At 37.3% G+C, this 72,089-nt stretch overlaps 4 protein-coding genes and 1 long non-coding RNA gene across 7 annotated transcripts in view; 4 read left to right on the top strand and 1 right to left on the bottom strand.

Moving 5' to 3' along the window:
* The window catches only part of LOC127877817 (trichohyalin-like), an 8,438-nt gene extending 7,901 nt beyond the window's left edge, over positions 1–537 (top strand). The window contains exon 8 of the mRNA XM_052424075.1: positions 1–537. This exon is cut by the window's left edge and continues 623 nt beyond it. The gene's annotated coding sequence lies outside the window, so the exon portion shown is untranslated.
* Positions 538–2,586: 2,049 nt separating this feature from the next.
* On the top strand, positions 2,587–9,803 carry LOC127877908 (uncharacterized). 2 transcript variants are annotated; one of them, XM_052424229.1, is made up of 2 exons: positions 2,587–2,765; positions 6,583–9,803. In XM_052424229.1, exon 2 carries the CDS (start codon positions 6,614–6,616, stop codon positions 8,618–8,620), a length of 2,007 nt encoding a protein of 668 aa, XP_052280189.1. In that variant the 5' UTR covers positions 2,587–2,765; positions 6,583–6,613; the 3' UTR covers positions 8,621–9,803. The 2 variants fall into 2 exon arrangements, with proteins under 2 accessions (XP_052280189.1, XP_052280190.1); XM_052424230.1 differs by lacking the exon at positions 2,587–2,765 and adding an exon at positions 5,287–5,398.
* Positions 9,804–21,310: 11,507 nt separating this feature from the next.
* Positions 21,311–44,611, top strand: LOC127877292 (uncharacterized). 2 transcript variants are annotated; one of them, XR_008048345.1, is made up of 4 exons: positions 21,311–21,431; positions 27,243–28,102; positions 32,813–41,747; positions 41,893–44,611. XR_008048345.1 is itself a non-coding variant. In XM_052422980.1 (3 exons), exons 2-3 carry the CDS (start codon positions 27,452–27,454, stop codon positions 34,112–34,114), a joined length of 1,953 nt encoding a protein of 650 aa, XP_052278940.1. In that variant the 5' UTR covers positions 21,311–21,431; positions 27,243–27,451; the 3' UTR covers positions 34,115–44,611. The 2 variants fall into 2 exon arrangements, 1 of the variants encoding a protein (XP_052278940.1); XM_052422980.1 differs by having other exon boundaries at positions 32,813–44,611.
* A 3,694-nt stretch (positions 44,612–48,305) lies between these two features.
* On the top strand, positions 48,306–50,165 carry LOC127880163 (uncharacterized). The gene is made up of 2 exons (XR_008049444.1): positions 48,306–48,566; positions 49,651–50,165. It is a non-coding gene; the product is annotated as an uncharacterized LOC127880163 (long non-coding RNA).
* A 7,389-nt stretch (positions 50,166–57,554) lies between these two features.
* On the bottom strand, positions 57,555–58,766 carry LOC127878723 (uncharacterized). The gene has a single exon (XM_052425255.1). It carries the CDS (start codon positions 58,764–58,766, stop codon positions 57,555–57,557), a length of 1,212 nt encoding a protein of 403 aa, XP_052281215.1.
* Positions 58,767–72,089: the final 13,323 nt, after the last annotated feature.

Here is a 72,089-nt window from a genome sequence, read left to right as displayed (position 1 = left end):
CTTATCTACGGATTCGGAAAGAAATTAAAAACAAATAGACAATACATTGAATGTATTGTCTATTTGTATTTAATTTCTTTCCGAATCCGACTCGACTCAACGATTCGACTTGTACGTGTAGCGTAAACTATTGCACAATGCTAAACTACAGTAGTTTTATGTACTGGCGATAGTTTAGGTACACGGTTGACAGCACACGCATAATAATAAAGGTATGCATAATTGTATATGTCAAATAATACTTTGTGAAATGTAATTTCACTAAGCATTGACCTTTGATGGACCATTTGCAATAAAGCGCAAAATTGAGAAGAACGTGCACAAATATAACCTGTGGTTAGAATTAATATTTATCTACTAGTAGTACATTGTTCATTTTTTATCCATTTTCAGTCCATGTATTTTACTGTTTTGTGTGCGGTGTTTGGTAAGCAGATTGTATTTCTACGTAATGTTTATTGACTGGTCAATTGTACAAATCGTTTCTCATTATCTATATCGGAACTTTTACATTGAAATAAATGGTGTTGGAGATAATAGATCATTGTATTTTATTTTACGGATTAATTTTAAGCTTATGCCTCGGTATAAAATCATTGATCAATCGTTATATAAGAGACAAAACACTCTTACACAAATACAGTTTGTAATTACAACTTGAATGTTAAGTAGGTACCCGATATCCCATAACGGATTGGCATACGGCCACGATAGCAGTGTTCAAATAAACGTGTTTATGGACATCAAACAGTCACCTTTAAGGGAAGTAACTGGGGTTATGTTAGATCAAAAGGAAAGGAACAGTTACTGAAAATTACAATCGCATTTAGAATCAGGTAGGTGGTATTTAGGTATTGAACGTTTAATTTGAATGTGTAACTTATTTGACCATCAAGCAATAAGTGATGAGATCCAGTATTTATTTAAATATGAGAGAAATAACTGTCAACGCCACCAAATGTTTTATTTAAAACTTCTAATGACAAATATTGATTAAACAACAGTAGTTAAATAAGCTTTATTTGTAATTGACATTATGCTAAAACAATAGCATATGCCTTTCTATATAACATTTGCATTGATACCTCATTGTTTTCACATTTATTCAGCCGGTATATTGTGTTTTAATATTATACAAAGTAATGATAAACAACATAAGAGAAATCAGATCTATGTTTTAAAAGATTTATTTTGTACAACTGATCCTCGTTCTGGGAAATCTGGGCTTAATGCATATGTGTATAGCGCTCAGTATAAGACAGCATACGCTTTTATGGAATTTCAAACAAACGTCAAGTCTAACCGGACAGTGTCTTCCCTTTTCAGCACGTGTATATTATGCCACGTTTTATCTTGCTACTCCTTTTAATCTTGATGTCGAATGTGTGTCGTTATCTCTCATGCCAAACTGGGATTTAAGTATTAAGAAAACTTGAAACTTAAAATTTGGAATCGATACGAAAAGCTTAAAACAAACCCGTCCAGAATATATAGCATAGCATGCAACCGCGTGTGTTCCTGCAAAATATTGAATCAAATATCAGAACTTCTGATGCTTTCTGACATTTACCGATTCTTCGACAACAAATAAAGGGAGATTACGCCGATAAATAAATGCTACGATGTTTGTTCGTCTCTCGACCATTTAGTTATCGTAACTCCGTTATCCACGGGTAAGTGTGGACGCCGACTGTAAACTATACCATGGCAATTGATATTTATATCAGATAGCGTCTATGTAGATATAGTTTGACTGAACAATTAACCGCCTGAGGTTGGAGACGTCCCTCAAATTTTACAATTATGTAAATACTTCAGAAAGTTGTATTAAAGTTTCTTCTGGTGAATATTTGAGGGGTCTATCAACGGTTAACACTGATGTATTTTGGAAAAAAGTGTGTATAATTATATTTTAATAAGTATTTTTTTAATGGGTTCTAATCACACAAGTCTCGTTTGTATTAACGCTGAATAAACTTTTTTATTATTATAAAACTGAAATTTTGTCCCGGGCTAACGGTTTTTGGGTGCGGTAAAGTAGTTGAAAAATAAATTGAAGAATGAAATGCAAAGAAGTGCCGCCATACGCATGCGCAGTATCGATAAACGTTACTAAAACACACTTTCCGAAGTGTTCGATTTTTAAAAAATACATTAAAGAGGAAAGTGTCGTCCAAGATTAGCCTGTGCGAACTGCAAAGCTAACATGGGACGACCTTTTATGCGCGTGCATTTAGCCTTGTTTACCCACAGTGCAGCTCATATAGTGAAAATATTAATTTCCTGTAAAAAAGAACAAAGCATTAACAGTGAAAATTACACGTTTCCACGCCAGCCATCTATGTTTGACAATAACATTCATCAGCTTATAACAAGAGCTTATACTTTTCATGAATTCCGAGTAGCTTGTCACATACACAATAACACTATATGTACACATCCGAAATCGTCATATCGTGGACTTATTAATTAATAATTAATAATGACCGCCCACAGGAGTTTTTCAGCAGTGGTAACGAAAACACACAATACCACTTGCTTGTCCTCGAGCGATAATTTTCCCGGATACCAGTCTATGATAAATCTCTCCACACGGGGCAAAGATAAACGCCGTAGCGGCTGAATCGTTACAAATTTAACTACAAGCGGATGTTTGAAGGACGAATGTGCTCGGGCTGAACATGGGTGAAAACTTCTTCAATTAAGTTAAAAGGATGTGGATTCAAGCGGATCGGTTGATCAAACTTGGGATGTATAACTTCATGGTATGTTGTTCAACTTGTATCAATTGTTTGGTTCATTTTCCATCACTCTTACGAATTCATGAGCGAGACAATACGTTGTGCTTTTTATCGTGCAGTCAATCGAACATAGGCTGATAACAGACTTCGATAGTTTTGATGTTAACACGTACAGAATTCTGCAATGCATAAATACAAGCGGCTGTTGGTTCACTTGGGAGATGTTTGGAAAACTGTTCGTTTGAAACGCACTGTGCTTTTAATTGACGCTAATGTGATTTAAGATGATATCCTATACTTGTTTGTACGCATTTATTTGATTTCTAAATGTAGGGATTTAACTTAAGCAGAATCACACTTGGTGGGCCATTCTATTTACATGCCCATTCCCACTTTTATGCAGCATTCTTTTCAATATGCTTTTAAATAGTATATATGCTTTTATTTAGTTAGGTACTGTATAGCGTGGATTTAGTATGAAATATTATTATATTAAGGATCCTGCACATGGAATATATGCTGCAAAGATACACCAGCATAATTACGTACCGGTCATAAAACAGCACAACTAACTCACTAACAAGTTACAAACTTAACCATACGACAATATTTCACTAAAGAGCTTGCTCGGCCCATATTCAGCCCCCCCCCCCCCCGCCACTTTTTCATTCTAGTTAAATCCCAACGTATGTTCATATTATAAATAAAATTTATAATTTATTAAACATTTCTACCTGCGCATTGTAGGTCTAATATTTGTGAGGAAACAGTAATACTGAACATTTACCATGCTCTAAAATATCCATTATATGCATCTTTTGACGATTATAAAAACCTATAAAGCGTTGCAATGCGAGACGATTGAATAATACGGAGAGTTTTGTTGTTGTCGTATTTTGTGACACTACGAGGATTGCTTATAAGTTTACAATACATCACTTATCGTATGAGCACGGATGGCCGAGTGGTCTAATCGATATACTTTTACTCCAGGGGTCAGTGGTTCAAGCCCAGTTGAGAGTTAATTGTTTGTCTTTTATTTTATTCGTGTTTTTACTGGAGCCTTTTATATCCAATGTATGCATTTATCAATATAAATCATTTAATCTGCAAAAATCTGTAAAAAGGTCCCTTTAACCGGCAAAATAAATAAAACTTAGATGGACTTATGTCAAGAAAGTACGCTGTGATGCTTTTAGAGTACTATGACGTGGTGGCAAACTTGAAATCGTAACACGCGACAATAGCGAACTGCTTTCCATAGAAACAAGCCGTGTGCATCAACAAATTGTGCTCTCTGCCAAAAACACAAAATCGATTCTGAGATATTTCTGGAAAACCAAGGACAAACGAATTCGCACTTGTTTCTGGGGAAACTCTGTGCGATTGCTTCTAGTTATATTCATCATTCAGTATTCCATATGAAAGAAATCAATTGTAGAACATGTGTTTGCTGATTTGTTTTTATCCCCCGCCATAGGCGGAGGGATATTGTGTTGGCGTTGTCCGTCCGTCCGTCCGTCTTTCCGTCCGTCCTTCCTTCCGTCCGTCCGTCCGGCACTTTTGTGTCCGGAGCCATATCTTGGAAGTGCTTTGGCGGATTTCAATGAAACTTGGTATGAGTATATAAATGGATAAGAGGATGATGCACGCCTAATGGCATTGTACATCATCTGTTAATAACAGAGTTATGGCCCTTTGAATCTTGGAAGAATGCTTCTTTATGTCCGGAGCCTTATCTTGGAAGTGCTTTGGCGGATTTCATTGAAACTTGGTATGAGTATATATATGGATAAAAGGATGATGCACGCCAAATGGCATTGTACACCATTGGATAATAAAGGAGTTATGGTCATTTGTATCTTGAAAAAAATGCTTTTTTGAGTGTCAAATATAACACTTTTGTGTCCAGAAGCATATTGGCGGGGGATATCAATTCAACGAATTTGCTTGTTTAATAATATTATCATAGAGCGTGAAGTGTTAAAATTATTAAAACATTTACACTGTGTTAGTGTAATTCGTGTCCGCAAAACCCATGTTATATTCTTGAACAAGCCAGATCCGAATGCCTTTTCTATATGCATAGGTATGAGTAGAACAATTTACGTTCATACGAACATTTCAAAAATACACATTCTTTTTCGTGAATCTCATGTGAATAAACCACTAAAATTCCAGGCGCTTAAGGCTTGTAAAGTTTATTCCTTATAGACAGTCTCCATATGCTGACATTCCTTAGTACCGACCGAGTTTTCAACCCCATCACCGCATGGTTCCATGCATCCAATCACCATAACCCGTGCAACCATGCACAACTAGGTGCTTTAACGACATACTTTCCATTTACTTGAACACCTTCCGCTTTAAGATTCATTCAACGCATACGTTCGCTCTTCATAAACAATCAGTGTTCGTCACGACGATTTAAAATGTCCGTTATATTCTCAATTCGTAAGTGCATATAAACTTAAATCTATTTTCCAAGAAGGTCGACGTAAACAACTACACATTAATGTCGTCATTGTAAGATTCGCCACGTCATGATAGTGTTCATAATTGTATTGTTGTGGTTGTTTGTTACGTGTAGGTCTATATGGTTTATGTGATAAGAGAACAACAATAAAAAGGAAACACTTGACTGTTCGGTATTTGCGGTAACTAACTGTACTTGTATTTGTATACTTTCTAGCTTTCTGATAAGAGTTTGCATGTACTTGGCATGGTTGTAGCTACTTCAACTTTAGTTATTGTGTTCTTTAAAGGGCTGTGGTAAATGTAAATCATCTAAATGTACAGTGTACCAGCTCATTATCATCTGTATGTATATTGTTTATTGTATTTATTCATTGCATTATTTAATGATTCCTTAAAGTATTATTAGAACGTTCCTAGTCTAGCCGGTTACCCCTGTTTGTAATGTTCATTTTGCTTCGTTGCGTTGGATATTTGTGTGTTTTTTTTTACTGTGACACAGTGTTTGTCAATTGGTTCCTTGCCGTAAATGAAGTTCCACATGCTATTTACACATTTATGCCTAGCGTCTAGACAGAAGTCCTTGACAAACAGCGTAGACCCAGATGAGACGCCGCATGATACGGCGTCCCATGAGGGTCTGCGCTGTTTGCTTAAAGGAATTTCTGTAAGAACTATTCTAAATATAGAAATAAATATACTAAACATCCCTAATTTTGGAAATAAATTGATCCAATTTAGAAGGATGGGAGAGTTCACTAGGCATAAATGTGTTAACAGATTTCTCTCCTGTAGGGGCAATTCAAGTTTCATTTTGCTTGTATTAGAGATCTGCATACTGTGTAACTAAATACAGCTCCTTGATGTAAGTCCAACTTAGTTTGGGAACGCCAAAGACCTATGGAATACAAGTATTATATAGGTATTTGGGAACGCTAGCTTCTACGTGTCCCTGCTGTTTGTTCGATACGCTTTGGTAGCACCATGTACGTCATGATGATGATTCTAACGATAGTGATGATGGCACTTTTGATAGTTTTGTTGTTGGTGATAATGATTATGATCATGATCATTAAGATGATCGTAATTATGATGATTGTGATGGTATTAACTATTTATTATCAGTACGTTTGACACATAAGTAACTTCCTATATGGTAACGTACTATGGAGTTCATCGACATATTCGCTGAATGCACTTTGATATTGGCTCCAAAGTGCGGTGCAGAAGATCTACTTCATTGTTAAAAACAATAAGACAGGGAAATGTGACAAGTGCAGCCATAGTGAATCATAATGGTTCATAATAAATAAGGATGTTTTGTTGGTAATACATGCATTATAAATAAGGATATGTTTATTTCCAGAAGTGATCCATGTGGTCGCCTGTGATCGAGTATGTTGGGGTGTAACCTTTTGCATTGGCGGCCAGGTAACTACATCAGGATGTTCAACCTCCGAAGGAGAGATCGTCGGAAGTCGATTGTCGTCTGCATAGTTTCTTTGTTCTTGATGTACTACTTGTACACAACGCTGACGATGCCCGTGCGGTTTTTATTTATCAACGAAAATGTTGACAAAAAGTGCATTATCCCCGACTTGGATCCTTTTGATCCAACGATAATGAAATATGTGTGGAGCCCGGATCCTATCCGCTGTGATCCTACTCCAGATATTGTAATTGTCAACGATTACGGTTTTGTCGAATTTAACAAGTCTACATTTCCGTTCTTCGGTGATACGGCATATAGGTGCAGCTATACAGCGTTAATTCGTACAAAAGAAGATGATGAAAGTGTGTCTGTCGGAAATGAAATATTTTTTTCGCCTCCTTTCCGTGTCCCTACTGACTTCTTCCGGCTGAGATGCTACACGGAGAATGGTGGAAAGAAAATATTCGATACATTACAGGAGAGCGTCTTTGTGACTGAGGAAGATCTAATTGTAAAAGACGCAGAACAGTCAACGAAATACAGTGTGTTCATGTTTGGAATTGACTCAACATCCAGACTGTCAGCAATAAGAAAATTGCCGAAAACGTACGAATACATAACAAAAGAACTCAGCGCTTTTGTATTCAAGGGTTATATGAAGGTTGCTGATAACACCTTTCCAAACCTTGTGCCAACGTTGACGGGTAAACGCCCGTGGACTAATGATCTACCGAATCCCGGGGGCGGCAAATACGACGTTAATCCGTTTCCATTTATCTGGAAAAACTTTTCGCATAAAAACTATGCGACGTTTTTTGCAGAAGACTATCCAATATTGGCAACATTTAACACAGAAGGAAAAGGCTTCACGAATCCTCCCACAGATCATTACATGCGTCCATGGATGTTGGGTCTTAAGAAACTTGACTTTGCCTCAGAGGTTTTGAAGTCTGTACTTCTACCCTTCGAATATAGCAACATTAATTTAAAATCCACTTCATCGTTGTGCTATGGTAACAAGCCGATCTTTAAGCACTTGATAAACTATTATAAGCGGTTTGTAAACATGTACAAATCTAAGCTGCGGTTTGGTTTTTCATGGTTGGTGCAAATTTGCCACGAATTTATTAACTACTTAGAACTAGGGGACGACGACTTTTTCCAGTTTTTCAAATACTTGAATGACAATGGACATTTAGAACATTCGTTTTTAATTTTCTTTAGTGATCATGGGTCTAGAATTGATGACATTCGTAACACATTTGTCGGAAGAATAGAAGAACGAATGCCTCTTCTATCGATCATTCCGCCGAAATCATTTCTCAGTCGTTTCCCGACACTAGCCAAAAACCTAAAGGATAATACCGAAAAACTTACATCTAACTTTGATCTCCATCAAACACTTATTGATATACTCACAGAAGATTTTGAACACAGTTCTGCGCTGAAATATTCTCGTAATGATCGAGGTGTCAGTTTATTCCAGCCCATTTCAGACGCCAGATCCTGTTCGGATGCGTCCATTCCTGAACATTTCTGCGCCTGTTACGGGTCCACAAAGCTGCCACCGGAAGATCCAACGTCCGTTAAAGCTGCACGTTTTGCAGTTTCCCATTTGAACAACTTATTAGGTAAATACACCAATATTTGTGCGCATCTATCGTTGCATAAAATCCATGAAGCGCACATAATTTCTCTCGGTCTTTCTGCACGCGGGGAGGAGGAATCGAGGTGGACCCTTAAAAAGTTCTTCACTGAGCCAGAACAAGAAAAGAACAAGCGCTTTCTTGTTATCTTTGAGACGATCCCCGGACACGCCATGTTTGAGGCTACAGTTAACTATAATACGGACATCGGAATGGAGATCATGGATGACATTAGTAGAACTAACAAATACGGCAACACTTCTATATGTGTCCCTGAGAAACCGCTGCATAGGTACTGTTATTGCAAGACGAACTTACCGCATTAACCGAATGCAGTGTGCGCTTCAACTTCAAAATTTTCGAACTTAATGTTATAAACCGACTGTAAAAATTACCTCTTCGGGCACTTGCTTAAGCCTATGTAAAACCTGCATTTCTTCATGAACGTTCTGCTTCGTACTAAAGAGAAATACAGTTGTTATGAGGTTTCATGGTATGCAATTTTCCATATTATATAGTTGTTGTTTCTAAGTCTTTTGTTCTTGTTATTTTTATATATTTTTGTCTGTGATGTTATAAATGTCAAAGAGTAATTGGGGCTTAAAATGCCTTTTTTTTCTTAATTCGCTTATAGATTATAACTTAACATTTAGTTAGTAATTATTATTTTTTATGTATTTGATCCATGTTGTGTGAATTTTTTTTTTGTCCAATACAATGACATTGTGTCTGTGATGTTTTATTTTATATCAAAGAGAACGTTTTAAACGCCGTTGTCTTTTTGCCCTAATTATATTACCATTTTACAAATTGTTCATGGACAAAAGGATTAAAACATAGATTATTATGAAAAGAAGACTTTGCTTTTAATACAATAAATCAAAACAATACATACATATATAATGAGTTTATATGAAATATTTCTGCATGACCTCTTCAGGAAAGCATGTGTTATTGATCTCGATAAATATTTTATCATGCTGTTAATTGTTTTGACGCATTTGAATTACTACACTTTTATCATGTAACATGATGTTAAAGGTTACAAGGTATTTCTTAAGATGCAATTAACCACAAAATTGATACTCCTTAAGGAAAATTTACATATTGCCTGTGACGTTTTGAACATGAAACCAATTTTTTAACTTATTGTATGAACTTGCAAAATAAGGTATACATTGTACGTTTTTAGGTTGCTATCCTTTGACTTAACATTGTTTATTATCAGTTCGCTTGTATAGTTGATCTTGAATGCTTTGAGCTTTTATTAGTACATACGTACTGCTCAAAGTGCATCCTCGTAACGGCAAAAAACATTTAAAAAATAGAGAGATTCTCAAAAACAAAACAATGATAAAAACCGTAATCAATTGACGATTCAATCTATCTTACGGAGGATCCGGTGAAAGTCGATGTATCACGATTGGTTGATAAAACACGAGATCTATCTTTTGGAGGATTTCGGAAATTGCCGATGTGAATTTTTATCATATTAAAAAATTCTGAATACTCGGCGTTGTCTTTTGCAAAACTTCATGAACCGTTCACGTGATTGAAACTTGGTTATATATTATCATTATATCATCGTTGTTTTAATTTGCGCAGTAAGGATATATTAATGATCTGTTTGCGGTAGCGTATGCTTGAAAATAGTTTTTTTGGCTCATATTACAGATTAAAGTACCTCCAGGATTTAAAGTGCCGATTTTTTATGAAAAAAAGACTAACAGTTGCAACTACCAGCGATTCGGAGGGGCAGTGGCTAAAAGTTGGATTATTGCGACTCTTCGCCTGTATAGAAAAGGAACCATATCGTAGTAACTTGACTTGTAAAGTGGAAAAAAAAATCATTTCTGCAATGCTATTAACTCAGTTGAGCTCTGCGTCGTCGACTTTTAGCTCGTTACAACAGACTTTGTTCAACCTTGGTTAAGCTTGGCAAGAATGCATGTCTTGACAATACCTTACGCCAAATTTAAAACGGGGTCAATAAGAGTCCAAAACAAGAGAACCCCAAATAAGATCTAAGAAATCCTTTTTATTACTTCAGAGGCCTCATTTATACCTCAGTTTGAGTGAAACTTGGACAGATTGTTTATATATATTTAATAATTCAATAGTAAAAAATCAAAGGACTCGGGGGGGGGGGAGGGGTTTCAATGCGGGGCTGTATTTTCCTCATCCAGTTTATTAACTTTAAAAGTTTTTATCCTTAACTATACCAGACGCATATATTGCATGACATTCTTTAGAAAATATTACAATACTTTTCCAAGCGTAATTGTTAATGACATTTTTGATTCACTCGGATCTTCTCTGCAGCATGTAAACCCATCATAAAACAAAATAATACGTTAAATAACAAATGAGTACTTAGTTGTTGTGAAAATGTCATTCCGTATATCATGTTATACAGTGCTTTCGAATACAATGCATCCAGTCACTCCCGACAATCAGTTCATTATTCGAACAATTGCTGAATTAATGTCATATTTCTTCAGCGACTTGTGCATTGAAATAATTCAATACACTGCAGCAATAACTTACTCAAACGGATAACATTAAACACCGTCGGGGTTACTTCCCCTAACAAGCATAACAAAAACATGAAACATACAATAGGCTATGTCGGACCGTATTTGGTACAAAAACGAATATGTACAAGTTTGTACCATATTCGGCCGAATATGGCACAACTGTCTAATTGTACCATATACGTATCTGCAGTTTTGGGGTAAAATGCCTGACCGAATATGGTACAAACTTGTACCATATTCGGATGAAAAATGTACCACATTCGTTCCGAATATGATACACACTCATCATCGTAATCATCATCATCATCATCATCGTTATCTCATCATCATCATCATCATCGTTATCTCATCATCATCATCATCATCATCATCACATCAATTATCAACACCCCAATGATCATCATCGTTGTTATCTTTACCAACACCACCATCATCATCACCATCAAAACCAACATCATCATATCCATTATCATGATCGTAATGGTGATCACAAAAGTTTTTTTTGTGATGATAATGACAGCGATGTTTTCGGTCGATAATGAGGATGTTGTGATGATGATGACGACGATGAGAATATCATCATCATCATCGGCCAATAAACATCGCCATCATCATCATCACAAATATTTTGTTATCATCATCATCATTATCATCATCGTCGGCCGATAAACATCGCCGTCATCATCATCTAAAAACTTATCATCATCATTATAACCATCATCATCGTCCGATAAACATCGCTGTCATCATCATCCCAAAACGTTTGTTATCATCATCATCATCATCATTATCATCATCATCATCATCATCACCACAATCATCAAACCCCAATCATCATAACCACTGTCATCATCATCACCACCACCATCATCATCACAATTTTTTTACCATCATCATCATCACAAATGTTTTGTCATCATCATCATCACATATTCATTTTACATTTTGTATTTTATAATTTGTTTCATTCAAGAGATTCAACAAACTTGTACTTTTTTCATTTATTGGTATACTGACAGGATTTTTCAAAGTAATATTGAAGAACATAGAACAGCATTTAAATTTTAATCCAACTGTAGCATTTTGACAAGACATAATATACATATATACATTCATTTTAGTAGCAGCCAAAATATCCCAAATGTGCTTCGTAAAAAGTTACCAGTAAATGAGCAAATGACAACAAATTTCCGGTAGAAGAACATAATCATCAATCACAAAAATAACATAACAGGTTTCCAAACACCGATATACATGTATATTTCACCTGTAATGTCTGTACATGACATCTATGATATCATACCAACCGATTCCACTAACACGCAAACGCAGCCATGCGTTTGCCCATTTTGGCCCCTTGATGATTTCTTTTATTGCCGAAATAAGACCGCTGTTTCTGCCCGCTCTTGTTAATAGGAAACGAACGCTAACAGGATTTCTGTTACTAGTATCTAGTCCAATATCCGGCCGAATGTAAATTCTAGGTGTTTGCAAACTCATTGACCTTATTAAATCTCTAAAGGGTTTGCCGACCTTCGCCAACACAAACTGGATTGACGGGTTTGATTGTATGCAGAACTTAAAAATTTCAACTTGAATGTGAAGTGGTAACATCAGAAATGGAAAAGTCGTTCGCTTCTGTGCCCTCCTATTGTTTATCATATCTTGAAGCTCTTTCAGGGCTGAACACACAGAGACGTCACCGTTGTCGCCAGAGTCACCGTTGTCGCCGGAGTCACCGTTGTCGCCAGACGCAGCGTTGTCGCCGGAGTCACCGTTGTCGCCGGAGTCACCGTTGTCGCTGGAGTCACCGTTGTCGCCGGAGTCACCGTTGTCGCAAGAGTCACCGTTGTCGCCAGACGCAGCGTTGTCGCCAGATGCAGTGTTGTCGCCAGACGCAGCGTTGTCGCCGGAGTCACCGTTGTCGCCAGACGCAGCGTTGTCGCCGGAGTCACCGTTGTCGCCGGAGTCACCGTTGTCGCTGGAGTCACCGTTGTCGCCGGAGTCACCGTTGTCGCAAGAGTCACCGTTGTCGCCAGACGCAGCGTTGTCGCCAGATGCAGTGTTGTCGCCAGACGCAGCGGTGTCGCCGGAGTCACCGTTGTCGCCAGAGTCACCGTTGTCGCCAGACGCAGCGTTGTCGCCTGACGCAGCGTTGTCGCCAGACGCAGCGCTGTCGCCAGAGTCACCGTTGTCATACGACTGTTCTAAGCGTGATATTATGTCCTTGTACACGCGTTGATTGATACGGATACTAACGTAATGCATGCCAAATCCTTCTGGGAAATACCCCAATGCAATTGTTCCAACATCACCATCGAACTTTCCATCTGCTGACACAATTGATGAGTGTTCTAGTCCTCGGGTAGAAACTACCAGGCACTGCAAATTATATTCTCTCATAAGTGCAATGAGCGTGAGGTTGTCGCCGTATGTCCCATTCTTAGACATATTCTTAACGTATTCATCAAATGTTTCATCATAGACAAAAGTTTCATAGAAATATCTGTTTTCTACAATGTGATGGACTGCTTCCTTACGTAAAGCATCTACGTCTTTGTATATACCAATTTTACCAAGTTGATGCGATATAGCAGCAAATTGACAATTTCCATCCGGATTTGGGTCCATGGCAATATTCACCCCATCCAACAACTGCAGATTTTCATGGTGTGTTAAAACATGATAGTACTTAGTTCTGTGATTTTGTTTCTCTGAGCGGTTCTGTTTTAATGAATGTTTTTTAATTTTTCGTTGTTTCTCTAACGCAACAGTTAGGCTAGTCATGTTTTCGACCCCAACCGATTTGCTTACGAATCCAAGTTCGGGTTTGTTCGGTACTTGAAATGACACGATATAAACACCATTTCGTTTTACTTTTTCTACCTTGCCTTCGATAACATATCTTTTGGTTGGCACCCTGGATTTTCGAAAGGGATAGCGAATTAATACTGTCTCTCCTACTTTGTACTTGCTTGGGGAAGTTGCGTTTTTCAACAGCGACCTGTAAGCCTTTTTATTTGCTCGCCGTATGGTTTTCTTTATTTCACGAGAACTATGACGTTCTTTGGTAAAAACATGACTTCTTCCGTAGTAGGCTTCAAAGGGCGTGAGACCCCCAAGAACTCGTTTGAAACTTGTGTTTATGGCATAGGCTAAATCTTGAAGCCCTTCGACCCAGTTAAATCCACGTTTACTTTTTGTTGCAAATAGAATCTTGGCCTTTATAACACTGTTTGACCTTTCACACTTGCCCTGTGATTGAGGATGATACGGCCTACTATTGATCATTTTGATGTTGTACTTGTTCAACAAAAGTTTCATACTAGGGCCTTTAAATTCCAGTCCGTTGTCACATTGGATGATGTCAGGGGCAAGGTTAACCATCAACACGTCCTCTAATGCCTTTGCAACTTCACGCGAACTCTTCGTTTTCAGGGGTTTTGGCATAACGTACCTAGAATAAACGTCCACGACTTGTAGAATATAACTGTATGTGGACCCCTTGTAGCTAACACTTTGATTTTTCATGTTAATTATGTCAATCTGCCATCTTTTGCCTGGTTCCTCTTCTGTAATTGTCTTTGGCTTTGGCTTGTTTGTAAATCTCGGATACTTCTCATGGTAATACTTGCTATTGTACAGTATTTCAAGGATAGCTTGTTCCGAGAACCCCGTGTAATTTACTTTCAGTTTGTTGTAAATAACCCTTGCTCCACATCCTTTGTTTTCCATGAACATCTTCTCAACAAATCTAGGAAGATCTTCTTTCACAAGGACTTGCTTTCCGCCACACAATAAAGAACCCCGGTCACCAAGCTCGAAGTCCTTACGTTTTCTAATCATGGCCAAACAATTATTCTCTTCAGGTGTCCGTTTCTTCACAGGGACATCGAACGATCCGTTTAAACATCTGACAATAATGTCGTACTTCGACCTGGGCAAGCACCCTAATTGCTTCCTTTTTCTCCTAATTGCTTCCTTCATCTGAAATAATATAATAAGTTATTATACATTTATACTTCATTAGTTAATAGAGCTTGTATTGAACACCGCGTGTCGAAAACGAATGTCTCACGACATGAGCTGAGCTAAAATCACTCGTCTGATAGCTCCGCTAAAATTTACAATCCGAACTTCCGGGCAATATGCGCAATGAAAGTAGCAAGTACTTCATGTAAAGTTTCATTGAAATCCAACCGAATTCAAATTCAGGGGAAAAATAGCGGGCAAACTTATGGCGGTCAACGGACAAACGGTCTGTAGAAACCAATGCTACGTGGATGGAAGGGATATAAAGAAGGGGCCCTGGGGGCCTAGGTCGCTCACCAGAAGTCACGACTAGGCAGGGTTCGAAGGTCAAAGACCTATAAACTCCATAAAATTTAAAATGTTCAAATCTACAGATTACAGGAGCTCGATCTGATTTTGGTGGAAAATACACTTTCGAAAAAATGACTGTAGCTTAAATATTTTAGCAGTTTAGGAGTTACGCACCCGGAAGGAATGCCACGGACAATTGGATAGACGGACGGACAACTGCAAATGCACTCTGAGGGGGGGGGGGGGGCATAAAACATAAAAATCAATGCATGTTAAAACATCAATGCATATTAAGACAACTGAAAATTAAAATTATGTACAGTACTTACTGTCAAGAATTCTTTTGAAGTTTGAAGAAAGTTTGGATTTCAATTCTTTCTAGTCGAAAATCACAACTTTTCTTGCCGACCGCCAAGTCAAATATGGTTACTGACTTCTGAGTAAGACTCGTGTGCAAAATTCCCGCCTTTTTAAAGCGGCACGTTATCAAAGAAAAAATCGGAAACTTCAAAGCTTTGTCGGCTTCTCAGCAATATGACCTCGGAACGACAAATCAACTTTACAAAGTAATGTTTAGGAATACAGTCACACCTGTCTAAAGCAGCCAGTCAAACATCCTTATTTTTGGAGAGATATATTCATTTAAAAGAGCTCAAAATCTCTTAAATCGGATTTTGGTGAAAATACACTTTCGAAAAAAAAAGTTTTAAAAATTTGAAAATTGCTATTAATGATCTCCACGAAAGTATCTGGCCCGCCCGGGATCTGGCTAGCCGGCGAAACAGTTACACAACCAGCAAAATCCATGTAAAGTGTGGTTAGGTTAGCTGTTTCTGTTACTGCTAGTTACGACGACGACGACGACGACGACGACGATGATGATGATGATGATGATGATGATGATGATGATGATGATGATGATACTTTTGTCACTTCCAATATTAGGTTTATACAATGTATTTGAGTTTGAAAAAAAGTTTACACATCGGCAGACTATTTCATTTATTAAGAAATACATAATTTATGTACCATATACGTAGGCCATTTTCATTTTTATGAGTTTTTTTGGTATGTACCAAATACGTTTTGGCGAGCATAGAAAAACTTATTCCAACCGAATATGGTACAATGTTTGTACCATATTCGGTCGAAAATTGTACCATCTTCGGTCCGAGTATGGTACATTTGTACCATATTCGGCCGAATATGGTACAAATGTACCATATTCGTTTTTGTACCAAATACGGTCCGACAAGGCTATATCAAAACCTGTATCATAACCAGAAGATTTAAACAGTTATCTCGTGATTTCGAATGATGTTAGTTATTGGATTTTAAACATGTTTTAGTAGCAGTTAAATACGCCCGTAGGTTTGAAATAATATGTGTCTCATAGTTTTACAACCATTTATTGTGCGAATGTCTGTAGACAACGTATTTAATATGCAACTCTATTTCTCTCAGCTACTATACATGTTTATAATTTCATACTTGGATCGCTGTATTGCTCCCACAAGACATTACGCATCCGCTCATTCTTCCTAATTACTCTGATCTGTCAAGGATTGAAAATGCCCCAGGGTCGCAACATTGGTTTTGGAAATTAAAATCAATGGTTTGGACTCGACTAATAAAGAGTTCGTCGACGTTTATGATAAAATATGAAATCGGTAACCAGGGTGAAGGATCAACGAGGTTTACACACGGGCTGGACAGAATGAAAGCACACCGTTAAGAGCTTTATTTTGGCAAATATCTCAATTCATTGAAATGTATTTGCAAAAAAAATGTAGTGCAGAAAAGACAGTATTTCTTGCAGTTTGTGCCGATATCTTAAAATTCAAGAAAACTTCATTGAATACGTCTGAAATCGGTGTCGACTTTTCACGTTGCGTGCAGTATAACCGTGTACTATAAATAGTAATACTACTACTATATAAATGCTTACAACAAGTTGGGCTATATAAATGCTGTACACTGCGACTTTTTGGGGCAAAACACAGGCTTATTAAATACAATAATTCTGCTGCATTTAACACTGCAAAAAGACGCATAAAACTGTCTTTTATGCACATGTTGAAATTCTTAAGAAAAAATGTTTTTAAAAGTTATCTGAAAAAAAAGCATCACTTACCGGTGTGTCTACATCCATAAACATCCATTTGTGAACCCCACAAAGTAACGTGATCCTTCACCATGTTACTGCCGTGAGTGAAATGACGTTAAATGACATTCCACACAGCGCACAAAGGGCCGTGTAAATAGAATCTGACGTCGAACATGACTGAAAGAGATGCCTGTAATGTATGGAGGTAGATTTTAGTAAACTGTTAAGCATATTTTTTTTTAGACTTTATAGGGGTATTTCACTACGACCCGATTCCCCACGATTTGTCCCGATTTCCAATATTTTGAGGTCGGGGACATTCGTAGCTCAATCGGCGAAGGTCCTAACTCATCCGTAGCTAGTCGTGGGCCGGGCGTAAGTGATTCCTGCAACTCGTGAGCTCCCGAAAATTCGTGGCAAGATTTTAAACGTGTTTAAAATTTGGCAAGGACCTACAAGACTGAATTTAATCTCAGTTGACTCGTAACAGCGTCGAAGTGCGTTCTTGGGCGTCATAATGGAATCGTAGGTAATTCGTGACTTAATCGGGAAATATGTGATCACGTGATCTGTCTATGAATCAGCTACGACTTTGTCAAGACTCTCACGAGCTCACCCCGAAAGAGTTGCGAGCCCACTAAGATTCTCGCGATTTAAATCAACAATATCACGAGTTCATCCTGAGTGGGTTGCGATCCCGCTAAGATTCTCGCGATTTAGATCAATATCAATAGACATTGGCGCCTAATTCATGGGTGCGTTCGGTGAGGTCCTTGCTGATTCGTGGCCGATCTGCATTGTTCGTAGTACAGTCGCAGTAGATTCTTACACATCGCAGTGAAGTCGCGACCCTATTGGCAAGACTTCAACCGAACACCACGATTCGTCGTAACTCAATCGTATCAGTGTCGTAACTGAATCGTAGACTGTCTCAAGTCTTCCCGATTCAATAAATGTGATAAATCGTAGCGAATCGTGGGCTTGTTCTCGTAGTGGAATAAGGCCATAATATAGAATGTTCTAAGAAGAATTATTTTGCGACAATAAAATAAAAGCTGAAGAAATTATAAAAAGAATAACACAAATAACAAATTAACTCTTTCAAAAGGAATAAACATTTTAAATGAAAATACAAACGATGTATAGCCAACTATGCATAAGAACTGTGCGGCAGCATATACAAATTTCAAACATTGTTTTCCTGTTTCAAACGTGTTGGTGAATATTAATCCAATCCAAACTGCAAATTTTCGCAACAGGTAAAGGCGTTTTTTAAATTTAAATGCTAGATGAAACCAAAGAAAGGAATGTTTAGATAATTAACGGTTAAGTCTTCTTTTTTAGTAGAAATATATCAGATTGAACATAAATGATTTGAAACCAAAATGTAGTACTCTTGAGACACATAAACCTTAAACTCCGCTCATAATATGTTTAAATTTGTTCAGTGCAAGTGCTCATGACATCATCATTAACATCTCAAACGACATACATCATATGTATACATGTACGCAACCAATGCAGAGTCGTAGCGATAATATTTAAATGATTTTAATGGGGACGTAGGGGTGTGAATAGTCCAACTTGTTGACGCTCTCAAATATTTAGCTACTTTTTATATTGGTAATATTTGGAGCCAAAGAATTAAGCCCATATAAAAAGTATCTCTAAATGCTTTGCGCGTCTTATAAATAAGACTAGGGTATGAACAGAGAAAAGGGTTACTGCACTAGCGTGTTATAATATATCAAACTCGGTCTAAATAAAACATCACGACATAACATGATGTATTGAAAACGATGTGACAGTAACCTTTATTCTCTATAATATAACACGTTTCGCAAGTACTGTTTACAATAGTTCACAGATGGCGACAAAAATGTCTCTCATTTTGTCAATATCTTGAACGACTGTTGCATAACGTTGATGTTACAGCATAAAACCACAACTCTGCATGGAGATTAAGTTAATTTGGATAGACTATTGTTGAAAATTACAAGCGATAAAAAGTTAATTACTGTAAACATATTATAGCTCGATTGCAAAGAGAGACTAAGGTTTACATGTGTATTTGAAACGCTCTCGAGTCCGTTTCCTGTGACTAGAACCAGTACTTGGTGTCTGTGGTGGAAATCTAAAGAACGCTCCAACAGTACCGAAGCCGTGGCCTTCCGGTCGCTAGGCGGTCACCATATCCACTACGCCACGGCGAGCTTTTTTAAAAGTTAATTCACCGGGCAAGCAGAGCCGAGCGGTCATATCAGCCAGGCGAAGCAACAAAGGCCATAGTGCCAAACCTCGAGGACCGATATGACATACCAACCCTGATCGTCTGGTGAACCATTTTGCGTTAAGAACAGAACAGAACAGAACAGACAGTTTATTAAGACTTATACAAATGTACATCGTCTAAATACACAAAATATAATACAAAATATTGTCACGTGTCTATATATTACAACGTATGAGTTATAGCAATATACAAAATGTAATATAACAATTTGAGACAAAGTATATTTAACAAAGAAGAAAGACTTAACATTACCGTAGTTAAATATATATCGTTTTACTAGCAGTAAGGAACTACTTTAGTTTTCGCTGGCAATATTATTTGTGATAGAATGTCTTACGGCCAGAGCTTCCTTTATATATTTACACAAATTTATAATTTCAATTTTACAAGTTGAGTTCAATAAAGTATGGAACTTAAAAACTGATGGATTTACATAGTAAACAATTTTTATATATTTTTGTCTTAATTGCTGGAAACATGGACATTTACATATAAAGTGGAATTCATCCTCTATGTCCCTTTGCTCACAACATTGACAATATCTTTCATTACGGGGAATATTATTACGTGCGTATCTTCCAGTTTGAATTCTCAAAGGGTGGGCAGAAGCCCTTAGTTTAACAAAGTATGTACGCAAACTTTTTGGCAGTAAATCTAAGTAAGTTTCGTATTCAAGAGTTGTTTTGAATATTCTATACATATCTAAAACAGAAATATCGTTCATATTGCCAAACCATTCTTGTTTAAAAGCATCTACATTTCTACATTTAAATTCACATAAAAACGACTTTGCATTAATCATATTTGCATTTTCGAATATATATGAAAATCCATAATCATTTAATAACTTTTTTCACATTCGAAACCCAATTTTTATACCCTTTATCACAATCATTTATCTCCTGGTTATACACAGTTTTCATGATAATATTTTCACTATTAACAACTTTAAGCCAATATTTTACAATACGAACATATCTATTTACATACTGTGGGTGTCTACCTAATTCACCATATACCGTTGCATTACATGTATTGCTTTTAACATTTAACAACCTTTTACAAAATTTTAAATGGATGCGTTCAATATCTTTGAATTTATTAAAACCCCATATCTCTGATGCATAATTTAAAATAGAGCCAACAAAGGTATCAAACAATTGACACAATATTCTAGGTTTTAGATCATACTGTTTGCATTTATAAAGCAAAGTATTCATAGCCTTAAGGGCTTTACCTACTAACTGCTCCTGGTTTAATATAAAACTACCAGTATAATTAATAACAGTACCCAAATAGTTAAAATTATCAACGACTTCTATAGTTTCCCCATTATATGTCCAAGTCTCATCTCGGCGAATTCTACCCCTTTTCCGAAAAAAACATTATTTTTGTTTTGCTAGTATTAACATTAAGTCCCCATGAGTTACAATAAAGGTAAAGGTTGTCTAAATGAGATTGTATTTCTTCGGGTGATTTACCCAAAATCGCCATATCGTCTGCAAACAACAGTACAATTAAAATTATATCTTCTATATTTAAACCAGAATGGACACTATCTTGTAAAAAAAGTTCTAAGTCCTCGACAAACAATGAAAATAGAATAGGAGACATTACCTCCCCTTGCCGTAGACCAACGGCGTAGCTAAAGTATTCAGAGTATGTCGAGCATGCTTTTACACATGATTTGACATTTTCATACATATTTTTAATTTAAGAAAGGGACGTGAAACCAAAATAAGTTATTGCTGGCCGCAAGATAACGACGTTTAACAACGAGCCATGGAAACGAGATAATGGGGAAGTGGTCGCGCTACTTTATCAAGTTTAAGTTGAAGTGTGTGTAAGGATGAAGTTACTACAACATCGAATACGAGGTATGTAAATAAGCGTGTTTATACTTGCGAAATCATATTTATTAATTATTTCTATTTCGTGGCTTTAAAATATGTGTGTGAAAGTGTACACACATGTGGTTTATTTTATGATGCAAACACTGATTATAAATATTAGAAAGGATATGTGCATAATTTCGTATCACCATGTGTTATCTCACAGGGTGGGGGCTGACATCTGGTTTAGTGATAAAGGTCATAATAATGAATGTACATGTACATGATGTGGGTTATTCTTCCTTCATAATACGTACATATAAGTGGATGCCATTTACATAGTTTAACATTTAGTGGCTAACAAAGAGCATTCATATGATGAACGATGAAAGTTATCGAATCTCTTCCTGTTTAACCACTTCGTTTGAAAACTCGGAAGATGTTAGAAACAAAATATTGTTTTCCTTGAGGGTTGCGTGTTAATGTTAATTACAATGGTAATTTCTTAAGATTGCAATTGTGCATTTCAATACGCCTATTTAATTATGAATACACTGTTTGTAAATATCATTGAACACTTCAATATTATCGAATAAAGAAATATAATAATATCGCATGTATTAAAATACAATAAAGAAACTATCCCAAAATACAAATGATTTCTTTAATATTCTTGTGCTATAGTATACATGTACTAAACTCACACATCTGTTGTAATACTTCAATTATGTAAATTGTAACTTCCTAAATTACTTCAAAGTATGTTGTGTAAACCAAAGATCTATAAATACTAATGTTTCTAGATAGATCTTTTGTATAAACATATTTGCACCTGTAAGCGTAAAAAGGGATTTTGATGTCTCTGTAATAAAGTTGGTTGGCTTGAAGTTGTTCTTAAAGTTGTCGAATTAAGCGATACGTTTACGTTCAGCTGAGAATGAATTGGGTTGTATATGCATTTTGACCATTACTTTTCTGTCACACCATTCCTTTACTGCTACATATACACACTGGTTGCTCATTGTTAAACGCCACGATACATGTTATTGGAGGGAGCAGTTTTAACTCGTTTATGCCTAGTGGACTCTCCCAGCCTTCTAAATTGGATCAATTTATTTCCAAAATTAGGGATGTCCAATATATTTCTTTCTATATTTAGAATTTTTGTTACAGAAATTATTTTATGCAAACAGCGCAGACCCTAATGAGACGCCGCATCATGCGGCGTTTTATCTGGCTCTACGCTGCTTGACAAGGCCTTTTTTCTAGACGCTAGGCATAAATGGGTTAAATACATCAGTTGTATTATAAAGTCGATTAGATGATGCACCAGTATATTGCATAAGACCATAATACGTTATAGCTGAGTAGAGAAAGCGATAACTGTGTTAGGTTACTACCAAGTTTGTGTAGCATACCATAAACAAGTTGCGGTGTATTTTGTAACAGCGCTCGAGGGCTATATTGTTTTGATGTATTGAGAAGTAAAACAATGTTAAATTGAACGCAGATTGAAGCGAATTCATCGAGAGAAAAAAGATACGATAAGTAAATAATTTCAAATATGTGTCATTATGTGAGTTGACATTATTTGTAGTTATGGGTTTAACGAACCTGAAAAATACAGGTTTAGTGTTAGCAACAACGAAAATAAAGGTTTGTTTTCGAATCTTACAAAATACGTACATATGCACATTATTCGGACCCTTTTGGTTCAATGTATTTATACACAGAAAACAATACTTGTTTTTCTTTAACAGTCAATATCCGATTCAATATCAACCTCACACCGACAAAATTTTATGTTCTCTTCAATAATTTTCTCTTTTTCTGTGACATGTCTCAATTCGGTATAATATTATGCTGTATAAATCATGGTCACAATTCATACATTCTGATCGAAGCACTCGCCTGATTAAAATAGACTGCTTGTTTGAAAACAATCTTAACAAAAATCAGCTATCGTTACGATATCGAAATCCCGCTGAAATCCTACTGGTGTAACGTGCACGTTCTCCCCATTGATAAACGTATGGTTTGTCACATTATGTACATTCAGGTATGGGATACATGTGTTGTTTTTTGACGTAACAATCACCCGAGGCGTTCTATAATGATGTGCAGCAATTGTCACGTTGCCACATTCTTTACCCTCCCACCTGAATGTAATATTATGTAACACAGTAAGCAGGTTATTGCGTAATAAATAGCCTTTGGCTTAAATTTTTTGTTAATACACTTTTATGTAACATGTGTTATGTCATTGAAATGGCTGGTTAACAGTTTGTTGAATTGACAATTTTCGAAATAGTTGTCATAGATTCAAAAAGAATGCATACATTATGTGGAAACAAGCACATTCACGTCACACCTCTATGTTGAGGCATGGATACCGGTTGAGGTGATGACGGGTTATCTTTATTCAGACTATGTAGACACGCTTTTGCCCGCATAATAATGATTAATTATATTGCCAGCACGCGGCTCAAAACAGTTTTGCATGTGTCGAGGTCATTTGTTGACTTTGAACAAAAATGCAAAAGGTTGTTTGTAATATAATAAAAATCATAAAATAATACAAGTGAAAACAAAAATCCGTTTTTTTTCATTTCGGTTATTTGTTTACAAGCTTCAGGCAAGTCGAACAGGCTGTACACGGAACATTTACGTGAATTTTCTGGAAAACCAAACACACATTTTTTAATGAGAACAAATGAGCTCAGCTTTGGCGAATCCATATTGACATTGTGTGACTAATTCTATTTGCCTTCTATAATGCTGTTAGTTAGGCTCGATTGGTCACTGTCGACTCGGGTACTACTAACATGAACCCCGGGTTCTCTTAAGAATACTTACAAGTACCCCGGGTACGGTAAATACATTAAAACGTACCCGGTAGATATAAGACGATTGTAGGACAAACGGCACCCGGTCAATCGACACCCAGTGTTTTTTTGCATTCGCGGACAGTCGGCACCCTGTAAAGTTGTCGACCCGGACAATCGGCGCCCGATTTATTTGTGTAGCCGGACAAACGGCACCCGATTTATTTGTATACCCTGACAAACGGTACCCTATGTACACAGGCACCGCTGCGAGCAATCCGTTTCAATGAAGCGAAAGAAGGCCACCATCGCTAACCAATGCCGCCTCAACATATTGTGTGAAAAGCTGGAAGGAAGGAGCTTTTGTAAGAGTTTCTCGAATCCATTGGGAAGTGTGTTCGTTTGGCGTAAAAGTCAGCTCTTTACAACTAGAGGCGATTTTCCTTGTTAGACTTGATAGTGAAGATGTGCTTTGTTTCAATGAATTCATGATTTGTTGCATGTTTAATTATGTTCGATTAGCTTTATAATCTGCTGCTGATAACTTTACGCGATTTGCTTTATTTGCAAGTGATTATATTATTTGACAACAAATTAAATTGTAGGATGGAAATTTCAACTGGCTTGAATTCATGATTGGTTGTATGTTTAATGATGTTCGATTAGCTTTTTAATCTGATGCCAGACATTAACGAGAATGGCGATTTTTTTCTCGGTATCGAGATTATTGTGTACACACTCGACCCTGTGTATTTTCATACACGCGTCAATGCACCAGTCGCCTAAGTATCGATCGGTCCGCCCACATTCTTCGATCAGCCAATCAGATATCGATGTTTCACACACCCCTCAGCAACGCTTATCTGGCCGCCATTTTGTCCGACAAACAAAGCGTATCGTACATATGGAATGGACGTAATTTTAAGAGTTTACACAGATTTTATATCAAATGCATGATCATTACTGTTCGATCATTATTCAAAATTGTAGGTGCTATATATACTTTATAAAAGGTTATTATTTTATCTTTATTTCTTGAACATATGAATGAGTAATGAGAAAACAAACACAATAAATAGTGTAACCACACCAGTTGTTTGTTCTATAAAACGTGTCATTGCCGCTATGTGTCGTCACAATTTACAAATACGCTAAATTGTTTTAATCAATTACAAGCGGGAATCGATTTAAAATTAATACCGATTTCAACCGAATTTTCAGTGATATCCTCAATAAAAACACATCGATTCTGTCCATACATATAGCTATGGCCGGAACTTTAAATAGGGTGCCGTTTGTCCGGGTATACAAATTAATCGGGTGCCGATTGTCCGGGTCGACACATTTACAGGGTGCCGACTGTCCGCGTCGACAAATTTACTGGGTGCCGACTGTCCGCGTATGCAAAAAAACACTGGGTGCCGACTGACCGGGTGCCGTTTGTCCGGATACCATATAAGACTGTACCAGAGTTGTATTCCCGCCCAAAATTTGATGTCGTAAAACGCGCTACCGATTACCGTAAAACGGTATTGTTTATCTTAATCGAGGAGTTCTGGAAACAGAAAGAATGTGTATGTGTATATAACAAACTTCTCTTTTTTAAAACTGAATCAAAAAGCTTTTTGAGAATGATTTTCGATAATGTAGAGCCCATTTAACAGAAAATTGACACAAATGTGAACTTAATTAATAAAAAAATAGCCGACAAAGACCGATTTAACGTTAAAATTCTCGGGTACGTTTGAGTATATTCATCGTACCCCGGGTAAATGTAAGTATACTTAGGAGTACCCGAGGTACATGTAAGTAGTACCCGAGCCGACAATGTCCAATCGAGCGTTAGTTAGGGTACCAGTCTAGTGTTACGAGAATATTAACATATAGCAATATCCATTAATTTACAATCTGACAAATTGTTGTACATGCTATATCATCCGTCTTCTCGCGGCTGCATAAATTAAAGGACAAGCTCGTTGTTTTATTGCTACACATGTCATAAACTGGAGTAATGAAAATAACTAAATTATGCTTTATTTACACATAAAAAGATTAGTTATTAGCGTTTTGTTCAATACGGTGATACAGAGACGAACATATTACCGGGTACTGCCTTTCGTTTTGTACTATATCCGGTGGGGCTTGGATTCAAATTACTCGCCACGAAATTTTTAAGTGGGATCACAAATGTACAGCTCCCGCTAAGAAAATTCGTATCGAGTAAAGTCGAGTTATGAAGCGAATACTATTTTGAAAAAAACGCGCACACAAACACACGCTAATCACTTCCTTAACGATATGGCTGGAAAGTAAGCTGTATTTAAAAGTATTTAAAACTAGTGGGACTTTTTTTTAAAGACTTCATTGGACAATCACAATGGTCGGGCAGGGTCAAAATCCGCATTAGACAACTACGCAGAAAAAGAATGTGACGAGCATCGTTATTAACATTGTGCCGCGATCAATACAACGAGCTTTGATTAGATGTTTCATTGACGATGGGAGTTTATGATGACAGATAACCACCGTCGCAGGTTGCAATGGTGATGCTATTTCTGGATATGTAGAACGCTGTTATTTCCACAGCTGTGACGCTTATGCGAATTCTGTTGTAATTATTGTTGCTGATTGTCATAGCTGATACTGAGGACGAGCTAGTGCATAGTATGAACGATCAGACGAGAAAATATTTGTGTTTCCAGATAGCATGCGTTGTAGACAATAATGGGCAATCACTGGGAATGTGTATAATATGTGGAAATAATGTACTCCTATAAATATGAGGTCGATTTACATGGTAGCTTACGTCTAATTATTTGGACTAGAAATAATGCGGTTACTTTCAGGGCTTTGTGAACTTCGCTGTGATAATAAGAGTGTTCTCTAGCGTAATTACAGCGATATAAATAGACCTGTTCCTCCTACTACAGGGCATGAGTAGTTGTGTGTGTGGTTGTATTTGTAATAGCATAGATCTTAGAGAGGGAGCTAAATATCGCGATGCGTCTTGAGCGTGGGCTTTATTTTGCAGACAGGTGCCATGTTATGGATCGATCTAAAGCTGGGCACACGCTGCTGATTGGTATGCTGATTCAGACTGCAACAACAGAGTTCCAAGTCTGAGAGAGGGATTTACTGTGTAAATGTATGAAGGAAATAACGGAGTAAACAGACCGTGCAACACTATAACGGATGGTGCTCAATTGATATTGCATAATTGTGAAGTGCTCGTTCGCAACAATGCGGCTCTTGTGTAGGAGAGCCAGGCTCGCGAAGATTATCGTGTGGGCCCTTTTGTTGTTCGTTGTGCCTTTCTTGTACTTACAACTAACGTTTCCGGTGCGCTATATTTTCAAACATTCAAATGTTACTAGCGCCTGTGTTATTCCCAATCTCAATCCGTTCGATCCCTCCATAATGAAGTTCGTTTGGGACCCAGCACCAATCATCTGCGACACGTCCCCGGTCATTCTGTACTCAGACGAGAGTGGAGTGGTTCGCTTCAACGCAAGTGCCTTGACCATTATGAACATTGATGTGAAGCAAATTCATTGCGAATACCGCATTTTGCGAAGAAATACAGATGACATGTCTGTGCATTTTGAGCCACCTGTGTCAATAAAACCACCACATAAGGTCATTTCAGATTTCTATCATTTAACATGCAAAGATTTACGAGGAAAAGTCATTTTCGATAAGTTAATGACAAGTGTTGTGAATGAATTAACTAAACGCAGCGTCCCAGTGCAAAAGGAATCTGCTGATCAACTGAGTGTCTTCATGTTCGGAATCGACTCCGTGTCCAGATCCACGTCTATACGGAAATTACCGAGGACGATCCGGTTCCTTAAGGAGGAACTACAAGCTTACGATTTTAAGGGTTACATGAAGGTATGGTAGATGCGAAAATTTCCGAAACGCCAACGAATTATTAATAACTGTAAGGACATGCTAGCTTTAAAGGACATAATTGTATAGGCCTCGTCCTTTACGTTTTTTTGCACGCATTCAGCCATCATATCCATCATAATTGGAACTCAAGTAATACAATAAGTCACAACCAGATTGTGGTCAATAACAGACTAGCAAATTACACGTTAATGTTATTGTGACATTATAGCGTCTTTCGTTTCTCTGATGTCGTTCGTGATTATTTTGAGCTAGTACTACTACACACTATTGAAACAGTTAAAGTTGTCAGAAACATTTAACAGCGTTTTTTTTATTTTTAATTAAAAATATGCAGTATTATCAGTACAGTAGCTCGAAACGGAACTAAACAAATACCAAAAATATTTATTAAGTATGATCACTTGCAAGGAAGTGCATAGCGCACCCGTTCAAATCAATGCTTTAAGTATTTATCATATGCGGTTCTCATAACTTGCACATCTCTGGCTCCTTGGGGTCATTTATCTGGTACTTCATTGTAGCAATTTGCCGCCAGAACATCGATTTACTCGCTCTCACTCACGTTATTTATCTCCGATAATAACAGAACTGTTTACGCTATTTTTATCGCCCGACGAGGCAATGGAATGGGCTATATTTGTCAATAATGAATGAAATTAATAGCTCATGGTTCTTCCATACGAGGTTTTATAAAGTGTTTCTCTCCCCAATATTAGTTCGCGCAGCTCTGATTCACGGGTATAAATGTAGTCAATTTAACCCATTTGTGCCTAGCGTCTAGAAAAAAAGGCCTTGGCAAACAGCGTAGACCTAGATGAGACGCCGCATGATGCGGCGTCTCGCCGCATGATGCGGCGTCTCATCAGGGTCTGCGCTGTTTGCTTAAAGGAATTTCTGTCAGAATTATTCTAAATATAGAAATAAATATACTAGACATCCCTAATTTTGGAAATTAATTGATCCAATTTTTAAGGATTGGAGAGTCCACTAGGCTTAAATGGGTTAAACACGTTTTACAGCGACATTCACTGAAGTATTTAGTTAATGTCCAGTTTTTCCCTTCTCTGAGACTCGTTTAAAATATCGGCCCTGCCCACACACGTTTCTTCCCCAATGTCATTGAATTTTTTCCCACACGATCCATTTCCCCCTAAATTGTCTTTATATGTAATTAGTTTAAACGACCAAGTTTGTAAATATCGTCATAGTTCTACAATCATTACGGAAATCGAATGGAAGACCAAACGGAGCGTCTCGACTTGTAACACTTAACTATTGGTTCCCGTACGAAGTCGAACATACGCGACTCTACGTTGCTATGTCGCATGCGCATACGTCCGCGTTGATGAAGGACAATGATGAAACGAAATAACAATGTAGGAAACTTACACATAAGAATCGAATCAACGACGGACATCATACCATCAGTAGGGATTAATGAAATGCATGTGTTCATCAACAATACGTTTTACATACAAGGTAGTAACATATATTCGTTATTGATTTACACAGTAAATGTGTGCCATGAAAACGAGAGTGTTTGTTTTTATATTGTTATGTGTTACAAAGTCTCATCAGGTTCGCGCGTTTTGAGTAAATAAACAAATTCGCTAAGGTGACACTCTCTGACTGCTACGTAGTGTAGCTTTCCTATAAAGATCTAAGGCCTTTCTTTCCACATGCCGGTAATCCCCCTGATTCCAATGATATTGGAGAATTGAATTATGTTCCTATTTGTAAGATATTTTAATAAGTATTTGTGACTTTTAACGACAATTTATTAGCCTAAAAGCTTTAATTGTGGTGTCAAGGGGATGTCGTATTATTTTTAATCTTTATTTATCATTTTATGCGCGTAAAGCTCATCTAAAACCCATCCAAATAACCCCCACTTTGACAGCCGTTGTAAATCGCGTTCTCTAGAGAATAATTTGAAGAGTCTCTGACATTTACAAAACCAATTCTCATTAAGATTTCCAGTAATTCACGTAAACGCATTCATTTTAACTGCTTGAAGCAAAAATAATTTCATGGGGAACAAAATAATTTAATTCTCTGGGAATATTAACGTTTAATAATTGATCGGGCTTATTGTTGAGTATAACATTCTTGCTTGATATTACAACGGCGTATACAATGTAACATGCTACAAAATAGAAATGTAAGAAAGGAACAACACAAGCAAACACCATTAGAAGTAGCAACAACACTATGAATATTGTTGAAAACAGAACATCATAAGAAACCGTGAATTTATTGAGAGTAGTATTTCTTTACCCTTTGCTTGCTGGGAAATTGTCGTCAGCTGAAATGTCGTCTGCTGAATTTCTAAAATAAGCATTTTCTTCGATTTTTTTTCAAACAATAATATAAGAATAGCAAACAGTTTGGATCCTTATGAGACGCCACGTTCTGTGGCGTCTCATCTGGATCCAAACTGTTTGCAAGGGCCTTCAAAATTCGGTTCCAGCACTGAAAGTGTTAATCAGGAAGAACTACGTCTACGATTGCTGATTATCTTATAACGAGATTAGCTGTAACTCACTGGCAAAATGATGCCCATTGCAGGATAACCACAAAACTGTAATTAACTTATGTGGCCTTCGAAAAGTATGATATTTGAATATATTTTCATTTCATCATACACGGTTTGTACACGAGAATATGAGTACAATTCACTATTCTTTGTTTTCGCCATTTGTTCAGTCAGTTAAAAATAAGCTTCCTTATTTGCAGTCTCTCCATAACCCCCAGCGATTTAAAATCCCCAAATCCGATATTAATGAAACAAACACCAACGTTTTCATTGTATTGATAATGTGATTTTCGTTTGAATTTGGATTTGACTCCTCACATAAACTTGCATCTAAATTGAATCTACATTAAAAACGTACGTGTACATATGTGCAATATATTATAATCATGCCTACGCATGTTGAACAAACGCCCTGTTGCTCAAATCAAATGATCAATGAATAAATTAAACGCAACTTTATAAGAGCAATAAACCAACCACGACAATTTTATATGATAAGATGACTGTGTGAATCAAAACATAAATAAGGTAATTTCAATACGAGTACATGCATATTTGATTCGCTTAAAGGGGCCTTTTCACAGATTTTGGCATATTTTGAAGTTTGTCATTAAATGCTTTATATTAATAAATGTAAACATTGGATCTTAAAAGCTCCAGAAAAAAATCAAGAATAAATAAAAACAAGGAAAAAAAAGTAGCCGGTACCAGGGCTCGAACCAATGACCCCCGGAGTCCTGGAGTTAGTCTGAAGTAAAAACGCATTAGCCCTCTCGGCTATTCCGCCGAGCATACACAGCATTTGTATTTTATACCTTATATAAGCAATCTTCGTAGTTTCGTAAATTTAAACGACAAAAACAGAACTCTCCAAATTATTCAATCGTTTCGCGTTGCAACGCTTTATAATTTTTAGGTTTTCAAATCGTCAAAAGATACATATAATGGCTATATTGGACTATGGTAAATGTTCAGTAATACGGTTTCCTCACAAATATCATAAATAAAACGAAAATTTGCGAATCTGAAACAACTTTTTTCAATTTTGTCAATTTACCAAACCGTGAAAAGATCCCTTTAAGTAATGTCGGTACTTTGATTTAAATTATAATACCGTTAATTGATCCACGATAACTTTTGTTTTTTGTTCTTTCAAATTCATGGCATTGAAAACGAACCGAGTTATAAAACATATGCTTAGTGAATGGTATAGCAATTTTAAAAAACCTTTTCTCTTATATTTCGAATGTAGCTGAAATAAATTGCTAAAGTTTAACCTTTTGATAAACGTTTAAGCGACACAAGCAAATAATAGAAAAGACTTGTAAATCCCACACAATGTTTATATGGAAATTTATCATTATCTACGAACAATATTATTCACGTTGAACACGCAATTCGTCTTCTAGTTTGCATTTTAAATATCAGCAGCAACAGCTAAAACAAATCAGAACATCGGTAATATCTTGCATCTCTTGTAAATGTCTGATGTAATTAAATAAGCTGTACGTGTTCTCGTACTTCCTCGTACTTCCTCGTACTTTCTCGCTTTATGTCACCCGATTCCCCTGGTAATTACCGACTAAGCGGCGGCTGTATACTGAATTACAGAATCCATAATGCCAGTAATGAGTCAATCTGTGTATATTTCATAAGCAGATGCAAATCAATACGCATGTTGAGAAAGTTCGAATGTTATAACTAACAGCATGAATGTAATTGTGATTTTGCTTAAACGTGTGGAATATGTTTAATGAAATACTCTAAAGTTAACACTCACTTTGCCATGCAGTGAATATAATACTTTCTTATAATGTTTTAGAACACTACTTCCAGGTTATATATATATATATATATATATATATATATATATATATATATATATATATATATATATATATATATATATATATATATATATATTCTGTTTCGGATTGCGCTTCAGTCCATTCCCAACAGGGGTAAAGAGAGTGTATTTGTAACGATATACCGGCTTAATTGGTAACAGTACACCATATAAAAATTAATATAGACATATAAATATGGCTCGTAAATTGACATATGAATGCTATCTTTCAAGAAGGCTATATTGTATTACCCAACTCACAAAAAACACATCTAAATTCAACAACGTGTTTGTTTCTGTTGACCAGGTCGGAGAGAACACGCTCCCCAATCTGACGCCCCTTCTGACCGGACGTAGGGTCTGGACGGACGAGGTCCCCATTTCCGACTACACCGTCGACCCCTTCGATCCATTCCCCTTCATGTGGAAGAACTTCTCAGAACGAGGCTATGTAACGATGTACGCCGAGGATATGCCACATATTGGAACATTCCAATACTTGACGAGGGGGTTCGTTAACGCTCCGACCGACCATTACATGCGGCCATTTTGGCTCGGTATGGCTGAACTTGAAAACATTAGGAACAAACTAAGTCCCGTACTTTTGTATTTGGAAAATAAAAACGTGAAATTGCAGGGTGGTGGCTCAAGCCTGTGTTACAAAGATAAACCAAAGCACGTTGTATTGATAGATTATCTCAAACAGTTATTGACGAAATATAAAAGGCAAAGAAAGTTTGCTCTGTCATTTCTTGTAGAGTTGTGTCACGAATATCCGAATTTCCTTGCAAATGGTGACGATGATTTTCTGAACTTTTTTAAATGGATGCAATCTGATGGACATCTGGACAACACCGTCCTGGTTTTTTTCAGCGACCATGGTGCTAGAATAGATGAAATAAGAAACACGTTTGTTGGCCGAATCGAGGACCGTATGCCGATGATGTATATAGTGATCCCTGAACATATTAGAAACAGACATCCGATCATGGCTAACAATCTGAAAATAAATACTCAACGCCTTTCAACTCCGTTCGATGTACATCAAACGTTAATGGATATACTTCACCAAAACTTTGATCAACCGACGAAATCGTATGTAGATGACAAACTTCGCAGCATAAGTTTATTTCAGGCATTGCCCACCGATCGCTCATGTGCCGCTGCCTGGATTCCTGAGAACTATTGTGCATGTTACACGTCGACTCAAGTTAATATCTCGAAAGGAACTCTCGCGGTACGATTAGCATCCGTTATGGTCCGAGATTTGAATGAAAGATTTTCTCATTTACCAAAGTGTGCCAAATTGACATTGAACAAAATAACCGAAATTAGAGAAATCGCGAACGGACTTCAACATGCGAGTACCGAAAATACTGGGATTTCTTTCTTTCAATTTCTGAATCCAGAACGACGCAGTTATAAACGATATGACGTCAGTCTAATCACTGAACCCGGCCTGGGTGCTTTCGAAGCAACTTACACTGTGACTGATTCTGATGTACGGTTAGTAGGCGAAATAGTTCGCGTTAACAAGTATGGGAACCAATCTAGTTGTATTTCTGAAAAATTGCTGCGGCCGCTGTGCTATTGCGCGGATGAAATGTAACAGCTGGTTGACATTTGATGGTGTCAGACGCTGATGAATAAATAATGCTTGACATGCTGTTGGAAAATGTTCAACTAATCAGTCTAGTTTTTGTAGCTTCGCGTTTTAAGCGTTGGTTTAATCATATAAACGTTATCGACATACACTGAGTAAATACTTAACAACTTAAATATTCTCAATAAAAAAGAGTTGCCTTTTATACCCATTTATGCCTAGTGGACTCTCCCATCCTTCTAAATTGGATCAATTTATTTCCAAAATTAGGGATGTCTAGTATATTTATTTCTATATTTAGAATATTTCTTATAGAAATTCCGTTACGCAAACAGCGCAGACCCTGATGAGACGCCGCATCATGCGGCGTCTCATCTGGGTCTACGCTGTTTGCCAAGGCCTTTTTCTAGACGCTAGGCATCAATGGGTTAATATAGTCGAGTGCATGGATACATACACAACGTTATATGCAATCGCATTTGAGAATTAATGATTGAACAGCGTCGTTACTTCAATCAAAAGTATTTCAGTATTTTTTTAGCAATGTGTGTATTCTGATGTTGAAATATTGTTATTGTTCTTTTTTCGTCGAGTATCATAAACTGCGTTAAAAAATACATTTTCTTTAAATGATTTTTAACACAGGCAGCCAATATAAAACGTGCATATTGATTAATATGCCCCCTTCGAAGAAGAGGGTGTATATTGCTTTGCACATGTCGGTCGGTCGGTCTGTCGGTCGGTCCGTCCACCAGGTGGTTTCCGGATGATAACTCAAGAACGCTTGGGGCTAGGATCATGAAACTTCATAGGTACATTGATCATGACTTGCAGATACTGTTAACAAAATTAAATTGAACGATACACTATACAGTAGATTTTTCTAACAAAGATCGTCTTATATAATAAAAGTCCCCACGATATCTATGACATTACAAAACCAAATAGATGAATATATTCTTTACATAAATAGATTCAATAATTGTTGGTTGTAAATTAGTTATATCTTTTATGTTAAAACAACAAAAACGGATTGTGCGTTTCTAATGCACGCCTGTACCGTGATTGTGTCTCTTGTTTATTCTTGCTATAGCTGGTAGAGGCAACTACGGCTTTTACATTATTAATCAGTTGTATAGTGATGGATGCATTACGCACGTACACACACAAAAGACAGACGAATGAACTCTTTTTGAAAAATTTATATAAGTCGTTTGATTGTATTACCCTCTGAAATGATTTGCGTTAATAATGCGTCTATGGCTGGTAGATAAAATAACTTTTGTCCAACAACTAGTGATAGTTGATAGTAAAACCAAATGGTTCTTTTATTTATTTATTGCTCAAACTTATTCTGTGTTACAATTGTGAAAATGCCAACAACGAACTTAACACGTTAATTTCACTTAAACTTAAAATTTTCCACTTGATCGGAAAAACTTATTCTTAAAAAAATGTGTTGTATATCATTCAAAACTATATGTCACGCTCGGTTTTGTTTTCTTGTACATTGCTGTTTTGTTGCTGTATTTCCTTTTTGTCCAACAATTAGTGATAGTTGATAGTAAAACCAAATGGTTCTTTTAATTATTTATTGCTCAAACTTATTCTGTGTTACAATTGTGAAAATGCCAACAACGAACGTAACACGTTAATTTCACTTAAACTTAAAATTTTCACTTGATCGGAATAACTTATTCTTAAAAAATATGTTGTATATCATTCAAAACAATATGTCACGCTCGGTTTTGTTTTCTTGTACATTGCTGTTTTGTTGCTGTATTTCCTTTTTGGTGTAAAATGAATCACTTTTACACACACAGTAAAACACACAAATGCATGCATACATGCAAGCAATCACGCTATCTCGAACACAAACGAATTACCTTTTTTTTTAAATAGCTTTCAACATGTTTGGTTGTTGTACCTTATGTTTTTTTCTACTATGTTTAATGTTGTTCTGTTTGTTAATATTTTATTTCTTTGTTTCTTTTTGTGTATTATATATTTCACAAGATACCGGGACATACACGCACGCTTACACGCGCACACAAAAAACACACGCGCACACACACACGCATACACACACACACACACACACACACACACACGCACGCACGCACGCACGCACGCACACACACTCATGCGCGAAAGTGAGCATATACTTGTTAACAATCTCATTTCATCAACAAGAAGGCGTACAAACTACACTTTTTTATTTTTTTGGTGAAAAATCAGTGTTACACACACACACACACAGTAAAACACACCAATGCATGGCTACATGCAAGCAACCACGCTCTCTCGAATACAAACGAATTACCAATTTTATTCTTTTTGTTCAAAAGAATTTTCAACATGTTTGGTTGTTGTATCTAATGTATGTTTAATGTAGTTCTGTTGTTTTTTCTCTGTCCCTTTAGATGTTTTATATATTTTCACAAAACACCGGGACATATACGCGCGCCTACACACGCACAAAAATCACACACACGCACACTCACGCACACTCACGCACACACACACGCCCGCGCACACAAACACCCACACGCACACACACACACGCACACCCGCACACACACATACACACACGCATGAACGTACACACACACACACACACGCGCGCATGAATGTACATACACACACACACACACACACATGCACGAACCTGCGCATATACTTATTAACAATCACATTATATCAACGAGCAGGCGTACAAACTAAACATATTTATTACTTGAGATTACGGCATAGGAAACAAAAACACGTACTGTTTAAATACGCAAACGCCACGCAAACATTGTTGTTGTTTTTGCATGCCAGTGTTTTTTGTGTTTGCGTTGTTCTGTGTGCTGTTTTTCTTTCTCTTAAGCATTTTTTTACTTGTGTAATGATAGTGTTTGTTACACAATATATATATATATTTTTTTTTGGCGGAACCCTTTCTTCCTATTTGTCATTGTAAACAGTTTTTTTTATCATGGGTACCCGTTGCTTTTCGGGGTGTAAACATAACTTTTTTTCTGCTCATTTTTGTTTCCATATTTTGTTTGTATGTAGAGACATATCTTATCTTACAATAGAAACTAACTGGAGATGTTTTAAATTTGAAACTAACTGGACAAGCACACACAAATCATCATTTACATCACCCTCCATTAAATGATTAAATTATGTACATTGAATGTAAAAGGGCTAAACAATAAAGACAAACGCATAAAAATCTTCAAATGGTTAGACAAAAAAAAATATAGTATATGCCTTTTACAAGAATGTCATTTGACACCTACTTTAGCACAAACCTTAAAAGATGAATGGGACGGAGAAATCTATCTCAGTGGAAAACATACTAATAAACAAGGCATTGCCTTTCTTATAAAAAATAATATAGGGATCACAGTCAATAACTTTAACGAAATAATAATTGGCAGACAAGCAAGTATAGATATCAAAATACACGAAACAGAATTAACATTAATTAATGTTTACGGCCCTAACATAGATGATTCCACATTCTACGAAACATTACAATCCTTTATAATTAATAACCAAGATAAAAACATCATAATCGGTGGTGATTTTAATACTGTTCTTAACCCATTATTAGACAAAAAGAGTGGAAACCTTTATATTCATCCTAAAAATAGAAACATTTTAAATAACATAATTGAAAACTACAATATGATAGACATCTGGCGTACTATAAATCCAAACGAAAGCAAATTCACCTGGCACTCAAACACAAAACAAACAATATTTTGTAGATTAGACTATTTTTTAATATCTGAATCTCTTTGCAACATTATTGACACATGTAACATAAAACCAGGATTTATGACTGACCACTCTCTAGTTGAACTTAAACTGCACAATATACTTCCTGAAAGAGGCCCAGGATACTTTAAAATTAACAATAGCATCTTATTAGATACACAATATCAAACACAAATAAAACAGGAAATATTAAATACAGTTCAAAATAATAAAGATGCAAACCCAAACACCTTATGGGAAGTAATTAAAGGAAATATACGTAACACAACAATTAGATACACATCATTTAAACAAAAAGAAACACACAAACTTGAAACTGAAACCATCAAAACCATTGAAACACTTGAAAAACAATTGCATCAAACAAACACAAATGATACCACCGACATTGAAAATGAAATAACATTAAAAAAACAAATATTAGATGGAATCTATCATACACATCTCAATGGAATAATACTAAGAGCGCGTGCACAGCATGTTGAACACAATGAAAAAAATACAAAATATTTCGCAAACATTGAAAAACGTAGAAGTGAACAGAAAACTGTACACAAATTAGTAGTCAATGGCAAAGATATAACAAACAGAACTGAAATACTAGAAGAACAACGTTTATTTTTCGAAACCCTCTATAAACGAAAAAATGTTGAAAATAACACCCTTTTTAAAAATACACATCACGCTTTTAAACCAAGAGGAAAAACAACTGTGCGACGGATTGCTTAATGAATATGAATGTGGATTAGCCCTAAAAGAAATGCAAAATAACAAAAGCCCAGGATCTGATGGCATCACAATCGAGTTTTATCAAATATTCTGGAATGAGATAAAAACACATCTAATTAATTCACTTAACTATTCATTTAACAACGAAAACTTAACTACGCTACAAAAACAAGGTATTATATCGCTTATTCCAAAACCTGGAAAAAACTTAGAATCCTTATCAAACTGGCGCCCGATTAGTTTACTAAACAATGATTATAAAATTGCAACTAAAAGTATAGCAAACAGATTAAAAAAATATTACCATCAATCATTTCAAAATCTCAATCTGGTTTTATAAAAGGACGTTACATTGGTGAAAACGTTCGTCTTATCCAAGAATGCATAAACTATTTCAACAATTCAAATAATCCTGGTCTAATATTCTTTGCAGACTTTGAAAAGGCATTCGATTCGCTTGATCATTCATTTATGTTCTCTTGCTTAGAAAATATGAACTTTGGTGAAAGTCTCATTCAATGGGTCAAACTATTCTATACCGATATTAACAGTATAATCATTAACAATGGCTTCTTTTCAAACAGTTTTAACATCGAACGAGGGGTTCGACAAGGATGTCCACTCTCATCATCGCTATTTATTATTTGCATCGAGTATCTATCACATCAAATCCAATCAAATAAACACATAAAAGGCATATCACTAGAACCTGACGAAGAAATCAAACAATCCCTATTTGCTGACGATGCAACTTATTTTTTAAACGACAATTACGATTCTTTCCATAACCTAATAGAGTCGCTAACCCTTTACGGAATGACATCGGGTCTTAAACTAAACAAAAGTAAATGTACTGTGCTACGAGTAGGTAAATTAAAACAAAGTACTGTTCAATATAAAAAAGAAATGAAATTTTATTGGACATCCAATGAAGCCACAACGTTAGGCATTACTTTCACAAATAATGAAAAGGATACAGTTCTTAAAAACATACTTCCTAAATTACAGAATTTTAAAAACTGCTTAAAATCATGGCATCATCGTAAACTTACACTAATCGGAAAAAACACAGTATTGAAAACGTTTGCACTTCCTAAATTAATATATGTATTAACAGTTCTCCCAAATCCACCAAACGATGTAATTAACGATATAAAATCAGCAATATTTAATTTCATATGGGACGGTAAGCCTGATAAAATAAAAAGAACTCGGTTAATTCAATCTGTAGAAAATGGAGGTATCCAATTAACGAACATTGACTCATTCTTGAATGCAATCAAATGCAGCTGGGTTAAAAGATACCTAGATAATACCAATACGAGTAAATGGAAATTATTCTACCAAAAAATCCTTAAAAAATATGGTGACTCCTTACTCTTTGAATGTAACATCAGCAATACTATCTTACATGAAATTGCAAACGAAAACATATTTCTGTCTGATGTTCTATCAGCGTGGAGTGATGTCACTCATAACTTAGAAACCCAAACCAGCAGTAAAACAATTTTATGGAACAATAAAGACATAACTTCAAACAATAAGACGTTTTTCTATAAAGATTGGTTTGAACGAAGCATTAAATATGTCGACCAATTATATGACTACAGAATTAAGGATTTCTACTCTTTTGATAATATATGCTACCTATACGGAATACCTTCAAATAATTTTCTGAAGTACTACACACTAATCAAAAGCATACCCATACATATTAAATCTGAAATCAATACAAATAATACACCATGTACTCAAACAACATTTGTAGAAAACATACTTGGAAGAAAAAACAAAACAAATAAAATATTTTACACACTACAAATTAAAAACCCTACAGAAAACTCCAAAATCCAAAATAAATGGCAAGACCTTTTTGTAGAAAATGAACTTAATTGGAAACACATATTTACCATGCCATATAAAGCAACCATTGAAAGCACACTGAGAAATTTTCAATATAAATACATCCATAGAATTATAGCTACAAATAAATATCTCTTTAAATGCAAATTAGCTAACTCAAATCTGTGTGACTTCTGCAGTGAAAACATTGAAACTATAGAACATCTTTTTTGGGAGTGCAAACACATCCAGCCTATTTGGAATCAATTAATATCATTTCTTGAACAACAGCAACTAAACGTTAAACTATCTTTCTTAAATGTAAGTTTCGGAATTAACTCATTGAAATCACTAGACGGTAATAATATTGTGAATTTTATGGTTATATTGATGAAATATTTTATCTTAAACATGAAGTACAAAAAACAAGTACCAAATTTTAATTGTTTTGTCCATAGTCTTAAACTAAAAATCCAGATTGAGAAAGAAATAGCCCTCAGTAATGACACATTACAAATCTTTGAACAAAAATGGAATCGGATTAAATTCTCATAATGTTTTGTCCACTTTTATACATTTCACTCTAATGTTAGTTTATCTTTCTAAAATAGTTTTGTTTATTTTTTTTAAACATGAAGCACAAAAAACAAGTACCAAATTTTTATTGTTTTGTCCATAGTCTTAAACTTAAAATCCAGATTGAGAAAGAAATAGCCCTCAGTAATGACACATTACAAATCTTTGAACAAAAATGGAATCGGATTAAATTCTCATAATGTTTTGTCCACTTTTATACATTTCACTCTAATGTTAGTTTATCTTTCTAAAATAGTTTTGTTTATTTTTTTTCAATCTGACAAGATCATTGTGAATATAAAACAAAACACACAAGTCCAGTATGCTTTCTTCCGACTTTATACAACTCATCATTTTTCATAACTATTCCTCTGTTGTTCTTTTCTATTCTCTTTAAAAAATATATATATATTAGCATATCTTGTATAACATGTCTGAACTTTATTGCTTTGTACAATCACTATGTTGTATGATCATATACATGTTTACATTGTATGTATGATATTGAATAAAAAAAAAAATGACTTGCAGATGACCCCTATTGATTTTGAGGTCACTAGGTCAAAGGTCAAGGTCACTGTGACCCGAAATAGTAAAATGGTTTCCGGATGATAACTCAAGAACGCATACGCCTAGGATCATGAAACTTCATGGGTAGATTGATCATGACTCGCAGATGACCACTATTGATTTTGAGGTCACTAGGTCAAAGGTCAAGGTCACGGTGACCCGAAATAGTAAAATGGTTTCCGGATGATAACTCAAGAATGCATACGCCTAGAATCATGAAACTTCATGGGTAGATTGATCTTGACTCGCAGATGACCCCTATTGATTTTGAGGTCACTAGGTCAAAGATCAAGGTCACGGTGACCCGAAATAGTAAAATGGTTTTCGGATGATAACTCAAGAACGCATATGCCTAGGATCATGAAACTTCATAGGTAGATTGACCATGACTCGCAGATGACCCCTATTGATTTTGAGGTCACAAGATCAAAGGTCAAGGTCACGGTGACCCGAAATAGTAATTTGATTTTCGGATGATAACTCAAGAACGCTTTTGCCTAGGATCATGACACTTCATAGGTACATTGATCGTGACTCGCAGATGACCCCTATTGATTTTCAGGTCACTAGGTCAAAGGTCAAGGTCACAGTGACAAAAAACGTATTCACACAATGGCTGCCACTACAACGGACAGCCCATATGGGGGCATGCGTGTTTTACAAACAGCCCTTGTTACGATAGGTTTAGATTTTCATATTTTAAAAACGGATACGACAAATTTGTGCTTTAAGATAATGTTGTCTTTTAAGAATTTCTAAAATCATAATAGTTTATTACTATAAAGGTGATTCTCTTTTTCGTGAAAACTACTCATGTATGAAAGTGCTCGAGGCTAACTTCTTTGAAAACAATTTTGTTAAAAGCATAATTTGATAAAGCATTTGGAATCAAAATGCACAATCTGCATTTGATAATCTACTTTGAATTTAAGTACTAAATTAAGCAAACGATTTCATTATAATCTTATTATACACTAATAAATTTAAACAACTATAAAATAGTTACAAAAATGCCTTTAAAATCTATGTTTAGCCCGTTATTTCATTTCGGATTTAATATTTATCATGATATGTCATTGAATTTTAGTAACTAATAAAGCGCTTTGGCTTATAACTTCATTGTGAAATGAGTGCCTAAATCGGGCTCAATTACAATTTAGTACAATTTATTATTTTTACTAAAATTAATTAAAAATGGTCGTGCAATTTTGAGAATCCTGTGTATTGTAAATTGTATTGTAAATCGTCAGATATATTACATGAATCAATCATAATCAGTATTTTAAACGAATATTTATGCATTTTATATGTATTTACGCAAAAGGGAATGTGTTGTTATGCAAATATGAACATGGTACCCTTTAAGAAATGATTACATATATCAAGGGAGATGAATCTTCCGGAAACCGGTTTGCATTGAGTCATGAAACGTACATGGATTACACGAGCAGTTACCTTATTATTCGTGAACTGTATGCATTGCATTTTGTCATTTATTGTAGTCGTTTGTTTAATAATATTAACAAGAAAATTTACAATCATTAGAATTTCCTACAATTTACCATATCCAGTAACTATAGAAAATGTGTTTTTATTTATCAGAAATAACCGAGAGTTTTACATCACTTATTGATATCGTAGGCAAGACTTAGTTAAGAACACAATAAGATAAACTTATTTCAATAATATAGCAAAATATCAATGTTTTATTAGTAAATATTATGAGGAGCAGCTGTCGACGAAGCATTCGTGTGAGGTGGAAATGAACAAATAAATCATATGTTGCTGGTTATTATTTTTAGCTTTCCCGAGTGCTTTACTGTGCGCTGTTCTAGTCAGTCATTGTCTATCGTCGTCCTCCTTTGTCGCCAACAAGTTAACCCATTTATGACTAGTGGACTCTCCCATCCTTCTAAATTGGATCAATTTATTTCCAAAATAAGGGATGTCTAGTATATTTATTTCTATATTTAGAATATGTCTTACATTATGCATCATGCGGCGTCTCATCTGGGTCTACGCTGTTTGCCAAGGCCTTTTTTTAGACGCTAAGCATAAATGGGTTAATAATGTGCCCATTTGAAACCGCTTGGTTAGTTAGATTTTTCCTTGAGGAAGTGGGGGGTCCTCAACTAATATGCTTGGAATTATTGTGAATAATCAACAAACTTTAATTCCAATGAGCGAGGAATTCTGATATGACTACATGTATTTGTAAAATCGGGAGAATCGTCTTACAGCGAATAAAAGAACATATTTTGAAATAATTCATAATAATGATCAATGGGTTTTATCTCATAAATTACTTCAGATAATTTGAATTCAATGAAAAATATGGTCACTGAGGGGTTTGTTTTCATATGACTGTAAAGTTAACAGTTTTTAAATGAATATAAAGTAAATGTAAGAATCCATATTTTGACTTTGGGGTTTCCTCAAATAAAGAACTTTAAAATATTCTGACATATTTAAAAAAATATGGCTGCTAAGAGTCGGGGTCTTATTTCTGTATTTGACTATATTGATTGTTAAATATGTATTTACCCTATTTAAACTAGCGTGTTTAAAATACATAGAATTTTCTCAATCTGTTCCAAATATGTACTATAAAAATGTAATTTACTTCGTTGTCGATATGCGTTTGCACACAGACTTCGAATTAAGTGTCAGTTAATTGATGAGTACTGATATAGTTCGCATTTGTTTGCTTTAAATTCGAAAAGTGCAAAACAATCTTTTTATTGCGATTTTGATGAAAGCTGCTTTGGATTCGAGTATTATAGACTATTACTATTTCTGCTTGTAATTTTAACAGTTTGGCGTCTATTTTCAGAATGTGTTATAAGCAGTGCCTTATCTTTTGAAACTGATGTAATGAATGCAATTCATATTCTGATTCTAGTTTTGTCTATTTTATCTTTACATGTAATTTCTTGTATTTTCTTACAATGCAACGTTTTACTAGCAGCGTTTATTGTGTGTTTTATTGCGATTTAATAAAGTTAATGTTTATATTTTTCGTTTTATTGTTTTTACTATTTAAAACGATCTAACGTTTAAATTCTAATAGCACACAATTTCCACTCGTACTAGTTATTTATACAACTGTTTGATCGTAAAATGTGTAACCATTAATGTAATTAATTATTTTTATAATTACAAAAGTCAAAAGTAATCATGTGACACATAAATGATGATATTTGTACACAAATGTCCGTCTGTATGCCTTTCTGTGTTTCACTAATCCGTTATCGCTCCACATTAACACAAAATCTACGTTTATTTGCAAATGTACCATTTTGTCATAGTTCACTTTAAACCAAATACACATACAGTGAAAATTTGGAAATTGCAGCTGCAAAGGACATATTCAACTCTTAGTATGTGTCATCAGTTTTGTGTTTACTAAGATACGAAAATTCGATTTCATACTATGAACATTTTAAATATTAGTCGCAGTAGCATTCGCGTTATCGTGAACACGTGACAGAAATCGATGTCTTGGATTGATATCATCTTGAAAATTAATTATGAGTAATTGCGTGATTTGATTGGGTTAGGTGTTTCATATTGATTAAAGGCAATGTTTGGTCTTTATCCAGCCGTATTGGGTTTTCGCTGATCGTTGTGACTACTTAAACTAGAGTTATATGCAAAATTTACTACTAGTATTTAGCGCGGACTAAGCAATGAGTCTTCATCATTTCAATTAACGTTACTTACATACGAATCCGCTTATTGATCTCATTAAGGTCATCACAATGCGACAAGAGCTCACTGAGGCCATCCCCGTAATGTACCCTTCCCGTACATAGCTCAACGTGGCCATCCCCTTAAGAACCCATCTCCGTACATAGCTGACTGTGGCTATCCCCGTAAGGTACACTTCTCCGTACATAGCTCACTGTGGCTATCCCCGTAAGGTACACTTCCCCGTACAAAGCTCATTGTGGCCATCCCCGTAAGGTACCCTTCCCCGTACATAGCTGACTGTGGCAATCCCCGTAAGGAACTCATACCCGAACAAAGCTCCCTGTGGCTATCCCCGTAAGGGGCACTTCCCCGTACATAGCTGACTGTGGCAATCCCCGTAAGGTACCCATCATCGTACAAAGCTCACTGTGGCTATCCCCGTAAGGTGCACTTCCCCGTACATAGCTGACTGTGGCAATCCCCGTAACGTACCCATCCCCGTACAAAGCTCACTGTGGCTATCCCCGTAAGGTAGTCTTCCCCGTACAAAGCTCACTACGGCCATACCCGTAAGGTTCACCTCCCCGTACATAGCTCACTGTGGCTATCCCCGTAAGGTGCCATTCCCCGTACATAGCTCACTGTGGCTATCCCCGTAAGGAAGTCTTCCCCGTACATAGCTCACTGTGGCTATCCCCGTAAGGAAGTTTTCCCCGTACATTGCTCACTGTGGCTATCCCCGTAAGGTAGTCTTCCCCGTACAAAGCTCACTGTGGCCATCCCCGTAAGGTAGTCTTCCCCGTACATAGCTCACTGTGGCCACCCCCGTAAGGTGCCATTCCCCGTACAAAGCTCACTGTGGCCATCCCCGTAAGGTAGTCTTCCCCGTACAAAGCTCACTGTGGCCATCCCCGTAAGGTACACTACCCCGTACAAAGCTCACTGTGGCCATCCCCGTAAGGTACACCTCCCCGTACATAGCTCACTGTGGCTATCCCCGTAAGGTACACTTCCCCGTACATAGCTCATTGTGGCCATCCTCGTAAGGTACCCTTCCCCGTACATAGCTCACTGTGGCTATCCCCGTAAGGTACACCGTCCCGTGCATAGCTCACTGTGGTCATCCCCGTAAGGTACACTTCCCCGTACATAGCTCACTGTGGCCATCCCCGCAAGGTGCCCTTCCCCGTACATAGCTCACTGTGCCCATCCCCGTTAGGTAGTCTTCCCCGTACATAGCTCACTGTGGCTATCCCCGTAAGGAAGTTTTCCCCGTACATAGCTCACTGTGGCCAGCCCCGTAAGGTAGTCTTTCCCGTACAAAGCTCACTGTGGCCATCCCCGTAAGGTAGTCTTCCCCGTACATAACTCACTGTGCACTTCCCCGTACAAAGCTCACTGTGGCCATCCCCGTAAGGTAGTCTTCTCCGTAAATAGCTCACTATGGCCATCCCCGTAAGGTACACCTCCCCGTACATAGCTCACTTTGGCCATCCGCGTAAGGTACACTTCCGCGTACAAAGCCCACTGTGGCCATCCCCATAAGGTACACTTCCCCGTACAGAGCTTATTGCGGCCATCCCCGTAAGGTACCCTTCCCCGTACAGAGCTCACTGTGGCCATCCCCGTAAGGTACACCGCCCCGTACATAGCTCACTGTGACCATCCCCGTAAGGTACACTTTCCCGAACAAAGCTCACTGTGGCCATCCCCGTAAGGTACACTTCCCCGTACAAAGCTCATTGTGATCATCCCCGTAAGGTACCCTTCCCCGTACATAGCTCACTGTGGCCATCCCCGTAAGGTACACCGCCCCGTACAAAGCTCACTGTGGCCATCCCCGTAAAGTACACTTCCCCGTACATACCGCACTGTGGCCATCCCTGTAAGGTACACTTCCCCGTACAAATCTCTTTGTGGCCATCCCCGTAAGGTACACTTCCCCGTACATAGCTCACTGTGGCCATCCCCGTAAGGTACACCTCCCCGTACATTGCTCACTGTGGCCATCCCCGTAAGGTACACTTCCCCGTACATAGCTCACTGTGGCCATCCCCGTAAGGTACACTTCCCCGTACAAAGCTCATTGTTGCCATCCCCGTAAGGTACACTTCCCCGTACATAAGTCATTGTGGCCATCCCCGTAAGGTAGTCTTCCCCGTACATAGCTCACTATGGCCATCCCCGTAAGGTGCCCTTCCCCGTACAATGCTCACTGTGGCCATCCCCGTAAGGTAGTCTTCTCCGTACATAGCTCACTATGGCCATCCCCGTTAGGTACACCTCCCCGTACATAGCTCACTGTGGCCATCCGCGTAAGGTACACTTCCCCGTACATAGCCCACTGTGGCCATCCCCGTAAGGTACACTTCCCCGTACAGAGCTCATTGTGGCCATCCCCGTAAGGTACCCTTCCCCGTTCATAGCTCACTGTGGCCATCCCCGTAAGGTACACCGCCCGTACATAGCTCACTGTGGCCATCCCCGTAAGGTACACTTCCCCGTACATAGCACACTGTGGCCATCCCCGTACGGTACACTTCCCCGTACAAAGCTCATTGTGGCCATCCCCGTAAGGTACACTTCCCCTTACATAGCTCACTGTGGCCATCCCCGTAAGGTACACCTCCCCGTACATAGCTCACTGTGGCCATCCCCGTAATGTACACTTCCCCGTACATAGCTCACTGTGGTAATCCCCGTAAGGTACACTTCCCAGTACATAGCTCACTGTGGCCATCCCCGTAAGGTACACCTCCCCGTACATAGCTTACTGTGGCCATCCCCGTAAGGTACACTTCCCCGTACATATCTCACTGTGGCCATCCCCGTAAGGTTCACTTCCCCGTACATAGTTCACTGTTGCAATCCCCGTAAGGTACACTTCCCCGTACAAATCTCATTGTGGCTATCCCCGTAAGGTAGTCTTCCCCGTACATAGCTCACTGTGGCCATCCCCGTAATGTAGTCTTCCCCATACATAGCTCACTGTGGTCATCCCTGTAATGTACACCTCCCCGTACATAGCTCACTGTGGCCATCCCCGTAAGGTAGTCTTCCCCGTACATAGCTCACTGTGGCCATCCCCGTAAGGTACAACTCCCCGTACAAAGCTCACTGTGGCCATCCCCGTAAGGTACACTTCCCCGTACAAAGCTCATTGTGGCCATCCCGGTAAGGTACACTTCCCCGTAAAAGCTCACTGTGGAGAATCCCGTAAGGTACCCTTCCCCGTACACTGTCATCCGTATCTAACTGTGGTCATCGCCGTAAGGTACCCTTCCCCGTACATAGCTCACTATGGCCATCCCCGTAAGGTACACCTCCCCGTACATAGCTCAATGTGGCCATCCGCGTAAGGTACACTTCCCCGTACATAGCCCACTGTGGCCATCCCCGTAAGGTACACTTCCCCGTACAGAGCATATTGTGGCCATCCCCGTAAGGTACCCTTCCCCGTACATAGCTCACTGTGGCCATCCCCGTAAGGTACACCGCCCCGTACATAGCTCACTGTGGCCATCCCCGTAAGGTACACGTCCCCGTACATAGCGCACTGTGGCCATCCCCGTACGGTACACTTCCCCGTACAAAGCTCATTGTGGCCATCGCCGTAAGGTACACTTCCCCGCACATAGCTCACTGTGGCCATCCCCGTAAGGTACACCTCCCCGTACATAGCTCACTGTGGCCATCCCCGTAAGGTACACTTCCCCGTACATAGCTCACTGTGGTAATCCCCGTAAGGTACACTTCCCCGTTCATAGCTCACTGTGGCCATCCCCGTAAGGTACACTTCCCCGTACATAGCTCATTGTGGCCACCCCCGTAAGGTACACCTCCCCGTACATAGCTTACTGTGGCCATCCCCGTAAGGTACACTTCCCCGTACATATCTCACTGTGGCCATCCCCGTAAGGTTCACTTCCCCGTACATAGTTCACTGTGGCCATCCCCGTAAGGTACACTTCCCCGTACAAAGCTCATTGTGGCTATCTCCGTAAGGTAGTCTTTCCCGTACATAGCTCACTGTGGCCATCCCCGTAAGGTAGTCTTCCCCGTACATAGCTCACTGTGGTCATCCCCGTAAGGTACACCTCCCCGTACATAGCTCACTGTGGCCATCCCCGTAAGGTAGTCTTCCCCGTACATAGCTCACTGTGGCCATCCCCGTAAGGTACAACTCCCCGTACAAAGCTCACTGTGGCCATCCCCGTAAGGTACACTGCCCCGTACAAAGCTCATTGTGGCCCTCCCGGTAAGGTACACTTCCCCGTACAAAGCTCACTGTGGAGAATCCCGTAAGTATCCTTCACCGTACACTGTCATCCGTATCTAACTGTGGTCATCGCCGTAAGGTACCCTTCCCCGGACACTGCGATCAGAGCTCACTGTTGCTATCCCCGTATGGTACCTTTCCTCGGACCACGTCAACCGTATTTAACTGCAGGTATTTTTCTTTTCGCTTCATTCGATCGTATCATGATGATCACTTGTATTTAGTTTGTAAATGTATCCATACGTGACAATAGTATGATTCCTACCATGTGTAAGGTCATATATTTTATACCGACTACCGACTTTATCACCTTTCTTCCCATTATTTCCAGTTATTTAAAAAATACACATATGCTGGGTAACGTTATGCAGCCTATATAGTGTATTCCTTAATCCTTCTAATATACGACATTTGATGAAAAGAGCTTATTTTTGCGCGCCAGACAGTCAAATAATTGTAAGACTTCTTCCAATACTTAAGGCATATAGTTCCAAGGCCAGATTTTGTTAGAGCTTTAACATTTGCAAAGCTTGTTGTGTAAGCGTTCTTTATACAGTGTCTATTTAGAACATACTAAAATACAATAAAATACATTTTGCTTTTCATTGTTCTTTGACGTATATATAGCAAGAACATTAAAGTTTTGGAATTGTCAATTTATTACAAAGAATCTGACAACTGCTTAAGATTTAAACGCCTTTCTCGACAAACAGTAATGTTGTCAATAGGTGCATATTTATATTAGTGTTCCCCCCAGTGACATGTCCTTGTGCTTTGATGTCTTGATCTCATGATCGATAGAGGTCTACCCTCCATAAAGACAAAGTGGATAATCAAAGATGCTCCTGAATATTTTGAGAAACGATTTAATCGTATTGAAAGCCGATGTGACCTCAACCTTTGACTGGTTGAATTCTTTCTTATCTACCAATTGCCTGGTATATCTATTGTGATGACCATAGGTTCTCATAACGTTAATATTAAAAGTATACAAAAATGAACTTGTGACCTTGATCCGTTGACCTCAAAGTCAATATGCATTTTGCTATTCTTCCATATCCAATGGTGTCTTTCTGTACTCCTAAGTAATCACCATTCAAATTTTCACGAGTACAGGTCAAAGCAATACTTAGATATCATTCAGAATTAAATGGTTAACGGACCGACTATTCTACATACGTGTACATGTACAAAATTCATTAACTTTAAGTGTGACCTTGACCTTTAAGGTATGAAGAAGGATGTTTCTCGCGACTAGTTGTCTTAAGATTGATTAGATTTATGCAAAGTATTTTCAAAATAAATAAAACAAGTATGAGGAAAGACAGTGACAAGGATTTTCGAGCTTTTATATGCCAAATACGACCTTTTACCTTTAACTTTGAGTGATGGAGACAGATGTAAAAACATCCGTCAAAAAGTGACTTATAGGGCGGTTGCAGTGTTTACAAGCCATTTTCTTGAATGAACTCGAACCATTAGAACCAATAGAACTCGGTCTCAAGCTTTTATTAACTTGACCGATTGATATAAGTTTTGACGCCTCTTGATCCAGTTTCGCCGCTTGCGAACAACTTAGATTAATACCACGCGTTTCAAGCCTGTTTTTGTAACTACTATAAACCTGATAACTGCCGCATCCGCGCCGAGAAAGAGTTGTATACTTTATGCCAGATTTTTGAGTTCTTCAACTATATTCATTCACAAATGGAAACATAGTATGAATATCGTGTTAAATGGGATATTTTTAATGGACCGTATAGAGAAAAGAATCAATAAACAATGTTAGAAATATGCGTGTCGCGGAAGAGAATGTTTATGAATGATTAAAATAGTCCACTATCTGCTGCGTCTTAATCACGTGGTATTTTTGCTCATCACAGGTCATTCATAATTCATAATCTGAGGCTTTTAATATCGAGATCCAATACAATATCATGCATCTGTTGCGTAACCTAGTGCTTGCTACTACAGCGGGGTTAAATTTGAAATGTCTGGGAAACGTTCTTTTGTTCTCAACGGGTAGCGGCAATATCACATGTATTCTCAATTGCACGGGTGATTACAAAGCAATAGTATAAGGTTATGCTATGATAACTGAACATTGCTCAGTGCCTTTCCTGCCACTAGATGCCAACACGATCTTATTCGAAATCGAACGATTTTTTTGACCGTATAAAACCTTCATTCGATTTACCCTTTCCCACTCAAAAGCAAATGCCTATGTGAGTAACTCGCAGTCTGTTCAGGTTTTATGCTGTTTGCTGCTCATCAGTATCTAAGGGTTAGAAATGAAGCCTTAAATTTGAATTTAGTAAGAAAGGTCTTTAATTTAATTTTACTTTCTATGAGACAACACATGCGTAAAAATATGTTCCTAAGTGGTAAAGGGTTAATATGTTCCACCACTTCATCTGTTGAGGCAAACTACAGACAATCTAAGACAAACAGAAAAGGCACATTTCCTTTTAAGACCCAGTACTTGGTGTCATATTTTATTTACTCCGAGATGTGATTCAAATCATGATGGCCATATGTGCTTGTTTTTGTCCTTTAGATCTTTGTATTTAGCAATCATGTTTTTCTTTTAAGCACCGTTTTCTTTCTGTTTTTGTATATATATTTTTTTATTTGCGCATGGGGGTATATTTATGATCGGTTTGTGTTAATTTATGCTTGAAAATAGTTTGTGTAGCTCATATTACCGATTAAAGTGCTGCAAGGATTCCCGTTGGCGAGTTTTTTTTTAAATAAAAAAAGCCTTCCCAGCGACCCAAAGGGTCAGTAGCAGGAAGTTGGTTTATTGCAACTATCCACGTGTATAACAAACGAAATCGTAGTAATCGTAGTAACGTTTTAATTTGTGCTATGCTGTTTGGCACAGATCAAATCGTCTTACTAATATTTATTACTTTAGTATAGACATGTAATGAGCCATTTCGTCGAGAAGTAAATTGTTTATTATATTGATATTTTCAAGGGTATAAATTACGGATGCACACTAACACTACTGTCTCTATAATTTATAGCACAAAGAGCTGGTCAACGGGAGTTATTATTCCAGTATATAAACGGGGCGATAGTTCCGATCCAAACAATTTTAGAGGCATCACGTTGATAAGCTGTTTTGCGAAACTGTTTACAGGTGTGATAAACGAACGCTTAAAATCGTGGGCAGAAACATATGACATTCTTACAGATGCTCAGTTCGGGTTCAAACCCAACTGCAGTACTGCTGATGCGATTTTCATTCTTAATCATTTAATAGAAAAGCAACTGCATAGTAAAAAGAAACTTTTCTGCTGTTACGTCGATTACCGGAAGGCATATGACCTTATAAATCGCGGACAGCTATGGCATAAAATGATTTTATCGGGAATCGACGGCAAGCTTATATCACTAATCCGCTCTATGTATAGCGAGGTCAAACTTCAAGTTAAACACATGGGCTCACTTTCGGACCTTTTCAGTAGCAAAGTCGGCTTATTACAAGGAGAAATAACATCGCCGATCATGTTTTCATTATTTATTAATGATATAGAATTTAATTTACAAAACGGACTAAACGCCGGCATAACTTTAGATCAATTGTCTATTTACCTCCTTCTATTTGCGGATGACGCTGTCATTTTTTCAGAAACTATAGAAGGACTCCAGGAATCATTGAATAATTTAGAATCATATTGCGATAAATGGAATCTTACTGTTAATATTGACAAAACAAAAATAATGGTTTTCCGAAAAGGGGGCGCGCTTAGCAAAAAATGCAAATGGACCTACAAAGAAAAGGAAATTGAAATAGTTAGCAATTTTAACTACCTTGGTATTGTTATGTCAAGTGGGGGCTCATTTATACCTGCCACGAATACATTATATGGCAAAGCTACAAGGGCGATGAATTCCCTGTTTTGCATTACAAAAGTTATGGACGTGCCAATTAATGTTATGTTCAAGTTGTTTGATGCATATGTCTTGTCAATCCTTAATTATAATTGCGAAGTATGGGGATTTATTACGGCAACTAATATTGAACGTATTCACAGAAAGTTCTGTAAAAGACTGTTAAATATAAAACTGTCAACAAATTCGATGTCACTGTATGCTGAAGTTGGCCGATTCCCTTTATACATTGGTAGATACCTAAGAATTATAAAATATTTTTTAAAACTGCATCAAAAGAAACAAGGAAATTGTATTATTACTACTGTCATCAATATGCAAAGATTAGAAATTGAAACACAAAATAACACTGTTAATTGGTCCTCCAAAGTTCGCAAGATATTGAACCAAACAGGATTTACAGATGTATGGTTGTTTCCTGGGTCAGTTATTATTGAAAGCTTTATTCCTTTGTTAAAGACTAGACTCAGAGACCAGTATGTATCTGAGTGGAGAGTTAATGTTGATTCATCAACTTCATTAATACTGTATAAAGAACTTAAACCTGTATTTGAAAGGTCTTTGTATTTAGATGTGATTGACAATAAAAAACATAGAAATATCATTGCTAAAATACGCCTATCATCGCATAATTTGTTAATTGAAACAGGAAGACATTATAGCATTAGCAGAAACGAGAGAAAGTGCGCTTTATGCAATCTAAACGATTTAGAAGATGAATATCATTTTATACTTAAATGTCCGTTTTATTTAGAGGAAAGAACCAAATATATATCATCATACTTCTCAGTTAGACCAAGTATGCACAAATTTTTGACACTCCTGAATAGTAATAATAAAGGAACGCTTAGGAAGTTAGCTATTTACTGTTTAATATGCTTTAAAAAAAGAGATAATTTTATTTTTACCACATTAAGGAGTATAGATGCGTAGGAATTAAATCACGAATGCGGAGCGCGAGTGCTTTGATAACACGAATCTATACTCCTTACTGTGGGTTATTCGACAACAAGCCATCATAGAAAAATATTATTTCTATTCTTACACAATTCTGATTGATTTGCTTCAAGCTTTTGGACGTGAACTATATTTTTAAATACTCCGCCCTTCTTAGTACAAAGTTCACTATTTAGTGACGTCATTGAATTGTACAAACATTTGACGTCGTTTTCATTCAATTTTGCAAATTGCGTCACTTTCATTGAGAATAACACTCATAGAAACTAAATGACGTCACATGTGTTGTTATTCTTCTGAAAAGCTGACATGCTAATATGATAATAGGTGCTACCTAATTTACGGGCAAAAGCTTATTTGATGTTTGATAAAAATAACACGGGTAATATATGTCTGCACATTATCATGCAACAAAACATTCAATTTCTTTACAAAATAATATGTACTTTAGCAAAGCAATAAAATATAAATTGTTTAAATCTTAAACAAGTTAATGAAGCTATGCTTTTTGTATAGTAACCCCTTGTACTGTTTTCAAACTCTTAAACATGTATTTCATTTTTTGTTTCCATTTTTCAAAACAATGTTAGAATTAAAAAAAAAATCTCGCGAAACTGTGTTTTATTGATGTTTTCCATATGCAGGGATGCCATTTATGTTTTAGGGTGAGATTATTTCTAAAACGATTTTTATTTAACTTAAGCATAAAAAAAGGTGCCGTACTTCATTATTTTGGTCCCATGTCTAAATCATCGACATCGTAAATGTATCCCCTGCATATGTAAATGAAAAACTTTTTGTTCTTAATAAATGTTAATAAATATATAAATGCAACAATGCTTGCGGGAGTGTTTGCGTCTATCTTGAAAGAAGTGCATAGACCTCATTCACTGCGCAAAATTACACAGACCAGAAATATCACCTTTGGCTTTGGACACAATACTCTTTGCATATCTTCGGCACTGTTAGAGCTTATGTCATGAAATGTGGTAAACTTATTGTATTTTTCTGAATCCTCAGGAATTAACAGTTGGTAAAAACTATCGCTTATGGCATACACAGATTGAACATTACTAGGTTGGTGCTAAGGAGAAAATACTAGTAGCAAAAATTTAGGTTTATGATGAAGACCCACATCATAAGCTTAACGCTAAATATATGAGTGTACCTGTCACTTTATGTATGAGACAAAAAAATAAACAACAACATACTTATTACCACGAATTTACTGTTATCAACAAGAATTGTTTTACCAGTAAATAATTTACCAAACCATATTTAAATAAAATATAATCAAATATTTTTCACCTGAATTTAATTACATTATTTCGTTTATTTTCATTTCATTTAATTCATTTTCATGTTTTGAAAGTAAAGATATTCAGTCATTATGGAATGTGGCATTAAACATATAGAAAGCAGCTGCGTATTGCATGTGAATGAGGCAGTTTCCACATGAATATGATTATTAAATAACAACCCGATTATTAAACTGCATGTACATCCCAATTGATTAAAGTCAAGTGTTTGTATGTTCAAGCTCATAAACAAAATAACACATTCAGTATGTTCATTTATACCCCTATCTTCTCGCCCTTGTTTCTGTGCACTCAACACATGTAGTATTAGACACACTGTTATGAGTTTGCATATATTCGGTAAGTTCCTACCACGCGTTTGTTAGTTAAAAAAGACGCTCAGTCATGGCACTTAATGTCAATGAGTTGACTTCATCAAAGATGTAGAACCAAAAAAAATACTTCACTCATCCAGTACGCCTTCTATGAAGAAATAATAACAAGCAGTCATCAAATAAAATGAATACCGTATCCTACACTTTCGCTTCTTATATGGTCTTCAAAAGTAAGTAATCAGTGGTAATCAGAGACAGTTGACAAGACTAAACTTCTGCTTTTCGCTTATTTGCAATTTTTTCAAAGTGTCAGCATAATGTGCAAAATAATAATGGTAATACACAACATGGTCTCATGTGTGTCAAATGAGTTTTTAGGCAAGGATTATTAATTATAGGTATAAGTTCAAGTGTACAGCACACTCTTTTGTAATTAAAATATTGCAAAGTGTGCTACTGGCACTGCATTATGCACATTTATATTTAAGCAAAAATTAACATTCATTTATATAATAAACAAGAAATCTGATACTTAAAAACAACTTAGTAGATATTGTTTAATGTACAATGTATTACTCAAAGTCATCATCACACAATGAGACAACACAATGGTCTCTAAACAGAGTGTGCTTATTAATTGTGGCATACATTTTATGAATTAATACTTTAGTATGATAAATCCAACAAAAACACATATTTTTCTTTCCTTTTTTATCAACGTTTCGGCTTACGCCTTCATCAGGATAATACAAATAATAACAGAAAGCGGATGTTACGTCATTGACTTAACGTACATTATTTTTTTTTTATGAATTAATACTTGTAATAGAAATACAGAAAAAAAAACGTCTAGAGCTGCCTGGGAACTATCATTTTTAATATCAACAATTCATTTGACATGCCTGATTGCAAATTGTTAATTTCACTATTCTTTCACATTGTTTTCACACCTGATATTTGTTATGCTGTATATTCTTTTTGCTTACAGACATACAGAGTCTCGTCACAATAATTGCAGTTTCTTTACAGTCCACTAACGTTGAACATTACAGAGTCACAATTGCTAATGTTTCAGTCCCGGTCAAGATTTTTAGGTCCAGAATTGCTTCGTTGTTGAGTACAAAGCTCAGCAGAGCAGAATGTTGTTGAGCAGAATGCTGCATGGAATGTGTGAAGTCCAGCATTTGACAGAGCAGCTTCTAAAAGAAAATAAAAAAGAATCCATAAAATGTACATATGAATTAGTCTATTTCCAATGTGTATGTAAGCACAGTTTGATTTTTTTTTACAGTTTAAAACAGTTTGGTACGAAAATGATCGAGTATGAGTCGGAGATACAATATTGTTTACAATCACAACGTAACTTAATACATCACAAAAGAAAGGGTCTTGAGAATAATCACGTAGAATATACTCAAGAAATAACTCCAAAACTTAATAAAATGATAACTTTTATGTTCCATTAGTTTGACTGAATAATAATGACCTTAAATTTAAAATCGGCGAAATTTTGTATGTAACGAAAACAGTTCCCATGCTATCAAAGCAAGTTCCGTACTTGGTAGGTACGCGAGGTCAGGAATGGCGCTTGGATTGAACGGGTGAATACCGGTTGCTCGGAACCCGCTAATGACATTGCTTGGAGTTACAGATGCCGCCAATGCTTTACCAAACACACGTAGAAAACTTGAATTTCCAAGAGAAACACCCGTGATTTTGATAAATTCGTCGACATTTGCATTCCAACTGCTTTTGAGAGATTTGAAAACCGACCTATCAAATGGCTGGGTCCAGTGGCTGGTATGGCTTGGCAGCTCCCCAAGGATGATGCTCTCTTGACGTGCTAGCTTGAGAAATTCCAAGTTGTTGTGAGATCCATGTCCGTCGAAGATCAAAAGTTGGGGGCGAACTGGTCCAATGCTTGGAAGAAAGTGGTTGGTAAACCAAAGATGGGCTATTCCTTCCTTCGTCCATCCTGACTCGCTGACACTAAACTTCGCCCCGTAGAGAGGTGAAGTCGGATCTCTGCAGGACTCGGTGTCAAACCCGTGAAGCTTTTTTGTTGTCTTGCCAGGGAAAATGAAGTACGGTGGTATGCAACGACCGGACGCGTTCCCACAGGCTATAACGGTTGTCGTTTCCCGAGAGATGCTAGCTCTACCGTGTACAGTGCGGGAGCCTTTAGAAGCAATAACTTTCACGGGCTTGTGAGACATCTGGACGCCGGTTTCGTCCATATTCCAAATCCTTTCCGGAGTCTTGTCAAAATTATATTTTTCAAGGACTCCTTTGAGGTCTTGAAAATATGAGTGAATCCGGCTCCTTGTCATGGCAGCATGTCTGTTAGCTGCTGTAGGCTCTGGACATCTAAGTGAGAAGTTTGGATGCCGTGCCTTCAGATTTCTCCACCACATGTCGGATGGTCGCCCGTTTTCGAAGGACTTTCCATTTTCGTCTGCAAAGACGCCGACGAATCTCATGAAATTGCTCTTAGAGAATCCCAGGCCCTTATCAGCACGAGCTGTAGCAGCACTTATCAGGGCGCCTTCATCGACCGCAGATAGCCGAGGCTTCTTCCCCCAAACACTGTCGACCTTGACCTTTCCAGTTAATCTATCTGACAACGTCGACTTTGGAACATTGAATTGTTCAGCAGCACGGCGGACTGACATTCCTCCGTTGACGGCCATTACAGCGTCGTCCATGTCCGGCTGTGACCATTTGTTATTTGACACTGTAAAGTAATATAGTTTAATTAGTAGAAACAAACAGAGAGAAAAGGTTCGATTTATTTTATTTTGAACTTTCAACAAAATCAAACTTTTTAAATATGAAATAAAAATAAACAAGAGTTCCGCGGTCGGAGACATATGCCCCCAAACAGGGCCTTGATTTTCACACTTATTGTGTTAGTTACATTTGACCCCAATTTCAATATAGGTCATCTAATGCCCATATCAATGCAAACGGGAAGTTTCAAGCCAATCAGTTGATTCGTTCACAAGTTATTGATCGGAAACGAACTAGTCTACCGACAGACCGACAGTCAGATAGGCCGACAGACCAACCGACCGACCGACATCCAGCAAAACAATATACCCCCTCTTCTTCGAAGGGGGGCATAATAAATAAAGGGTTAAATCTAGCACGTTGTTGTCTTAAATTGTCAGTATATTTTATGAATGTAGGTGCTATTCAGCACTGGCTTCAATCGCGTGACATCTTCTTGACATTTAAACCCAATGCTACAGTTTTGCATCGGGCCTTTAAATCTTGAAAACTTTTCCGCCTTCATTTTGGGTCTCAGGTAACACGTGCCCTGTTCAAAGCCTAAAACTTCCCCGAGTTTTCGAGCGTCTTCACGGCGAAGATAGCACACACGCCGGGTTAGGTCTCTGTCATCAAAGACCGCTACAGCATTTGGATCCCATGGGTTGTTTGGCTCCGACTTGCAAAAATATAGCGCCCCGACCTCTAGTTCTTTTTTCCCTCCGTGGTGCATACCAACAACGTACACGTTACGGATAATGGCATTCTTCATCCTTGTACTTAACAAGTAAAGGGTGTAAACTAAAATATAGTTTGGAATAATTGACCTCTGGAATTGTTTTTTGCATCAGGTTTAACATCGCGTCAACAATTGTTCAATTATATTGTATTCCCAGTTATTATATTAACCACTAGGCCCAGAGCCCCCCCCCCCCCCCCCCCTCAACAAAAAAAACCTTAAATATACATTATTTCAAGGCTGACTGGTTGTAGAAATCTATAATATTGATCGGATAAACAATGCAATAAAAGTCGGCATCTGGTCAATTATTCCTTACTATATGATTTATTAATGAAGTACTTAAACCGAGAAAAGCAACCTCAGAACCAAACTAGAAACGTAAACAAAACCAACAATTACCACAAAATATATTATTAATGCAGATTGATTTTAAAACAGTAGGTAATTATAAGGCAGAAGAAGGTGCGTGCTTTAAATGCTTACTCTGGCGAATAGGGCTAGTTGTTTGTGGTGCTTTGTCCATGCATTTGTTTTTGTACCAAAGCATTTGGTAAGAAATATGTTTCTAAATATCGTAGAAATAATTCATGTAGATCTAAATTTAAATATATTACTGTGCAAGTTTGAAATAAAAGAACTGGATCTATAAACATAATTTAATATTAATGATTTTTTTGACAGTTGACTTTAAGTCGGACTGTCCGACTCATAAGCGAATCGGCAATTTTGTCTGTCCGTCTTAAAATCGAATATACGTCCTTCGTTTGGGAGGGGAAAATAAAAACTTAAATCAAAACTATGTCAAATAAACGGTATTTTGAAAAAAAGAATATGTTTATTCTTTATGAAGAAACACGTAGCATATTTTCTTTCATTACATTGTTTAAGATAAGCCATAAAAAAATGTGAGATAACTTACTTTTTTCGTGAAAAGACTTTCAAAATATTCGCGCTTCGGGTGGTTTTTAGCCTTGTCCTTCAAAAAGAGCGGAAACGCGTCACGGGCAAAAGAACGACAACTTGTGATAGATTAATTATCTTTCTGTGCATGGTTATCTTTCTTTGCATATTTCCGTGACTTTTTAGGAGAAATAAATCAACGTAAAAATGTCCGACTCTAGATCGCGTCCGACTCTCGATCACTTTACCCTAACCTTTAGCAATATTACATGTATATAGATTGATGTTTTATGTAACCAAACGCAATATTTTAATTGAATAATGACTTACAAATCGAGTGCATTCCATTAATTTATTAAATTTCAACAATGTAAACATCTACCAGAGTATGTCAGTTTCAATTTTTACTTCTTAATGACTTATCGACGAAAGCAGTGACGTCACACAGACATGTATAGTTGTCGACGAAAGAAACGCGGCCGTTCATGTTGTGAACAAATTAAACTTTTAAACAATTGTTTATTTATGTAAAGGGATAATATTAACTATAGATTATTGGGTTCATTGAAGAAGTTAATTCGAAACTAATCTTATTCGGTATTGTAAACCGGAAGTACGCAAATAATTTAGACGGGTTATCTTTTTTAAGATTTTGTTAACAACATATAGAGCAATTTTCAATTTGCAATGCATTAAGGGAAACAGGAAGTTTTACACAGGGAGGCAAACAGACGTATTTTGATCGTAGAAAATCATAATACAATAACATAGAGTACGATTCGCTACTTAATAATTACTGCCATGCCATATTATTTCATTAAGAATGCATCTACGTGTCATATAGCGTTTGTCGAAGTGCCTATGTGCTCCAGCGCTCTATGATTTTCCATCGCGAAAATAGGTGACGGCAGAAATTATTTGACTTGTATCCCTATAAGGTAATGTCTCTTTGTATTTCAGAAAAGTGATACAAATAAACGGTCAACGCCCGCTTCGCGGGCTTTTGCCCCTATAACTGTTTTCTTTATTACGTTTCTTAACAAACAAATTCTTAGCAGGCGTGGTCATGCCACTTATCACCAAATATACAATTTGTTGCTTCATTACATTTATATACGTGCTACATTTTTTTAATTTCTTTAGGAGCGGGATTTAAGCACGTGCATTTTACTGCAATATTTTCTTTATTTATTTGGAACTATTTTCGAAACAATAAGCTCCGCCCATTATTTATTGCAGAATAACCCACACTTTATTTCCTTCTTTGTCTATAGAAAACAAGTCGCGTGCCGTGTTAGAATCAATATCAGTAGATATTGGCGCCGAGTTCATGGGTGCGTTCGGTGAGGTCCTAGCTTAGTCGTGACCGATCTGCATCGTTCGTAGTACTGTCGCAGTAGATTCTTACACATCGTAGTGAAGTCGCGACCCTATTCGCAAGACTTCAACCGAACCCCACGATTCGTCGTAACTCAATCGTACCACTGTCGTAACTGAATCGCAGACTTTCACGAGTCTTCCCGATTCAATAAATGTGAGAAATCGTAGCGAATCGTGGGCTTGTTTTTGTAGTGGAATAGGACCATAGCAGAATGAAACTAAGCCAAATGCAAGTCACCAAATTACGAAAGCAGGTGGCGCACGTTTATTTTTCGCATGTTGCATAAATTACTTTTCGGAAAAAAGGGAAAACATCCCAACCATTTTGAATACTATACTGAATACACTGATTAAGTTCCATGTGTTCTATATTCTCAACCAAATTAAATACGTTTATTTTTGCCATTGATACAAGTAGGCCTACTGGGTTCACAAGAAACTAACTGCCGTGAATGTCTTTGATATTGGTAAGATGCAGTTGGTACTTCAGAAAACGTGTATGTATTATATTCAGGACATAGCGGAGCTCATGTGTTGGAAGTGTGGCCCATCCAATTAATTATAGAAGACGTAATCAATCGATGTGCATTCTTTATCGGCCTTAAATGTTTTAAGTAGCCCAACCACCATCGTCACAGACATGTGCGTGTAACTTTCAGTTAGTCTTTTTAGCAGGCTATAATTACAATTTTTTTTACACAAATAAACCTGAAACTTCCAAGCGCTCGAGTTTATTACAACTGCTGTACCCCTCGTTGATATAACAATAGTCGTTTACTATTAAAATATCATAAAACATAATTTTCAATCATTTAGAGGGAAAAAACAAGCCGATTAGTTGAATTAATATCCCCCGCCAAATACATTTTGTTTAAGGATGGGAGCAAATACCTTTACCTTAATAAACGGTATATTAGTTATCATCCAAAATTAATAAAGTGTATGGTAAGTGTTTTTATTCATTTGCATTCTCCTCATTGATATATATTTAATCATGACGTTTCATGTTGAAATCTTGTAGCGTATCTGAGATATAGCCCTGAAAAGTAGCATCATACAAAAGCAACACAGGGCAATAACTATTGTTTAGGAAAGTGTAAGGTTATTGTTCTTGTGCAGAGAAATTCTCTTTTTTGATATCTATACACCCATGCAATATTTGAAATTGTTGAAATCTGCATTGTATCTGATATATGGCCCTGAAAGGTTATATCATACAAAAGGGGAGGACTCGGACTACCACAATTTTCACTGTATGCCCCAGCAGCGAGTGCTAAAACCCTGAGACGCGTGGCGAAATCTGCTGATGCGACAGGGGAATGGCTGACGTCTTCCGATTCGGAGACAAGGTCAGGAAAACAGTGGAAAAGGCCGGTCTCAAGATACCGGCCTCCGGAAGAGACAATGCCAAAGTGGTTTGGAGACCCCTTCTCCAATCAGAATGGTCCAAACTCGCTACAGACAAATGCCACAATTCCCACATATATCCCCAGTCAAACACGTGGTTTGACTATGGGAAGCAATACTTCAATGAGAGTGACTTCATTACCGGGATTAAATTGAAAACTGATAAATACCCTACAAGGGCCACTCTTGCGAGATCGAGTCCTGGGTATGATGCCACGTGTCGGCACTGTCATACAGGCCCTGAGACTATTGGACATATTTCATAATACTGTCCTTAGGCCGAAGGGTACATGATTAGAGACACAATACGCTGGTGAGCGCTTTAGCCGAAAAGGTGAAGGCAGAAGGCTGGGTGACTGACTTTGAGCCCAAACTGAGTGTGCAAGAGCAGGGTGTTCCACGTCTATAAAAACCAGACATGGTCATGGTGAAGACAATCACGCGGTCGTGTTAGATCTGACCATAGCAACCGAGAGCAATGCTGGGGTACACAAGGACAACGCTGGGAAGTTTAACAAGTAAAAACACCCAGCGGAAACCATCAAGTGGAAGTACCATGTCAGCACGGTGACCGTAAAAGGGCTAGCCATCGGCGCGCTTGGCGGCTGGCATCTAAATATTACGAAAACCTTGGCAATCTTGGGTATCGAGGACAAAGGCGTTGAAAGTCACCTGTGCAGACTAGCTCTCAAGGGAACTATCAACTTATGCGGCTTATTCACGAATGGATAATGGTCCTAAATCAGAGGACATATGTTGACGACTGGCACCGACACAGGGTGCAGGTCGAAAGTGGTACACGCCAGGTACGACTCGGCCGCCTCCAAGATTTTCCCGTACACATACGGATGTATCTGTCCCATGGTCAAATTTTACTCAACCAAAAGTCCTCTTAAGGGTTATAATTCGCGCGCAAAGGGGAGCATGTTCCCTGCCAACTATCAGAAGAGCGAACATGAGCAAAGGGCTCGCTCACGTGTACACAAAGCAGGTGTAGACGTAGGTGTGGATATCCACCTAAAGCTCCCGAAAATGACAGTCTTATGACCGAGATATTGGGAAATCTGAGGATGTCCTTGGCGATTAGACGCACGCCACGTGGGCTCAGCACGGAAATGGACGGGATCTAACCTATCTTTTGCTTTTAAGGATGGTCTCGCGGGCTTTGTTGGGCAACCGAGCTCGCGAGGCATGATCGTCGGGCTGTCTCGCTCGGGACCCATGGAGATCGTTTGTCTCAGCCTGGAATCGCCGAAAAGCGTTCATGGCCGGAGGGCCTCATCTCAGCGGTTGCTTCCGAAGGCCAACTCTCGGCCGAGAATTAATCGATGGCTTCGATTTCCATCTATCCCGACAGTCACGATGAGTGGATAGAATCCCGTTTGGGATGGTACCGCTGGAGACGAAAACAGTCCTATAAAAACAATCTCGCGACGTGCCCATCTTTCTGGCTGTAGCTGATCGTTGCGGGTTGGTGTTCGAGAGCAGATACATTGGGTGCTTGTACATCGCGAGCTAGACCAGACCCTCCCAGCGGGGCGACACGTCTGAGGAACCACTTGGCAAAGGCAAGAAGCTCGGCCTCCGAAGCGGCTCGCAGTGGTCCCGACTCCATACAAATCCGACCATAGGAAAGAAACCAAATACCTGCCCTCAGTGGTGTGAACGGGCTAGAACTAGTTTCATTCTATCCATTCAAGTTGCTGAGAAACAGCTTTAGATAAACACGGAGGGTGGGACAAACGGCGGACAGATGGACAACGCCACGACAATATCCCTTATTGTTTTAATATATATTGAAACAAATAATTATAGGTTGCATCTTAAAGTAAAATTATACACAGAATAAAGTGTATCATAATCAGAAGATTTAACAAGAGCTGTCACCATAGGATGACTTATGCCCCCTATAAACGCTTGATAGAAGTTATGAGCTTTTTTGGAAACCTAAACGCAGATTTCGAAACCTAAACGCGGACCCTAAGTTCAAGGTCAAGGTCACATGGGTCAACATTTGTGTGCGTATGGAAAGGCCTTGTCCATATACACATGCATGCCAAATATGAAATTGCTATCTAAAGCGACATAGAAGTTATGAGCATTTTTCGAAATCTAAACGCAAAGTGTGACGGACAGACGGACAGTCCGATCACTATATGCCCTCCTTCGGGGGCATCAAAATGTTTTAGAATATCAAAAAAAATCAGAAAGCCGCATAAACTAGAGAGCGGACACCATGCTAAATCCTTGAAATGCACTAAGTGACCCGTGAACTAGTTTTTGACCCGGCATGTCCCATATTCGAACTTGACCTAGATATTGTTTTGATACAACTTCTGACCAAGTTTGGTAAAGATCAGATGAAAAATACTTCAATTAGAGAGCGGACACCATGCTAAATCCTTGAAATGCACTTAGTGACCCCGTGACGTAGTTTTTACCCGGCATGACCCATATTCGAACTTGACCTAAATATTGTCCAGATACAACTTCTGACCAAGTTTGGTAAAAATCGGATGAAAACTATTTGAAATAGAGAGCGGACACGAAAAGTGTGACAGACAGACTGACAGACTGACAAACAGACTTACAGACGGACAGTGCGAAAACTACTATATACCCCCTTTTCTTCGAAAGGGGGCATAAAAAGTTATCTAGTGATTTCAAATAATGTAAGGGAATTAATTTTAAACAAGTTCGGAAGCAGTTAAATACACTACGTATAGCGCGATTTCTGCCTAAAACACAGTCCAAAAGTGGAAAATTTTTTCGTCAGCTTGGACAATCACCGTGGTAGGTGTAGGTGGCCCCATTGTGTTATATCGCGTTGACAGTGGCTGAGCACCGCGGACTTTATCGGTAAATCGATCTCACGGTGGACCACCGCGGCCACTCAAAATTTGAAAACGGACCAGGGAGACTATATCACATCATTATTACATTATATCTTATTGTATTACAAACAAATTAGTGTTTATACAATGGCTACACATTGTGCTTTATTTTAAAGACCAAATTATATATTTATCTCATTTGCATATTAATGAATATTAATGAGAAACTAACACAATCGGGAAAAAATACTATTTATGATCATAACTATGTAACTATACAATCAAATTTGATGAATTTGGTGTCTATACCTAGGTGTCAAGGGGCAAAGAACACATAATGATCATCAGACATTGTTTAAGTTTAATATAGTACACAAAAGTCCAACATGGCGTCAAAAATGGCCGCCAAGATGGCCGCCAAAACCTATGTATGATCATAACTATGTAACTTTCCACTCAAATTTGATCAATTTTATGTCTATACCCAGTTTTCAGGGAGCAAAGAACACATTTATATCATCAGACATTGGTTAAGTTTAATAAAGTACACACAAATGCAACATGGCGTCAAAAATGGCCACCAAGATGGCCGCCAAAACCTATGTATGATCAGAACTATGCATGTTTCAAATAAATTTTGATGAATTTTGTGTCTATACCCAGGCTTCATGGGGCAAAGAACACATTTATATCATCAGAAAAAGTGTAAGTTAATTATGTTACACAGAAATCCAACATTGTGTCAAAAATGGCCGCCAAGGTGGCCGCTAAAACCTATTAATGATTATAAATATGTTACAATCCACTCAAATTTGACGAGTTTGGTGTCTATACATATGTTTCAGGTGGCAAAGAACACATTAAGATCATCAGGCATTGTTTAAGTTTATTTCATTACACACAAATCCAAGACAGCATCTGATATGGCCGCCAAGATGGCCGCCAAAACATATTTATGATCATAAAATATAACTATGTATCTATCCACTTAAATTTGATGAATTTGATGTCTTTACCCAGGGAGCAAAAATACATTAATATCACATTTATATCATCAGAAATGTAAGCTAATTATGTTACACAGAAATCCAACACGGTGTCCAAAATGGCCTTCAACACATTACGATGGACCACAAGTCCGTCCATAACTTGTTACTCAAACGTTATGGTTTTTATGTAAAACGCCATAGTTTAGGAGAAAAGGAACACTTTAATCGAATTGAGGTTATCACTAAGCAGTTGAATAATCATAAAATCGAATTTACGACATTTGAAGGAGAGAATGAACTAGCACATGACTTCATGATAGGATCAGGTTCTACCAACTTATGTAGACTTCATTTTTTACCGTTGCTGCAAATTATTGAAGATTAATAACAGCCTATATAAGCATGAGTTCTTTCAAAAGGTTAATATTAAACACTTTGTGTTCCTTTGACCATTAATTTACATCAGAGCGGATGTAGATGGTCTTATTGTCTCTTTTGAAGTAATGCAGGATCAAGATGAGCAAATCTATATCCTCGTCCACCAATGTTTTGGTGCTACGACGGGATCGTTATACTGTTGATTTAACAATTTCAACGTCTGCATCCCCTGAAGACAGAACAACATAGCATCCCACTTTAGTCAGAGTTGTGCGGATCAGAGCAATCATGCTGGCCTTGTTTCTGTCACGAGTTAAAAAGTCTTCCTTTTTTACATGAGCATTCTGTTTCTTTGCTGAAACTCACAATATGATTCACGTTTGTTTCATCGTCTCCGGTGCGTGGTGTCTTTTGTTATAATGACCGTCTTCGTAGCCATCGAACCCCACTGTCCGTAATGCCTTTTTCTGAATCTACATAAGACTCGACTAGTGCGTTATTTGAGTCGCCCTTCTCCATGGCCAACAATGCAGCAAACTGCCACCATCATGCATCTGTTTCATGAATACAGTTTATCACAGCCTCACATGATGTGTCGCGAGATCTGAGGCTTATCTGCTGTACAAAGTATGTTCTTAGCTTCAAAGACGGCAGCAGGATGGAAGCTCAGTTCATAAGACAATACGACTGAAAGGGAAGCATCTCCATATTTTGACCACCAGGATACGCTGGAACAGAAGAGCAGGATAAAAAGCACGGTCAGAAGCGATCTTAACAGCCAAGCTATTCCCATTAGCTTTGGCTCTGAATTTTCTCGTAAATTTATAAGCAAAGACTGACTTTCCGATGATATCTCGTATGATCGTTTTCCAAACCGCCTCAATTGCACGAACATTCATATCTGACCCAGCCACTATCCCATAAACCATGTTTCTCAGAGTAAGGTCAGCTGTGTATGGTGAGCAGGTTGTAATCTGTCTGCATTTTCTCTAGATCAGAAGAATCCTCTTTGATGCACGCCTCAGTTGAGTCTTTGGGTTGTCGACTTGTTGTAAAGGTCAATTCTGTAAAATCCTGCATCGCACTGTTGTGCTCGAATATTGCAGATAGGGTCCAAGGGGTTTGCATTTTCTCGGTCATTCCACTGCCGCGGGTTAGACCACATGTGCTCTATAAAAACATCATTACTGTTTGCTCAATGACAAGATCACATCCTAGCCCAGCCCAGCACAGGTTTTTCCTGCGAACAACGTAAAAACCAATACCAAACTTTCGATAAACATTCGGGTGCGTTTCCTCTAGGTTGCTTATTTGCTGCAGATACATGTAGTAATAAGCAGATTGCAGGTAATGTACTCAGAAAAGATGGATAGCATATCGGACACTGCCTGCTAATGTATCAGCCAACACACAGTACAATATGCTTAAATTTGTAATCATTAGCTGATAATTCAGCCATACTTTGCGTGTCTTTGAGGTCATGGCAAATACATGTTTCTTCTTCTCTGTAGCTCTCTCGAGTTTGATCAAAATCGCATAACATGTGCAAGCGTTATTAGAGTAGAAATCCTTGGCATTATCCAGAAGTACCTGAATGTCTGGATCTTCCTGGGTCCTGGTTGTGTATGCACTTTTCAACAAGAACATGGTCCCGTGAAGCCCTGGACAGCTTTTCGTGTCAAAATGTGCACAATTGCATGTTCTCCATAGACAGCCTCAAGTATGTTTTGAGAGCAGTTTCTTCGAAACCTCGGTATAGACACCAAAATCATCAAATATGAGTAGATAGTTTTAGTTATGATCATAAATAGGTTTTGGTGGCCATCTTGGTGGCCATTTTGGACGCCATGTTGGATTTGTGTGTACTATTGTAAACTTACAATGTATGATGATCTTTATATGTTATTGCCACTTGACACCCAGGTATAGACACCAAATTCATCAAATTTGAGTCGATAGTTACATAGTTATGATCATTTACAGGTTTTGGTGGCCATCTTGGCGGTCATTTTGGACGCCATGTTGGATTTGTGTGTAATATAATTAACTTAAACAATGTCTGATGATCTTAATGTGTTGTTTGGGCCTTGAAACCTATGTATAGCCACCAAAATAATCAAATTTTAGTGGATATTTACATAGTTATGATCATTTATAGGTTTTGGCGGCCATCTTGGCGGCCATTTTGGACGCCATGTTGGATTTGTGTGTCCTATTGTAAACTTCAACAAGCTCCGATGATCTTTATGTGTTCTTTGCCCCTTAAAACCTAGGTATAGACACCAAATTCATCAAATTTGATTGTATAGTAACATAGTTATGATCATAAATAGTAATTTTTCGCGATTTTGTTAGTTTCTCATTGATATTCATGAATATGCAAATGAGATAAATATATAATTTGGTCTTTAAAATAAAGCACAATGTGTAGCCGTGGTTTAACCACTAATTTGTTTGTATTACGATAAGATATAATATAATAATGATGTGATATAGTCGCCCTGGTCCGTTTTCCAATTTTGAGTGGCTGTTGCCATGGAAACTGGTTGATATGCACACTTTCACTTGAGTTTATTTTTAAGGACAAGTGAAAAAATATACTTTCTTGAGTTACTTAACAACTTGGTATAGGAGAAAATTAATCCCAGGGGGGTGCATGGAGACCCCTATTAGGACATGGCCTAACTCTAAATTAAAACGTAATCGAAGGAATAGTGTGATAAATATTGATTTATTCAATATCACATTATTAAGATAACTTCGTTCACGTTTTTTATATGTATCAAAATCAGTTTTTCATGTTTGCGAGTGCCCATTTGTATACATATTTTTTGTTATTACGATAGACTACAGCGTTCGTGTGATATGCCGGCGCTGCGATAGATACTTATCATTGAGCTATTAAAATGTACATTTGCATAGAATTAATTCAAAATCGCATAGGAAAAAATAGCCCATTTTTGTGAGCTTTAATTGATTGCATACATGTATCAAGTATAAACACAATGATACAAATGAACTTTACTTATACACAAATTACATACTTATACAAAGAAGCATGTTCGTTTGATATTTTATTTCTTGCACACTTTTTATTAGGGATGGCGACGGTTAATCGGTTAACCGGTTATCCGTTTATTACGGTAGTTAACCGATTGCAAAATTACTATTCGGTTACACTTGCAGAAAACGCATTTTTTTGTTGAACGCAATAAATGCTCAAATCGTTAGTTTTGTTTTACTTCATTTCACTGTATTGGCTAATCCGCTTATCTGGTCGCAAATTATCGGCAATTACCACCCCGTTGTGCCCCCCTGTGGATTGTAAACGTATACGTTTATCGGATGTTTTTTTTTTATTTTATTTATGTCGTACAAAGACAGTCGGTTAACCGGTTAACCGCTCGAACATCGAAAAAGGATAACTGGTTACGGATTTGCTTAGGTTTTAAATCCCTTATAATAACTATTTCCTGCGAATGTAATTTACGGATGGGTTTTATGTTTTAGTCAACAATTATTTATAATTCGATATCAACTACAAAGGTGTCGTTAATAGAAGCTTTCTCTAAATATGTGACTGAATAAATTGCGGTAGTTATTTAATGAAAGTTTTGGACTAGCCTTGAATTCTGGAATAACGTCAAGGTCGCGCTCTGTTTGAAAATAACTGGACGTGGATAATAGTAAACAAATAACATCAAAACGTTTAATTTAACGCGCCATTTCTTTTTTGAAGACACTGTTTCTTTTAGCTTTTGATGAATATTCGCACCTTTTCATTTTTAAACAGCACACACCAGTGTAACGATAGTTTTCATATGTATGAGAAACACAAATAGACTACAACAGAATTTATGTAGTGATTGACATTAAGATGATGGTCATCTTGACAAGTTATTGTCAGATATGTTCGTCCCACCGTTCGTTAATGTTTATGTGAGCACTGGAACTCTTGATAGAAACTATTGAAGTTCATCAGTAACTATTTAAACGTTTTGCTATATTGTTATGTCTGGTTATATACTTTTTTATATGTAGTAAGAATTTTCGATAGCGCAAGTAAACAAGTTCACTTAGTATCCAAATAACATTACCACGCTTTGTTTTATTATTCCCGAAGCGTAAAAACGCTTCATTTATTATTACATGAACACAGATTTTGAGAGAGCGAAAGTAATAAAATAAAGTAGTTTTTTTCACAAGCATCATATATTATGCCATTAAGATAAACACGCTTCATTTATTATTTATTTGACGTAAAACACGCTTTATTTATTATCCCTTGATCAAAAATACGTTTCATGTAGTATGCCATTAGCAAACGGACTAACACTGAATTTCAAATACCACGCTTTTAAGAATGTTAACGCGTTTCCAAAACAAGAAACCCTGTTGGAAAAACTCAAATGTTCGGGCCAGTGATTTTATAATAAATAATGCGTATATTTTATGTTATTTGACTTGTCAAAACGTGACTCATTCTCTTTTCATGTAAGGCACTACGTGCATGCAAAACTAATGGTTCCCCTTACAATCCTAATCAAACGGCGTCATATGAAAATGGGCCCTATGCTATATGCGGCCAGCGTTGCTCCAGAGCAGCCTGTGCAATCACGCAAGGCCTCG

Source organism: Dreissena polymorpha, chromosome 4, assembly GCF_020536995.1.
Source record: "Dreissena polymorpha isolate Duluth1 chromosome 4, UMN_Dpol_1.0, whole genome shotgun sequence".
In the NCBI taxonomy this organism is placed as follows: domain Eukaryota; kingdom Metazoa; phylum Mollusca; class Bivalvia; order Myida; family Dreissenidae; genus Dreissena; species Dreissena polymorpha.
This window is presented reverse-complemented; position numbering and strand designations above follow the sequence as displayed.

Excerpts from the sequence above, each read along its gene's own strand:
- LOC127878723 (XM_052425255.1), bottom strand. The coding sequence starts at position 58,766 with ATGGACGACGCTGTAATGGCCGTCAACGGAGGAATGTCAGTCCGCCGT.
- LOC127877292 (XM_052422980.1), top strand. The coding sequence starts at position 27,452 with ATGCGGCTCTTGTGTAGGAGAGCCAGGCTCGCGAAGATTATCGTGTGG. Across the intron at positions 28,103-32,812 it reads ATTTTAAGGGTTACATGAAG|GTCGGAGAGAACACGCTCCC; the intron begins GTATGGTAGATG and ends TCTGTTGACCAG.
- LOC127877908 (XM_052424229.1), top strand. The coding sequence starts at position 6,614 with ATGTTGGGGTGTAACCTTTTGCATTGGCGGCCAGGTAACTACATCAGG.